This window comes from Amblyomma mixtum, chromosome 5, assembly GCF_055824585.1.
Source record: "Amblyomma mixtum isolate Tamu chromosome 5, ASM5582458v1, whole genome shotgun sequence".
Taxonomy (NCBI): Eukaryota; Metazoa; Arthropoda; class Arachnida; order Ixodida; family Ixodidae; genus Amblyomma; species Amblyomma mixtum.
In genome coordinates this window covers 200,781,733-200,853,821 of record NC_143016.1, presented here as the reverse complement: position 1 = coordinate 200,853,821, position 72,089 = coordinate 200,781,733, and the positions used below count along the sequence as shown (strand labels likewise).

General features: G+C 47.4%; 1 protein-coding gene and 2 long non-coding RNA genes across 3 annotated transcripts; 2 read left to right on the top strand and 1 right to left on the bottom strand.

The window, feature by feature from the left end:
• Positions 1 to 3,117: 3,117 nt before the first annotated feature.
• Positions 3,118 to 7,043, top strand: LOC149345431 (uncharacterized). Its single transcript, XR_016282852.1, has 4 exons — positions 3,118 to 3,237; positions 4,785 to 4,919; positions 5,469 to 5,620; positions 6,555 to 7,043. It is a non-coding gene; the product is annotated as an uncharacterized LOC149345431 (long non-coding RNA).
• Positions 7,044 to 31,467: 24,424 nt separating this feature from the next.
• Positions 31,468 to 46,612, top strand: LOC149345430 (uncharacterized). The gene is made up of 2 exons (XM_089547423.1): positions 31,468 to 32,553; positions 46,445 to 46,612. The coding sequence occupies exons 1-2, from the start codon at positions 31,468 to 31,470 to the stop codon at positions 46,610 to 46,612; spliced, it is 1,254 nt and encodes a 417-aa protein (XP_089403549.1).
• A 15,007-nt stretch (positions 46,613 to 61,619) lies between these two features.
• Positions 61,620 to 64,548, bottom strand: LOC149345429 (uncharacterized). Its single transcript, XR_016282851.1, has 2 exons — positions 64,474 to 64,548; positions 61,620 to 61,786 (listed from the first exon to the last, which is right to left on the bottom strand). It is a non-coding gene; the product is annotated as an uncharacterized LOC149345429 (long non-coding RNA).
• Between the last annotated feature and the right edge of the window lie 7,541 nt (positions 64,549 to 72,089).

The window sequence follows — 72,089 nt, the reverse complement described above, 5'->3', positions numbered from 1 at the left end:
GCCGCTGGGCACTCCGTCTTCAGGAATTCGATGTTACCGTTGTCTATCGGTCGGGCCGCAAGTACTCCGACGCCGACGCCTTGTCACGCTAGCCACTGCCCTCTCCTGCGCCCTCTTCCATTGTATCTGATTCCCCACTCGCAGCGCTCACTGCTATCGACATGGCCAATCAACAACGCCAGGATACATGGATTTCTTCCTTGCTGGATGCCCTTCGTGCGCACTCTACGTCCTCCTTCCCTCGGGCCCTTCGTCGCCAAGCTTCCCATTTCGCCATCCGCGATGATCTTCTGTACCGCCGCAACTATCGTCCGGACGGCCGAAAGTGGCTCCTCGTGATTCCCCGCCATCTTCGGTCTGAGATCTGTGCGCACTACCACGCCGACCCTCAAAGCGCTCACGCTGGATCGCTAAAAACCTACGAGCGGCTACGCCAGAGGTACTACTGGCGGGGCATGTACAACTTTGTTCGTCGATACGTTCGCTCCTGCACAGCCTGTCAGCAGCGGAAGTCGTCACCTCGACCCTCGACTGCCCCGTTACAGCCATTACCGTGCCCGGCTCGCCCTTTCGATCGTGTGGGCATCGACCTATATGGGCCGCTCCCCTTCACGACCGCCGGCAATCGATGGATTATAGTCGCCGTGGACCACCTCAGTCGGTATGGAGAGACCGCTGCCCTACCTGCGGCTACTGCTCGCGACGTCGCCTTCTTCCTTCTTCATCACTTCGTCCTGCGTCACGGCGCTCCGCGAGAACTTCTCAGTGACCGCGGCCGTTTTTTCTTGTCTGAAGTTGTTCGCGAGCTTCTCGATGCGTGCCACTCAGTCCACCGTACCACTACCGCTTACCACCCCCAAACCAACGGCCTCACCGAACGATTCAACCGTACTCTTGGGGACATGATCGCCATGTACAGTAGTTCCGACAGCTCTAATTGGGATCAAGTCCTTCCGTTCGTGACCTACACTCTTAATCTGGTTCCACTTATGTTCCACATAAACTGAGTTGGCTCACCAGTTTCACTGGAACAAGGGGGATTTTATCTGGATCACACTTAATTATGTGGAACCATAAGAATTTTTCATTTATATTTGTTTTTCTTTATGTGGAACAGGCCGTCCCGCAGCGAACCATGCAGGTTTAAGTGGAACTTGCTGGTTGTTGAACTTATTTTGATCCGCTTATTTCTCACACGTTCCACATAAGATCTCAGACCGCACGCTTGAGAATTTTCTGCATTGCAACCTTTGTCTACACCCCGCAGTGTAATGCACCACGAGGATACTGTTATGGGTCAATGCGCTGCTATATTTGTATATACGCCACCAGAACCGTTTTCACTTAGAGTTGTGGATCGATTCGGCCTCGCCCTACCATCAACAATAGCCACGGTTAGCTTCGTTGGGAGAGCAACTGTCCCGCAGATAATGGTGGTCCCGGGTTCGCTTCCTGTTCAGGACTGAATTTTTGAAGCGAAAGCTTTACTACGCCAGGTTTTCAAGAGAGCAGCGCCAGTGAGTTTATCCTTGAATTTCCCCTATTGGTTGGGAGAGGTCATGTGACCTACTGACGTCATCACAATCTGCCCACCATGGCAGATGGCAACAGCACCATCGGACTGTGAGGAACCTCCTTACCGTGGTAGGTGGAGATTAAATTGATTGTTGGTTTGGCTTGGTTTGTTTTATGGGGTTAACGTCCTGAAGCGACTCAGGATATGAGAGACGCCGTAGTAAAGGGCTCCGGAAATTTCGACCACCTGGGGTTCTTTAACGTGCACTGATATCGCACAGTACACGAGCCACTAGAATTTCTCCTCCAAAGAAATTCGACCGCAGCGGCCGGGATCGAACCCGCGTCTTTCGGGTCAGCAGCCGAGCACCATAACCACTAAGCCACCGCGGCGGGCTAAACTGATTATTGGCTGAGAGGCCACCTAACCTTTTAACTAACCAGCGACGCAGAGTCGGAGGCTTCTCCAACTTCGGCACTGGACGCGGAGATGGTTTCAACTGAGATGGAGCGCCGGAACACTGACTTTGTGATCAGACTCAGCGAGTGTGACGACTCGGCTACGCGTGCATTTCATCGACGCTTTACCGACAATTCGTTCGGCAGTGTGCGTGGCGTTTGTGAACGTAGCCATGCAAAGGAAGCTTTAGCTTCTCACCATGGTTGGCCAAAGTTTAAACCACAGCTAATTTTTCTTGAAGCATCGCATTTTTTTTGCCTATTTTTTATTATTGCTTTTGCCCCGTGCTTTCGCTGAGTGTTTTGAGGACGTCTGCCGCGCGAAATCATTCAACAAGGAGCGGGACAGATGATGACCTTTTACCGTCTTTGAGCGTCACATTGTGCTCTAGCTTATAAACGCCTTTTATGCACCCACGGCCACAGCACATAAAAGGCCCCCTATACGCAATAAGCAGGGTGTCTTGCAACTTCTCGTAACATTTTAGTGTAGGATGTTAAAACATCCATTTCGTGTTTGGACTCTGAAGTGAAAGAGTTCCATATCATTGCAGCAGAAAGCTTGAATATTGTACAAATGCGTTGCTTTACACATCCGTCAATGCGACCGTAGTTTTCTTTTTATTTCAAACGTATACCACGATACCCACACCTAAAGCGCAGCAGTGACCGGAAGATTGCAATGCATGACCATTACGCTCGAAACGGCAGAAATATTAAAGAGCCACTGACGCTCTTTCCAAGATCGCGCCACTGAACCATGGTAGCGGCGTGCGCATTTAGATGCCCGCAAAATGCTAAAACAGCCCTGTGCTACGCAGTGTTAGTGCATGTTACTGAGCCCAGACGGCAGAAATCACTTCCGCGCCATCACAAAATCGTCAACACCGCCCGCACACACAGCCCGTACGGAGCTCGGTAGTATGACGCAACTAACGTTCGTGTGCGTGCAACGGAACCCGCCATGACCCGCGCCGACGGCCCCGGACATGCAGGAGCCCGAAAAACATAACACCATAGTAAAGAAAAGTTCCTCCCTTAGGAGAGCACAGATTTTTTTCTCGGAGCCACTAACACGACCACAGCGCCACCGCTTCTTAACTGAGGCGCCCGCAGCGCTGATACAGTATCTCTCGCGCGCCACTGGCGGCAAGCTCCGTTAATTTTTGCGTTCATTTTGTATTCCGCACTACGCCGCGATATTTGAGTACCTTCCGCCAAGAGAGGACGCCGTCTCCTTTGGATCGCTGAAAATTGCTAAAGGTAGGTGGTTTTTTCTTATTTACTGTAAGGTTAATTAGTGGCGCATGTGTGTTTTGTGCTCCTGCTAGGTTAGTCATTATGCCGCGCCTGTGGGTTAGAGGAGGAACCAACGGTTGGAAGATTGAAATGTGCACATGTTCGCTACGCACGCGGGCAATGGCGTTGTCAGTTTTGCGGATAGGGCTCGCTGTTCCGCCAGGATCCTCCTCTCGGTTACTAAAGATATTGCCAGAAATTCTTTGTCAGCTATGACCGCCGTACAATTAGGAATGCTGTTCAGTTGTACGGCGGTTATGTTTAAAGTAGCAGGAGTTGCTAATTCCACGGCCGGCGCCGTTCACGGCCGTTGCGTTCCGGGCGCTTTTTTACGTGTGTGGTCAGGTTTACGCGCGCTCGTCATGGACCTTGCGAATTCGGGTTCCGCAACGAAATGGACCATACGCTATAGTTTCCTGTGGTTGTGGATTGCAAGTTGCCGGTGCCGGGCGGATTTCAGTTCTGGATTTCGAATTACGTTAAGCTCGATCTGTGCCTATATCAAGCGTAGAAGGTGCCGATCGACAAGCCCTGAGGCATCGTTCTTATTCTGAAGTATGTATACTAGCTAATAGCGCCCTTTATATTTCCCTCGTTAAAAAGTTAGCGGCTTCAAAAAGGTGAGCGAAATGATCCTGTGCCTTTACGTCCAGGCAATGTAAGCGTGCGCACGTTTGGTTGTATGGTATCTTGTTTAGTGTTCACTCCTGTTGTAGCAAATACGGTGCGAATCCTAGATCTGTTTTGTAGACGCCACGTAAATGTGATTTCTTTGTGTGCAATGGCATATTGAACCAGTTGTCAGGGCGATGAGTAAAATGTGATAAAGTATATGCTTGTTATTTGAATGCTTGTTATTTGAAAAACTTTTGATATTGCAAGGGTAACTGCATGCAATATCACTGCATTATATTATATTATATTAGGTACATTATATTATATTATATTACTATATTTTTGAAAAAGAGTAAAATTTTGAAAGCTCCTGTAAATATAATGTAAGCTTATGTTAGGTCTATTTTGTGAAAATAAAGATATCTTTTTAAATATGTTTTATTGTAGGAAATGTAAGCACTAAATTGATGCTCTCAGCCTTTTCATATTATGGTTTTCCCACAGTGCAAATTCATTAGCTCTGTAAGCTCGGCAAAGAAAACAAGAGAACTGCATGCAAAGAAAGTAGCTGCTGCATCTATTGTTCACAATGCTGATGTTTCTCAGCCAGCTGTTTCTCTAAATGATGCTCTGCTTGAATTGAAGGTAACAGTAGCCTTTCTTTGCTTATAATAAATGGTTTCTACCTCAGTAGTATACCTGATGATGAAAATGCACAGCTTCAAATGTTACGCTGGTATCACAAGACCTTGCAGTGACGTAAAAGGCATTGCAATGATATGCAATGTCCTTGAAACAATCATGGGATTTCAGTGCACACATTTTTCGGCTGCCGTGTGATTTTGCTAACAATACTCATTGGAATGAATTTTGTAAAAGTTTTTGTTCACATTTAGGCACTACAGGATGCTGCGTTTGATGCTGGACACTTGAACCGGACAAGAATGAAGGCTCTTCTGCATGTAACATTTGCGGCTCATAAGGCTGAGACTCCACAACAGCTGCCTGCCTACTCATTGAATGCAGACGTGGTAAGAGTATGCTATTTTGCTTTTGGTTCTTGTCAAGAATTTTGAACAAGCTTCATAGCACAATGCAACCTGCAAAGCACTTCAGCACATCCCCTATGAGTAAATATAAACTGTTCTGTTGCTGGTAGTGATCACTTTTCTCAGTGCATGTCACTAGTTGCATATTCCTTCATCTGTAAAGAGCTATTGCAAGTTGCATTGGAAAACAAGGATGTGGTTTCAATGTAACTTACCCTGGAGCACATAAATGAATCAGCATATATGCAGTGCATTACATAACTGTCATCTGTACAGGTAATGATCGGCAGTATCTGGATCATTTTAGTGGCCTTACCTTTACTTATTTAAAAATAGGAAAGGTAGAGCATAGATTCTGCATTTTGCAATTTGCCCTAGCATCTGCATTTGGTGTCTTGCTGTGTGAGGTCCCAACAGACTCATGAAATTGTCAATATTTTTGATATCTTTGCAAATTATGGGCAGTTTCCTTACGAAGGTCGAATAATAGTTTCTGTAAAATATGTGCTGAAATTGGTGTTTTTTTTGCAGCTTACACTTGAAGCAGAAATTCTTTTTAAAGCAACAATGCAAGATATGGAAAGATAATAAGACATGTCCAGCAGGCACTTCACAGGGCAGATTTTGTGGAGCTGGATGGGTATCTTCGACCAAAAAATTCTGAATTCTGTGTGATCACACAGGTAAGACAGCTTCCTTTTGTAATTGCTGCTGATAGACATAAGCAACAATGAAAATGCATAAAATATTTGGGGTCCCTGGGCAGCATAATAGTTATGTCTGTAATACTTGGCTGAAAATGTGCAAGAACCTGTGGTGCATGTTTATTTTATTGTTTAATATAAATGATGAATTTTTCTTGACAAAGAATGTATGGAGGCTAGCATTCAGTTCTTCCACTGCTATAAAAACTAGCCATTCAAATGAGTGTTACTGGTATACATTCAAAAGAATGCAGAATAGAAATCATTATAGGCAGTGATTAATGTTTTTCATGCTTAGTTAAAATTGAGCTTAAGAAACTATAGACACTTAACATTTTGATTCGTGTTTTCTTGCTTGTGGTGATGTGTGAGGCATTATTATGCATGAATTACCACCCGGTGTTCTCCTACGACCAATAAATAATTTATAATTGCATTTCTTTCTCGTGCTGTTTCGGTTTCAACAGCCGAATTAGGACTCTGACGTCAGTGTGTGCTTGCAGGTCATGTGAGACGTGAAAAAACTCCAGTATGACCACTGCTTCCTCATTTGTTGTCATTGTGGTTCTTGAAGAAGGCTGACTTCAGCAGTGCAGTAAATCAAAACAAAGAAGCAGTGACTACATGGACGTTTTTCCATGCCTCACGTGACAAAAGCACTTTTTGATGTTACAGCTATCGTTCAGCTGTTGAAGCCGAATTAGCATGACAGAAAAAGTTCAATTATAAATTATTTAGGGGCCTAGGCTAATATTACATGCTGATTCATATGTAGTAGTGTCTTTCGAATCCTCGTTGAGTAATTTAAATGAGCATTTATTGTTTTACATTTGAAATAATGTATCATGCAAATCATCGTATCAAGGCAGTCAATGAATTGTTGCGTATAGCCTGGACTGTTTTTGCATTAAAGGGGAGATGCAACACTGACAGGCCCGTACCAGGCCCATGTATCATTACTGACGACGGACTGATAATGATCGTCACCAGGAAGAACACCATTGCCTTGGCTCCCGGCTCATCTATGGAGAGTGCCCTTATTTTGTGCCTAGCTGTCTACTTCATTTTGTACCTTTCTTATCCGCATGCTTTTGGCTAAACTTTGGGACTAGTTCAGACATTGCTGCTGCAAAACGAAAAATTTGATAAAGGGCTGATATCCTTCAAACTGAAGAGTCTGCTTAAAGGCCTCAGACTTATTTAGACACAGCCATTCCTGTATAGTTCATGGTTTTGATAATAAAGGATTGAAGGTTTCGGATAAGCGTTTAGGTAAAGCTTAACACATCAAATATAGCATCTTAAGAGACAGCTGTCATATTTGAAAATAAAAGCCTCAATTTCCTCCGAGTAATTAAGTATTGTATTTTTTGTGGCAGTGAAATAAAGCTTTGATGTAATGGATGCTTGTGTTCATTAACCATGAACAACACTGCTGAAGTGCAAGCATATCTGTGTATTATTGCCCATTTGTCTGTGCAGGAGGCGATTCTAGGTTGCATAGTGATGAAAGAAGAGTTTTAATATCTCTCATCCCACAACCTCAAGCTTTAAACTTAGGGGTGCATCAGACTCTATTTGTATAGCTTGGCTGATGGACTAGGTGTCCAACCAACAGAAATCATGATTGTATACTGTGAATTTGATGCAAGAAGTGTGGTTTAAGGGTACAGGAATATGCATATAGTATATCTGTTAAGAATTACTACAGGATGATTTCATTCATATCAGGTGTTTTGTGAACTTTATATTTCACCCTATAGTCCCTTGTGTGCAGTGCACTGCATATACAATACTATTGTGGAATAATTTTGTTCATATATAGACAAAATTAATTTACTATGGTTTGTACAAACAGTGCACTGCATGCAAGGAACTCTAGAGTGAAATATGTGGTTCACAAGATACCTGGAACGGGGTTCCAGCTATCTATATGATGCAGCGTTCCTGCTAAATTCCTGGAACGCTGTTTCAGATATATAGGCGCAGCACTGTTCCGGCTAAAACCTCGGAAATTTGTTCCACATATTTTGGAGTATCTGGAGCATAGTTCCAGCTATATAGGTGGAACATTTTTGCAAAAATGTTCCAGCTACTAAGTGGATCCTTAGGTGGAACCAGACTAAGAGTGTATGCATATAACACCGCATCCCAGGCAACCACCGGCTTTTCCCCATTCTTTCTTTTATTTGGGCGCGAGCCTTCCTGTCTGCTGGACACAATCCTTCCCTACAACCCCGACAGCTCAGTATATACTTCCATTTATGACATTATCCGCCATGCTGAGCAGTGCCGCCAGTTGGCTCGCTCCTTCACCGCCGAACGTCAAGGGCTCCGGAAACATGAGTCGGACCAAGACACGCCCGCTACACACTTCTCCACTGGATCATTGGTCTGGCTCTCTGTTCCGGCTGCGTCCAAATTTTCGGCCAAGCACATTGGCCCTTACTGCATCTTAGAGCGTACGTCACCAGTGAACTATATTGTCACGGCTATACAGTCGGGACAGCCAGGTCACGTTTTACTGAACAGCGCCAGGTAGCAGCGAACTCCCGAGCGGAACCCGAAGAAGAGACGACGAAGAAGCCCCGCCCGCCACCATGGCTAAGGCTAGCCAGGATGGCGGTTGAGACAGTTCGGCCAGGAGACTGCGCCACGAGAATGTCCAGGAATGTGGCATTGCTCCCCCCCTCTGGAAAGCGCCGCCCGCGGCGCTGGAGGGCGTGTGGTCCGGCAGCCGCTTCCCCGGGCACAGGCTTTTGGGGCACGAACATCCGCTGATCATAGAGTGCCCTTGCAGAGCCGCAGTAGTCATGGTGTATATAGTAGGTATCGTCGACGGGCGCGGAATCCACTTTCTCGGCCGTCGTGATCTCGTACGCGAGGAGAGGGAGGCATTAAGACAATCATCATAGATGCAGATAGCTGGAGCATATGGACGGTCAGGATGGAGAATGCCATGATCTTTGCGCTCTTAGTCGTCTGGACATAGGCTACTTCCAGTGGGAGCAGCACGCGGTCGTTCAGCGTTCGCGACAGTGAAGCGTGGGTACTCCGTCCGACGAAATATTCAAGCTGCAGCGTGTTATGCTTGAACAGCACGGCAAGTGTGGAATGGATGCTGACGTTGCCGAATTCCATGTGGCGGTTCTGGCCGATCACCATCTCGACGGGTGCGCACGGTGAAGAGCTGAGTGGAGAGAGAGAAGGTAGAGACGAGTGAGCTGCTAGCGGGCGTGGTAAGGCTTCATTCGGGCGACATGCACAACTTCGGACGTTGGTCGCCTAGAGGAACGAACAGTTCCTTGAGGGAGAACTTCATAGTTTACCTCGCCGAGTTGGCGTAACACTTCATAGGGGCCAAAGTACCGCCGAAGAAGCTTTTCAGAGCGCCCTCGTTGACGGACTGGGCTCCACACCCAAACATGTTCTCCGGGCTGGTAAGTGACATCCCTGTGGCGATGGTTGTAACGGCGAGCGTCTTTTTCTTGTTGATGTCGGATATGCTGCCGAGCAAGTTGGCGGGCGGCCTCGGCTTCGTGAACAAAGCGGTCGGCCCCCACGACAGTGGAGTTTTCACTACCAGGAAGCAGCATAGCGTCGAGCATTGTCACGGCCTCGCGACCATGGACTAAGCGAAATGGTGTGAAGTGAGTAGTCTCTTGCAGCGCGGTGTTATATGCGAACGTAACGTAAGGGAGTACTGCATCCCAGTGCGGTGGTCGTCGTCGACATACATGGAAATCATGTCGGCGATCGTCTTATTTAGGCGCTCAGTGAGTCCATTAGTTTGGGGGTGATAAGCTGTTGTTCGTCGGTGACTCGTGCCGCTGAGTCGCATAACTTCCTGTGTCAGCGCCGAGGTAAAGGCCGTGCCTCTGTCAGTTATAACGACCGTGGGTGCGCCATGACGAAGCACGATGTTGTGCATGAAGAAGGTGGCAATTTCCGCAGCTGTTCCGCGGGGAAGAGCTTTCGTCTCACAGTATCGACTGAGGTAGTCGGTGGCGACCACAATGTACCGGTTACCCAGCGAAGACTCCGGAAAGGGGCCGAGTAAATCCATGCCGACTTGGTAGAAAGGAACTTGTGGTGGATCAATAGGCTGCAAAAGTCCGGCCGGCTTAGTCGACGACGTCTTGCGACGTTGACACTCGCGGCAAGTTCGGACGTAGCGTTTCACAACCTCCGCGAGCTTGGGCCAGTAATATTTTTGCCGTATGCGGGCCAACGTTCGGGAGGAACCAAGGTGACCAGAGGAAGGATCATCGTGGGACGCCTGCAAGATTTCATCGCGAAAGGCATTAGGGATAACGAGCAGATAGGCAGGCTCCGTCGACCTATAGTTCTTTTTGTACAGGATACCTTCCCGTAAGCAGAATGATGACAGGCCGCGTGAAAAGATGCGGGGCGGAGTCTGAGCGCTTCCTTCGAGATAGTCAATCAGGGACCGTAATTTAATGTCGTCTCGTTGGCGGTGAGCCAGGGTGGACGCGGAAATGACCCCAAGGAAAAGGGAATCGTCATCGAGGTCCACGGTACTAGCAGGAAGTGGGGCACGGGACAAACAGTCTGCATCACTGTGCTTTTGCCCTGATTTATACACGATGGTGACATCAAATTCTTGCAGTCGGAGGCTCCAGCGTGCGAGTCGCCCTGAGGGATCCTTGAGATTTGCCAACCAACACAGCGAGTGGTGGTCGCTCACCACTCGGAAAGGGCGGCCATACAAATAGGGTCGAAATTTCGTTACTGCCCACACAATAGCTAGACATTCTTTTTCGGTGGTGGAATAGTTCACCTCAGACCGTGATAACGTGCGGCTTGCGTAAGCGATTGCGCGTTCGACACCATCCTGTCACTGTACAAGTACCGCACCAAGGCCAACGTTACTCGCGTCTGTGTGCAGTTCTGTGTCAGCGGCCTCATCGAAGTGCCCAAGTATGGGTGTATTCTCAAGAGGCGTGCGTAGCTCTTCAAAGGCATGTTGTTGCTCCCGACCCCAGACGAACGGTTCGTTATCTTTGGTGAGGCGAGTAAGGGGCTCAGCTATTCGGGAGAAGTTCTTCACAAAGCGCCGATAGTAGGCGCAGAGACCCAGAAAACGGCGCACACTTCGCTTGTCAGCAGGAATGGGAAAAGAAGCGACGGCGGCAGTCTTGTCGGGGTCTTGACTAACGCCCTTGGCGCTCACAATGTGGCCCAAAAACTTCAGCTCCTGGAAAGCGAAGTGACATTTCTCGGGCTTAAGGGAGAGACCAGCTGAACGGATAGCTTCGAAAACAGCGCGTAAGCGGCTGAGGTGTTCTTCGAAAGTGTCGGAGAAGATGACAACATCATCCAGGTACACAAGACACGACTGCCATTTGAGATCAGAAAGCACAGTGTCCATCATCCGTTGGAAAGTTGCCGGAGCTGAGCATAGGCCGAAGGGGAGCACCCTGAATTCGTACAAACCGTCCGGGGTAATAAATGCGGTCTTCTCCCGGTCACGTTCGTCCACCTCTATCTGCCAGTAGCCGCTGCGTAAATCGAATGATGAAAAGTATCTGGCGTGGCGCAGACGATCTAGGGAGTCATCAATGCGCGGCAAAGGATAAACGTCTTTCTTAGTGACTTTGTCGAGACGTCGGTAATCAACACAAAACCGGAGGGTCCCATCTTCCTTTGCAACTAGGACCACAGGCGACGCCCACGGGCTCTTCGATGGCTGGATCACGTCGTCGCGGAGCATTTCTTGAACTTGCCTTCGAATTGCATCCCGTTCCTTTGAAGATATCCGGTACGGCGACTGGCGTAATGGTCTCTGGCTTTCATCAACTATAATTCGATGTTTTGATATCGGCGTTTGCCTAACTCTGGAGGTTGACGCAAAACAGTCCTGGAAAAAGTCAATGACAGTCTGCAGGTTGCGTGTTTGACTAGGCAGGAGATTCGGGTTCACGTCGAGTTTAACCGGAGCATTCGTTGATTCCACGGACTTCGTAGTCCCTGTCAACGCGTACTCTCCGGCGCATTCCCCGAGTTCTTCAAAATAAGCAATCGTTGTGTTGGCCGCTAAACGTTGGGGTTCACAACTGAAATTTGTTATCAGTTGTTCGGCTCGCTTATTGTTGAGTTCTATAAGCCCGCGAGCTACACACACTTGCCGACCCAGGAGCAGTGACATGTTGGCTTCAGCGATGCCATGAGTGCCGGCGCTGTCATCGCACTCCACAGTTACTAGCATGGTGGTTCTCGACGGAATCACCACGTTATCATCGCAGACCCGCAACTTAGTCCTGCGTTGCTGCGGTTCGTCGCCAACAGTACGGTGTGCGGCAAACGAGACGATCAGCTCCTTAAAGTCGATGACAGCCCCATATTCCTGTAGGAAATCCAGACCGAGAATCAGGTCTTTAGAACACTCAGGAAGCACAGCAAAGCAGCCGGGGAAAGTGACGCCGCGGATCTGAATTCGTAAGGTGCAAACGCCGGTCGGCGTCACAACATGGCCGCCGGCTGTGCGGATCTGGGGCCCAGTCCAAGGTGTCAAAACCTTTCTAAGGGTCGTGGCTAGCCGGCTGCTTATCACAGAGAAATCAGCGCCGGTATCTACCAGTGCGGTTACTTCACAGTTATCGGCGGTTACTGGAATTTCCGTAGAAGCCAACTGCTGGCTCTTCGTCGGCGGTGGGCTCGTCGGGTCAGGTGGTCGTTGGTCTCGTCGTCGCTGCAGATCGTCGAGTGGAGGCTCTTGTTTCTTTCTAGCTGCGGCGGCCCTACCGCCAGAGGACGCCGTCTTCAGTTTTCCCGCCGTGGGGACCTGCCTCTGAATTCGCCAGAGGTCGACGGGCGGCTGGGAGAAGAGAGTCTCCTGGGCGATGGGGATCGAGACTGGCGTCGCGGCACGGTCTGAGCCTGCACGTTGGACGTCAGGTATTGTTCAATCTCCTGGGGTCGCTCGCCGTAGCGTGGTCGAGGAGCGTCTGAAGCGAAACCCCTTAAACCCATCTGACGGTAGGGGCAGTGGCGCAGGATGTGGCCGGGCTCACCGCAGTGGTAGCAGAGTGGCCGGTTCCTCGGCGTTCGCCACATGTCCGCTTTACGCATGGCGGGCCGGAATTCCTGCGGCACGGTGGTGGGCACAGTTGGACGTGGGTACTGCACAGCCGGCACAGGTGAAAAAGCTTGTGCCACTGCCGCAGGCCGTCGAAGTGCCTCGCTGTAGGTCATGATGTAGGGTTGGGGCTGCGGCTCCGGAACAACTGGTGCTGGCTGCACCACTCGACGGATTTCATCCCGTACCACGTCCGACAGGGCTGCGACGCTGGCCTGTGGAGCTGCGAAGCGGAGTTTCGCGAGTTCTTCGCGAACGATGCTCCTTACAAGGTCTCGAAGATCTTCAGGAGGCAGCGTCGTAGGCGTGCAGGTTTGAGCGGCTGCCATACTAGCCTGCCGGCCGTACTGTGCACCGCGTTCCTGCAAAGAGCGTTCCATGCTCACTGCCTCCTTCGTAAAATCGGCCACTGTCCTTGGAGGGTCGCGGACAAGTCCAGCAAACAGCTGCTCCTTAACGCCCCGCATCAGGTGCCGCACTTTCTTTGCCTCGGCCATAGCATGGCCTGCTCGACTGAAGAGGCGCGTCATGTCCTCAACGAACATAGTGACGCTCTCATTAGGCTGCTGCGATCTCGAGTGCAGAGCGACTTCCGCCTTCTCTTTTCGTTCACTGCTGCGGAATGTCGCCAGCAGCTCGCGAAGAAAAACCTCCCAGGTGGCAAAAGAGGACTCGTGGTTCTCGAACCAGATCTTTGCCGAGTCCGCTAACGCGAAGTAAACGTTCCTCAGCTTGCGCTCACCGTCCCACTGGTTGAAGGCTGCCACACGGTCGAAACTGGCCAACCAGTCTTCAACATCCTCGAACCTGTCACCGTGGAACGTCGGCGGTGACCTGGGCGCGTGAAGTACGAAGGGAGTGTCAGCTCCAAAATGTTGAGTGGTCTGGCTAGCTGTGGTTGATGTCATATCTCTTGCCGGTTTTGTCAGGCCGCTGAACTCCGGCTGTAGGCCTCGCAGGCGGCGGCTCGCTTTGTGGACGGGGGTTGTGTCCACGCACTGAGGGCTGGCTTCAAAGGTGTCTTCAGAGTCAGTGTACATGGGACATTACCCAGCCGGCTCCACCAAATATGTCACGGCTATACAGTCGGGACAGCCAGGTCACGTTTTACTGAACAGCGCCAGGTAGCAGCGAACTCCTGAGCGGAACCCGAAGAAGAGACGACGAAGAAGCCCCGCCCGCCACCATGGCTAAGGCTAGCCAGGATGGCGGTTGAGACAGTTCGGCCAGGAGACGGCGCCACGAGAATGTCCAGGAATGTGGCAATATCATCGAACCGGTGACACCTTCTTTGGACCATCGCCGCCGTGGTCGCGACGTCGTTCATGTCAGCCGCTTGAAGCCTTATTACAACCCAACCTAGCCTAACCTAGCCTATATTAAAACTTCCTGTTGGGCGAGTTGGTAGTTCATATTGAATTAGAAATATTATAACAGCAGCACGACAGCACGGATAAGCCTAGAAGCCTACCACATACAGAAACTTGGCAGCGAGTGCATCAGCGAACCTTCTTTATCTCTGTTCCAGGCTGATATTGACTATTTTAATGCAGCTACTTAGATGGAAGATAAACCGAAGTGTGATGCACTTGTCTACCCGCGCATGCGCTCGCGATTTGATGGCTCTGACTCAACCTTTTTGTTTCTTTGTCATTTTTTCTCACGATCCTTCGGCTTATAAAAGGTGTGGCTTTCACCGAATAAATTCAGTGGACAGTTAGCGCTTGTGTGTGTTTCCTCTCTTTTTTGTCCGTGTCTTTGTTCGCGCTATAATATTTCTAACCGAGCCTAACCTAGCCTAACCTGACCTAACCTGGCCTAACCTAGCCTAGCCTAACCCGACCCGACCTAACCTAACCTAACGTAACATAACCTAGCCTAGTCTAGCCTAGCCTAGCCTAGCCTAACCTAAGCTAAGCTAAGCTAAGCTAACCTGACCTGACCTGACCTAACCTAACCTAACCTATCCTAAGCTAACCTAAGCTAACCTAACCTAACCTAAGCTAAGCTAACCTAACCTGACCTGACCTGACCTCACCTGACGTGACCTGACGTGACCTGACCTGACCTGACCTGACCTAACTTGACCTGACGTGACCTGACCTGAGCTGACGTGACCTAACCTAACCTAACCTAACCTAACCTAGCCTAGCCTAGCCTAGCCTAACCCAACCCAACCCAACCCAACCCAACCCAACCTAGCCTAGCCTAGCCTAGCCAACCCAACCCAACCCAACCTAGCCTAGCCAACCCAACCCAACCCAACCCAACCCAACCCAACCTAGCCTAGCCAGCCTAGCCTAGCCTAACCTAACCTAACCTAGCCTAACCTAACCTAGCCTAACCAAACCTAGCCTAACCAAACCTAGCCTAACCAAACCTAGCCTAACCAAACCTAGCCTAACCAAACCTAGCCTAACCAAACCTAGCCAAACCAAACCTAGCCAAACCAAACCTAGCCAAACCAAACCTAGCCAAACCAAACCTAGCCAAACCAAACCTAACCTAACCTAACCTAACCTAACCTAACCTAACCTAACCTAACCTAACCTAGCCAAACCAAACCTAACCTAACCTAACCTAACCTAACCTAACCTAACCTACCCTACCCTAACCTACCCTAACCTAACCTAACCTAACCTAACCTAACCTAACCTAACCTAACCTAACCTAACCTAACCTAACCTAACCTAACCTAACCTAACAACCTAACCTAACCTAACCTAACCTAACCTAACCTACAGGCCACCAAAAAAGGCTGCCTGCATACTTTGGAGGTGCTTGCAGGCAAAGCAACCTCTCCAGTGCATGTGTCTCTGCATCACATCTCTCGCGCCTGTCTTGCCCATTAAGCTAACATTTCTGAGGCGCGCACGTTTTCTGAGGCTGCATCACCTGGCATCGACGCATCTGCTATAAAGCTGCGGCATCGCATCCAAGAAGGCACTTTGGCAGCAGCATTGTTCAAAAGAGAGTTTTCCTAAATGCTCCTGCATACTGTTACAGGTTTTTTTGGGGGGTGTTATTGTGTTACTGCCACTGCTGCTGCCAAAGGAGCGAACCTTGTTTCTGTCAGTATGGAGTGTGTTGAGTGTGAACAGGAAATCTTGGATCCCAAAGAGAGTATATCTTGCATGCTTTCGTACCATGTAGGAAGCTGCGCAGGAGTGTCCGAGGCAACAATAAAATCTAAGAAATCAGCCTACCAGAAATGGAAATGCCCATGAGAAAGAAAAAGCACCGTTGACCCTAGAAGATATGTTGGTCGTACTTCAGGAGATTAACCGAAAACTTGATGTTTTGTTGCCACTGAAAGAAACTGTCGATGGAATTGAGCAATCGGGGCAGTTTATGTCCGAACAGATGACAGACCTGATGACGCGCACAGAACAAAATGAGCGAGATATTAAAGCAATCCAGACTAGGCTCGCAAAAATGGAAATGAACAAAGAGCAGCTTGAATCGCTCAGTGTCCAACTTGATGACCTCGAATGGGGCAACCGAAAACTGAACTTAGAAATTCATGGTGTACCACAAATGGAAGGCGAAAATCTTTTGTCAAAACCTAACCTTGCCATAAAAACGCTCTCGCCAGTGAAAGTGAATAGCCCCAGCTATCAGAACACGACATCACGGCAATTCATCGATTGCCGGCAAAGCGTGACAAAGTGCCTGGCATCATCTGCCGTTTCACGAGACAGAGCATGAGGGACATGAGACAGACAAATTACTAAGCTTTATGATATGAGCAAGTGTCTGAGCAAGTGTGTGAAAAACGAGGTGTTGAACAATATATCTTTTCTATCCAAATTAGCTGGTTTAGAAAAACGAGATGCAATGTACAGCACAAGAAATATAGCGCAATTGAACGTAAAAACATACAGAACTTTCTATGGTAATCAAACATTAGAAAATAAACTACCGCGACTTCTTAACAAACTCGCACAAAACGATATTGATCTCCAAAATACAACACGCCACAAACTGTTCGAGTATTTTTTACACTACACCTAACCTTTTTTTTTCTGTGATTTGTTTACCTAATTCTTCTTTCTTTCACCATCATTGCAAGTTTTCTTTCCAGTCAGGACAAGGCTGTTGATTTTATGCTGACTACTATAACCTGATAAGAGCTCTGCTATGTGTATTTTTTTCCTTTGTTACCTGTATTTCCTGTATTTTCTTTTTTTTTGCGTGTGTGTGAAACCAGACCACTGCATTCCTGTCAAAGTGGAGGCCCGTTGCTCTTGCTAGCACGAGTCTGCCAGTGATTAATTTAACTGCCACGCAGTTTGCTCACAATGCAGTGGGCAGGTTGTGGTGATGAGCACACCTGCCTCGGTTGGGATGATCCCCTTAAGCTTTATTCTGATGTACAGAGTCGATCACACTCGTCTAGAGCAGATTAGAGACGTGAACGCACAGGCACCAGTGCCTGCGAAGCAGCTGCGAAAAGATTTCAGTTCATTTGCAGCACACCGTCTGAGCACCCTAGACAAGTGTGATGGACTCTCTGCTACACTGTTGTACTGAAAACACCCTGTGCCCTGTAGTGGAAACCAACTCACGGCCAGCTGACATCCGCCGGTCAATGTAGGACTCAGTGCTAGTGCAACCTTTGGGGTCTGTTTAGCACACATTTTATTCATTTTGTAAAGACGAAGATTAACATTCTGTGCAGCGGCGGCAGTGCCATCGCTGCGCGTGCTTTGGGCTCGCTTTGGCTGACCGCAGACCTGTCGCCACGCCTCTGAGTTATGCCAACGTCGCCCCAAGACCTGCCGCCCGTCCACTGACTTACGCCGAGGTCGTTGCTCAAACTCAGCCGCCTACGTACCCTATAGTGTCAGTGCCCGTACCAGCGCCGGCACCTTATATGCGACCCTCTCCACGAGGCCGAGACCCCTGGCGCACGACGGATAACCGGCCTATTTGCTACACCTGCGGATTGCCTGGGCACGTAGCCCGCTATTGTCGTCGCCGTCTCCCAGTCACGACACCGCCGGTCGGGTACTGGCCTCCAGCGCATCAGTACTCTGCGTCTGCTGAGCCCCGTCCGTCGACTCGTCCGTTCTCCCCCGACCGCTCACCTCTTGCCGATCGCCGTTCCCCTGCGCCGCGACGCCGCTCCATCTCTCCGATGCGTCGTCGACCTAATAGTTCTCAAGAGGAAAACTAGATGCCGCAGTTCCTGAGGCAAGAACTGCGTCCCCATCGAACTACCAAAGACCTCAGCTGTCACCTGCGAACCTTATTGACGTTTAGGTCGAGGGAATTTCTGTCATGGCCCTTGTCGACACTGGCGCCGCAATTTCAGTGATAGACGCACAACTTTGTCGCCGCTTGAAGAAAGTTAAGACGCCAACTGCCGGTCTCTCGCTGCGCACGGCCAGCGCTCAGTACATCAAGCCGTCAGCAGCTTGCACACCACGAGTTTTGATTCAGGACGTCCTATATACAATCGAGTTCGTCGTCCTGCCGTTTTGTTCCCACGATGTTATTTTGGGCTGGGATTTCCTGTCTCGTCATGCTGCGGTCATAGATTGCGCTCGCGCTGAAGTCGGATTCTCTACCTTGCCCCAATCGCTGCCGGACGCTGCTCTCTCGTCGCCATGTATTAAAGCCGTCGCCGCCGAAGACATCGACCTGCCTTCGTGCTCTTCCGTCCTTGTGCGCCTCTGTTGTGACCCTCTCCGTGATGACACTGTACTTTTCACGCCCGCTCATACTTTTCTCCGCCGGAAGTGTCTTCCCCTGCCTTACGCCGTTCTGACTATTTCTGCTGGCCTATCCGTACTGTGGGTTTGTAACCCGTTCTCCGGCCCTAGTGCTTTGCGCCGTGGCGAATGTGTCGGCAGTGTCCAACCCATCGCGTCTATTATAACCCGTGTGGAGACTGACGAAATATCGCACATCAATCTCACTGCGCTCAGCCCACCATCTTCTATGCCCACTCCTTCCTCTACAAAACTGTTTCTCCGCTCCATCGACGCAGATCTTCCTCCGCCGCAGCGCAAGCAGCTTCTCCACTTGCTCCACCAGTTGAGCGCCTCCTTCGACTGCCATCACAGCTCCCTTGGCCAAACCTCGACTGTCACACATCGCATCGACACAGGTGCCCAGGCTCCTCTACGGCAGCGCCCCTATCGTGTGTCGACAACCGAGCGCCAAGTCATTGAAGATCAAGTCGACCAAATGCTCAAGAGCGGCGTCATTCAGCCCTCAAGCAGTCCTTGGGCTTCGCCAGTTGTGCTTGTCAAAAAGAAAGACCGCTCCATCCATTTCTGTGTAGACTACCGCCGCCTTAACAAGATCACGCGCAAGGACGTATATCCCCTGCCTCGCATCGATGATGCGCTAGACTGCTTGCAAGGTGCCGAAATATTTTCTTCTTTAGATTTACGCTCCGGGTACTGGCAGGTACCCATGGAAGAGGCCGATCGCCCCAAAACAGCCTTTGTAACCCTTGACGGCCTATATGAATTTACTGTGATGCCTTTCGGCCTTTGTAATGCTCCTGCCACCTTTGAGCGGATGATGGATACCATTCTGCGTGGGCTGAAGTGGAAGACCTGCCTCTGTTATCTCGACGACATCGTCGTGTTTTCGCCTGACTTTGACACTCACCTCTCCCGACTGAAGCACGTTTTGACCTGCCTCTCTGACGCCGGCCTTCAGCTCAACTTAAAGAAGTGTCATTTTGCCGCCCGCCAACTTACCATTTTAGGCCATGTTGTCTCTAAGGACGGTGTCCGTCCGGACCCGGCTAAACTTCGTGCTGTGGCTGCGTTTCCTCGACCTACTTCTATCAAAGATCTGCGCATCTTCCTGGGTCTGTGCTCCTACTTCCGTAGGTTTATACGCAACTTTGCCTCAATTGCTGCACCTTTGACACAACTTCTGTCCGGCAGTTCCGATCTTTCTCAGTGGCCGCAAGTTTGTGACGACGCCTTCGATTCGTTGCGCCGTATCCTCACCGCACCGCCGATACTGCGCCATTTCGACCCAAACGCACCTACCGAGGTCCATACTGACGCCAGTGGGGTAGGCATCGGCGCCGTACTCGCACAACGCAAATCTGGCTTCATCGAATACGTCGTTGCCTATGCCAGCCGCACGATAACAAAGGCTGAATCTAACTACTCGGTCACTGAAAGAGAGTGTCTGGCGATAGTTTGGGCCCTTACCAAGTTCCGCCCTTACCTCTACGGACGCCCGTTTGACGTCGTGACCGACCACCATGCGCTATGCTGGCTTTCCTCTCTGAAAGATCCATCCGGTCGCCTCGCGAGGTGGGCCCTTCGCCTCCAGGAGTACGATATCCGCGTCGTGTATCGTACTGGTCGCAAACATCAAGACGCCGATGCTCTGTCCCGCTGCCCACTTCCAGCCAATATTTCCAGCCTTTCCGCCTTCGACGCCTCCTCACCTATGCTTCACATCAGCGCCATGCCTTCCTCGCAGCGTGCCGACTCATGGATCTCTTCTCTTATTGACTTCCTCGCCAACCCTACGGCTGCTTCGCCTTCGCGCGCTCTTCGCCGCCATGCTTCCCATTTCTCAATACGTGATAACCTCCTTTATCGCCGCAACTACACCTCAGACGGCCGCAAGTGGTTGCTAGTTATTCCTCGTCACCTTCGCTCGGAAGTCTGCGCCCATTTTCATGCTGACCCGGAGTGTGGTCATGTCGGAGTGTTCAAGACCTACGATCGCATCCGACTACGATATTATTGGCGTGGCATGTACACATTCATCCGCAAATACGTGCGGTCATGCCTTACCTGTCAACGTCGCAAGCCACCTCCTCATCGTTCTGCTGGAGAATTGCAGCCGCTACCTTGCCCGCCACGCCCATTTGACCCCGTCGGCATTGACTTATACGGTCCCCTCCCGTACACTTCGGCCGGCAACCGTTGGGCTATCGTCGCGGTTGATCATTTGACAAGGTATGCCGAAACCGCAGCCCTTCCAGCCGCCACAGCCTCAGAGGTGGCCTCGTTTATTTTAAACCGATTCATCCTTCGTCACGGCGCCCCTTGCGAACTGCTGAGCGACAGAGGCCGCGCCTTTCTGTCGGATGTTGTGAAAGCACTGCTCACCAAGTGCAATATAATTCACCGAAGCACCTCCGCATATCATCCGCAAACCAACGGTCTCACCGAGCGCTTTAACCGTACCCTCGGTGACATGTTGTCTATGTATGTCTCTTCAGATCAGTCAAACTGGGATCTTGTCCTTCCGTACGTGACCTACGCGTACAACACCGCAACGCAGTCCACTACCGGATTTTCTCCTTTCTTTCTCCTTTACGGCCGTCACCCTTCTGCTACCATCGACACCATTCTCCCGTACCAACCCGATGCTTCCGAGTATACGCCTCTATCTGAAGCCGCCCAGCACGCCGAAGACTGTCGCCGCATCGCCCGTGCCCTCACGACTGACACCCAGTGCAGAGAGAAATCCCGCCACGACCTCAGCCAAACAACACCATACTTCGCCAACGGCTCCCTTGTGTGGCTCTGGATTCCGACGAATACTCCGGGTTTGTCATCAAAATTTCTTGCCAAGTACCATGGCCCATACCGCGTACTGGAGCGCACATCTTCAGTTAATTACACTGTAGAACCTCTCAACCCATCTTCTGATCGCCGCCGCCGTGGACGCGAGACTGTTCACGTCCAGCGCCGCAAGCCATTCTACGACCCAGCCGTCCTGCCTGCGCCCTGAGTCGCCAGGTTGGCTCCTTTTCTCCCCGGGGGCAATTGTAAAGACGAAGACGAACATTCTGTGCGCGGCGGCAGTGCCATCGCTGCGCGTGCTTTGGGCTCGCTTTGGCTGACCGCAGACTATTGCCGCCCTGCTCCTTCAATAAGGTCCCAGTGCCTTTAATAAACCCCTGTCTTACAATTTATTTTTTAGTTGCAAATAAACACTCAGGGTAATGAACCCACGCAGGAGTAGATGCAAGGTAGGAAAATGTCAATAGCGGATAACAATTTGTGATCACAGGGGTATCGGATGGTAATGATGTCAATTCAAGGTGATTAACATTCTCTAAACGATTCGGCTGATGTACAGTTCACAACACTAGGTGGTGAAGTGTTTTCTATTGTTCTTTTAAGAGATACCTTATTAAAGGGAACCAGGATATTTGTTTGAGTAGTGATGGATTTCGCACTGTTAGTTTTCGAGGAGTGGCAGAATGGTTCCTGAAGGTATTCTGCTTTTGTCATGTAGAAGTGTCCGTGATAAAGCAGGTACAAAAACTCTACGCTCAGCTAGGCCGGGAGTGAAGGTCTGTTTTCTTGGATATGTTTGAATAGTTTCTAAATTCGTTCTAATTTGCCTATTAAATATTCTGGTGAGGTCTCCAAATAATATTTATTTATTTGTTATTTATTTATTCGATACTGTCAATCCCATCAGCGATCGTAACAGGGAGGGCATTCAAAAGTACAGAGGCACACAAAAAAATTACAATGGTAATTAATCAAAGTACATAAAAAATATGACACAAGATTATACATTAGAAGATACGTATAACAAATAAACCAGAATGAGGAGCATGTGACAAGATTTTGGCGGACAAATAATACCACAAGTGAAAACACAAACGGAAGGAATAACTTCGTAATGACATATATGAACTCAATAAATACTAAGATATAAGTAGTTGATTTTCCACACGTGTGCTAAAGAAATTTAATGATGGATTGCTAACAATTGATGTGTTCAAGGTGTTCCATTCACGTATAGCACGAGGGAAGTATGAATATTTGAAAGTGTCAGTACGGAATGAAAACTCGTTTAGAGTGTGTATGTGTTTATTACGTGTTTGTCGCGTTTGTGATTTTGATATGTATCTTGAAGTGTCGACTTTTAATTGATTGTGTACGAGTTGATACATGGTTTTAAGGCGCGCTAGTTTTGCTCTGTTTTGAAGGGTTAGTAGTCCTGCGTGTTTGAGGTGTTCTGTTGGTGAGTCTGTCAACCTGTGTTTATTAAATATACATCTGACCGCCTTCCTCTGCACTGCTTCTATTTATTTAGTAAGCTTGTTAGTGAAAGGAAACCAAACAACATTAGCATACTCTAGAATTGGTGTGACATATGTGTTATACGCTGGGAGCTTTGTTTCTGATGGTGCTAGTTTGAGGCGTCTGTTAATGAAAAATAACTGTTTTAAGGCGGTTGATGTGACATTGTTAACATGAGAATCCCATCTGAGGTCAGAGGTCAGTGTTATGCCTAAATATTTATATTCGGACACCGAATCAAGAGGAATGTTGCTTAATGTGTACTGGAAATTTGATTGGTGTATCTTTCTGGTTAGGGATAAAGAAACTGATTTTTTAACATTAATAGTCATCTGCCATTCTTCACACCACTTGGTCACTGCTGTTAAAGCGTTCTTTAAAGCTATATAGCCATTGACGCAGTTAATTTTCTGGTAAAGTACACAGTCGTCGGCAAAGAGTTTAACATTGTGAGAAATACTAGTAGGTAAGTCGTTTATAAAAATTAAAAATAATACTGGGCCAAGAACACTTCCTTGTGGCACGCCGGATGTAACATTAGCTGTTTCGGACTTAGCATTGTTAATTTCGACGAATTGAGTACGGTCAGTCAAATAATCAGCGATCCAATCTACTATAGGGCCAGCTCCAAGGGTTGCATTAAGTTTCATAATAAGCTTGGAATGTGATACGCGGTCGAAAGCTTTCGAAAAGTCTAAGAAAATGAGATCAATTTGTTTCTGTTGATCAATAGCGAAGGATATGTCATGTGTAAGTTCGATTAGTTGTGTGACTGTAGAAACTCCTTTCCGAAAGCCGTGCTGAAAATGTACTAAAATTTGATTTTCCTTTAAGTAGGTTGTTATCTGCTTTAAGATAATGTGCTCTAGTAACTTGTATACAGTGCTTGTTAGTGAAATTGGTCTGAAATTTGAGGGATCTGATATGGTTCCTGTTTTGTGTATAGGTGTCACTTTAGCTATTTTCCATTCTTTAGGAATGGTGTGCGATGACAATGACTTTTTAAAAAGTATTACTAAATATTTTGCTACCCATTCGGCATATCTACGAAAGAAAATGTTAGAGATTCCATCAGGTCCTGATCCTTTCTTTGTGTCCAAGTTTAATAAGAGGTTTAAGACTCCTGTTTCTGTTACAGTAAGGGGCTCTAATTTATTTCCTGAGCAAAAACTAATACGAGGCTTAATTCCGTTGTCTGTAGTGAAAATAGAAGTAAAGTAGGTATTCAGCGTGGTTGCAATATTTCTGTTTTCCTCTGGAGAAGCTTGGTTATCTTTTCGTGATTTAGGGTTCACGTGACGCCAGAACTTTTGGGGAGCATCTTTTAAGAAACGAGTCAGCGTATTAGTAAAGTAAAATGTTTTAGCTGTTTTTATTTTGGTTTTCAAATCAGTGATGGCCGAGTTTATTTTTTCAATTGTTTTTGGTGATGGATGGCGTTTCTGCACTTTTTTCAGCCGTCGAACTTTTCGCTTGGCATGAATTACGGTTCGAGTTATCCATGGATTACGTTTGCGTATTCTCTTAGTCTTGGTTGGCACATAATTAGTAACGCAATATGACACGTTTTTGAATATCTGCCACAATGTTTCTATGTCAGTATTTATGTCATCTGAGAGTTGCTGAAATGGTGTTAGTTCGTGTGATAAAGTATCAAGCATGGTAGTGTCGTCAGCTCGGTTGTAGTCTGGGTACGTTATTGTAGATGGAAAACAAGGGGCACGATAGTGATGCGGGACAGAACACATTACAAGTTTGTGATCAGACAGGCCATTTAAAATTTCAACCTTTGTTTCTCGACAGCAGAAGTGACTACTCAGGAAAACTAAATCTAAAACATTAGAGCTGGTTCCTTGCACACGTGTGGGTTCTGTTACAATTTTCGAGAGGTTAAAAGAAAGCATTATATCAAAAACAACATCAGCGCAAGGTGAGGTATGGTGCATTGTATTCCAGTTAATATCAGGAAGATTGAGTGAGGTATGGTGCAGTGTATTCCAGTTAATATCAGGAAGATTTAAATCCCCTAAAAGTATTAGTCTCACCCCCTTAACATGATGTTGCATATACTTATACAATGAATGAAGTATGATAGGATCAGAACAAGGACTAAGATAGACGCAACCCACAACGATTGCAGAATCAGAAAAGCAGAGTTTGCAAAAAATTACTTCAGCCCCCTCAACTTCAGGTAACGTAACGAAATGTATATCTTTTCTTATCACTAATGCCACGCCTCCGCCTCGCATCAGCCTGTCCTTGCGTGCTATGGAGTAGTTGGGGGGAATTACTTCAAAGGCTTTGATTTCGCTTGTCAGCCAAGTTTCTGTTATAGCCATGAATTCTGGCTTTAAACCTAATAATAAAGATTCCAAGGGACCGAGCTTATTGATAATACTACGCGCATTAATGTTCACGAAAGTTATTTGGGACGTTGTGGACGGTGCGTGCGTATACAGCCCGTGTACTTGTGTTTTGGTTTTTTTGCCTCGGTTAGTAAAGGTACCGGTGTAACCGGATGAGCTGCAATTGGTGACACTTCACATTTCTCGTTGTCCCAAAAGTACAATTCACCGTTTATCTAGTTTGTTGAAAACCAGCGACACTTTTTCACCCCAATATTTTCTTGGTTTCCCGTATTTCCATAGCTTTTTTCTGAATTCGCGGACACGAGGCGAAAAATCGCGGACACGAGGCTTATGGTTCTATAGACTCCCTGGCAGCGTTGCAAGACGCTGTCGCGTTCCACTCTTATAGGCGAAGCTTAACATCTTAACCACACATCAGTGACCGCACTTTAGGTCACAAAAGTGCCCGACTGAAATATGACGGGTATCCACCGAGATACGTAAGACAGTTACTGCGTAATTTCCTTTCCTCAAATACAATTTTCATTTTCTTCATTACGGGCCCTCTTTGTCTTTCTTCTTTCACTCCCACTTCCTCCCTTCCTGTACGCTGCGGTTCAGGTGTCCACCGAGATGACAGAGAATTACTGCGCCATTTCCTTTCCTCAAAAAGCGTTGCGTTCAAAGTGCAAGGCATCGCCTCGCTGGTGGAATGCGTCAACGAACAGCATTGGGCTACAGGAACGTTACCAATATCCTGGAAGACAGCCGAGGTTCGGTTCATTCCGAAGCCGACCAAACCCCTTAAACTGGATAATCTAAGACCGATATCGCTGACCTCGTGTTTGGGGAAGCTCATAGAGAGGGTCATCAACACGAGACTGAGTAGATACTTAGAAAAAACAACCTCCTACCTAATATTCAATTCGGCTTTCGCCCTCACCTATCGACACAGGACGCCCTCTTGTACCTGTACAATGACCTCCTTGAGACACCTCCCAAGTCACAGACAAGGGCCATCCTGGCACTTGATTAGAAAGGAGCGTTCGATAACGTTCTACATAAAAACATCCTGCAAAGCCTCGCCGATATCAACTGTGGCGCAAGAACCTACAACTATATCAAAAACTTCTTATAAGCCTGGCAAGCCACTGTAAACTTGGGTGGAATAAAATCAGATCCCATCACTCTAGGCCCGAGGGGAACTCCGCAAGGGGCGGTACTGTCACCTCTCTTGTTCAATTTGGCTATGAAAGATCTACCAGGCCTTCTTTCAGAAATCCCCGGCATCAAACACACATTGTATGCGGATGATATCACTGTCTGGTGCAACTCGGGGAGTGACGCCGAGATCGAGAAGCGTCTTCAAGCAGCAGCCGACACGGTGGACCGGTACGCCAGGGAGAGAGGCCTCCAGTGTGCGCCGGAAAAGTCCGAGTTGCTAATCCTGAAGAACCCGAGGACACCCCTAGCGCAGAACATCTCGGTGTATATAGAGAACCACCCAGTACAGAAACGCACGGAGATCAAGATCCTAGGGCAGTATATCCCGCAGGGGCGACTGAACACCACCACTATGAAGAGGCTTAAAACATCCACCGAGCAAATCCTCCGCATGATACATCGTATCCGAAATAAACACCATGGCATGAAGGAAAGGGACACCATCCGCTTAGTGCAAGCTTTCGTGATCTCTCGGATAATGTACGGGACGGCATTCCTTAACCTCTCCAGGTCGGAAATTGAAAAGTTGGAGGTACTCATCAGGAAAGCCTACAAGACGGCACTGGGCCTACAGAACTCCACGCCAACGGCAAAGCTCATGGCTCTAGGAGTACATAATACCCTCAAAGAGATGTGGGAAGCACAATGGCTCTCACAACTGAATCGGCTCGCACTTACAAAACACGGCAGAGAACTGCTCGATAAAATCCATGTTAATCTGCCCTATACAATTGACCAAAGGGAAGAGGTCCCATGCGATGTGAGAAGACGCATAAACGTGCACCCCATTCCGCGGAATATGCATCCCGCATATAACACCGAGAGGAGGAAAGCAAGAGGTGAAGCCCTGCAGAAGAAATGGGACAAGGAAATTAACACCCTTTACGTGGACGCAGCAGGACCAAAGAATGGAGTCATGACTATTGTGGTCTCAACGCCTTCAGGGTCGATAGTGAAAAAACTGCGCCTCAGTGAAAACATCTAACCCCACTCACGCAGAGGAGGCAGCTATTGCATTAGCTGTAGCATCTAACCCCAACGCCGTTGTGCTCACTGATTCCCAGAACGCCTGTCGCAACTTCAATAACGGATTAATTCACAAGTCAGGGTTGTCATTGCTGACTAAGCATCCACCCAACCAGGTCTCAGTCATCTGGTTCCCCGGTCACCTGGAACTACCAGGAGGAAACGAAGCCGCCCACAGGCATGCCCGAGCTCTTCTATACCGGGCGTCTCCCCCTGATGACCATGAAAGGTGCCGCGACCTAATAGGTTTAGCAGTGTATGCTGACAATCTTGCGCCATACAGAACAGCCAGAAAGGAGTACCCAACACCACACAAATCCCTCAACAAGTTAGAAGAGAACACCCTTAGGAGACTACAAACCAACACATACCCAACACCAGCTAAATTACACCAGTGGTACCCTACACTGTACTCTCCGCAGTGTCCACATTGTGGAGCGGTAGGTAACCTCTACCATATGGTGTGGGCATGCCAATATAATCCCTTCGTTGACCCCATTCCCATCCCCTCGGAGGAGCAGTGGGAGGCTATTCTGCTCAGCGATGATCCTGACCGTCAGCACTGGCTGGTGGGGAGGGCCAGCGCAGCAGCAGCAGCCAGTGGACTACCGTACTAGGCGGCCCACCCACATGCTCTGAGAACATTGAAGAAATAAAGATATTTGTAATCAATCAATCGCACCGAACGGGTGGTGGCGTTCTGTTCCGTGGACTCCCTGGCAGCGCTACAACACGCCGTCGTGTTCCGCTCCTAAAGGCGAAGCTTAAGCGTCATTAATTAGCAGTTAATTAGCATTCAGACATTACTCAGTAATTAACCGTTAATTAGTGATTCGTGATCACTTAGTAATTAGTACTCAATTATATGTGACGCCACCAGTGCCCCAGAAGCAGTCAAAGTGGTGCGGAAAAGGCTTTCGCCTCTACGCACTTTAGACAGTCAAAGTGCCCCCTGAATTTTTCAGAAGGTTCCACGCACGTCACGCGTTACGGCCATCACCATTTTCGTTTGCACGGATACTTCTAACGCTAACGTATTAATCACGATGGTTTATTTACTTTTTATTGCTGACTTCTGCAATAAACGGAAGCCAGCACTCACCGAAACCGTGGAGCATAGACATGTTTAAGTAGAACAAGCTGTCGGGCTAGCTGGTGAATTACTCTGACATGGTAAAATTGCGCGAAAGGATGAAAGGAAAAGCGTGCAAAAAGGTCGGAATGCAAAGGCAGGCCGATAGCGACTCCGTATTTATTTTATTTTATTTTTTATTTATAGAATACTGCAGACCCAAAGATAGGTCTAAGCTGTAGGGGCAAAATAGCATAAAAAAGAAGCGCGGCAAATAACATGGAAGAAAACTAACATATCAGTAATAGAACATAGTGAAGAACAAGGAAAAACAACTCAGCAATTATCAATAAGCAATTTTGTTAATGGCATCGATGCTGTTTACAACCTCAGGGGGGAGTTCATTCCATTGAGTTATTTTGTGGTGGAAAAAAAGAGTATTTAAAAGCATTGATTCTAGCGCTGTACGGTGTTAGTGATTCCGTGTGACGATGTCGTGTTAGTCGGGTTGTGATCGGCTTAAGAAAGAAATCAGGGCTCATGGAGAGATTGTTATTTTTGAGTAGGAAAAAAAATTTCAATCGCTGAAGTTTTCTTCGCGTTTGCAATATTTGTATGTTGTTCATGGTGTTTATGTATGGTGTTTATGTGCATAAAGGTGGAAGGTTTGGCAAGTCAACATCTCTCATAAATGACAAAAGGAGGGCCAAAAAAAAAGACGATGCACGAAGACAGAACACACATCACGAGCGCTCGTGGTGTTTGTTCTGTCTCCGTCCGTCGTCTTGTTTTCGCGCTCCTTTTGTCATGGGGCCGCCGCGGTGGCTCAGTGGTTATGGTGCTCGGCTGCTGACCCGAAAGACGCGGGTTCGATCCCGACCGCGGCGGTGGAATTTTGATGGAGGCGAAATTCTAGAGGCCCGTGTACTGCGCGATGTCGATGCTCGTTAAAGAACCCCAGGTGGTCGAAATTTCCGGAGCCCTTCTCTACGGCGTCTCTCATAGCCTTAGTCGCTTTGGGACGTTAAACCCCATAAACCAAACCAAACCAAACCTTTTGTTATGGGCGTCCCACAACATAAATGTTGCGGGGTAAGTTCAGGGTGCCAATGGTGTTTACTGCAGCTTTCCAGCGGGTAAAGCTATGCCCCCGCATCACCAAACAAGGAGCATAGGAAAGTTCTTGTGGCAAGAAGCACGCTAAGCATTTTGGGGAACGCGCTGTCGCTCTCATATACGAGGTACCATTAACTTGTGGTAAAAAGTACGTAGGCCAGACTGGACGCTGCGTTAACGATCGTGCACGGGAACATGACCTATCGTTATCAACTGGGGTGGGTTCAAACTTGCCTGAACATTCTCTGACTTGCCGGGACTGCAGGCCGCTGCTGGGTGAGAGAAGAATTCTGAGCAAGAGCCGCAGCACAATCGCACGTGAACTGATCGATGCTTAATAAAACAGCGCAAAAAACGACGGAAAAGAGAACAGAGGACGAGCGCAGTCCTGTGTTCTCCTTTCTCTGGTGCGTCGTCTTTTGCGCTGTTTTATTAAACATCCATACCAACTAGCCCAACTAAACATTTTCCTGAACTGATGGAAGCCTATATCATAAAGAAAAATGAGCGTGATTGTATCGACGATTCTTCCGCTGAGCTGTAAAACAGTGAAATGGCCTTTCTTGACAAGAAGTTGTAAGATTCGGCCTTGCTGTCTATAGTTTGTAATATGCGTGGTATTGATAGCGCATGCTTTTTTTTCTCTTTCCCTACATAGTGGCGCGTTCTACGAACAAAATTAGTTGTCAGTTTGCGCTCGTACTGTACCATGTCTCGTGTGGAGAGTGCTCTTTTGCCGGCATTTTATCATGTCAGATATAGGGGATTTTTTTCTGCTTTGTAGCGTTGATCAGTGGAAAATGAACCGTTTAAATAATTAATAATTAAATAGAAATCAGAACAAAAACAACCACAATCTGCCAGTGGGATTTGAAGCCAATATCTGCGTATTTCTATGGCGACAGCTATCCAATCTTCTGCTTTCGGTGGTAACTATGGGCAGTGCAACCAAGCCTTGAGAGTGTTCACCAGCGCCACACCCGTCCACAGGAGCGGACGTAGTACGTCCTCTATTACCCCGAGTGCCACACGTGAAACGTGATCGAACGATGGGGGGCGGTAGGTGCGCGAAAGTCCTCTTTTGCTACCTATGACACTAAGACAGCCAGAACCACGGCCGTCGTTAAGCTATTGAGCAGACCAGGGAAGAAAAAAAAAGCGGTGGTCGTTATGACCTACACGACGGACGCCAACAGTCTACTAAACAAAGGAGAGTAAGGACCTCTAATTCTTTCAATTTGGCGATGTTTATCAATGGGAGATCAATAGTTGAAGTAACTAATATTTTATTAGGAAGCAGGAGAAAAAAACTCAGGGGCACTTTGCGTCTCTAAATTGCCGCAAAACGAAACCTATTCTTGGCTCACAGTTTTTTTTTCATATTTTATGTTTCCCATTTAATTTTTCACTTTATTTTTTATTTTGTTTTTTTTTCATATTTTTATTTTATTTTACTGTTTATTTTTGTTCCTTTTCTTATTTTTTTTTTATTTTGGTATATTTCATTTACGAGAGCCATGTATTCACTAGATGCACCTTTACTCACGCTCAAACCTGTGCGGCTGTGCTTCAACGTGCTCCTTGCTGGAAACAGCGCATCGGCCGTTGGCCGAGGTCTAGCGACGTCTCAGGACACTACGGACTCGTACAAAGTTGTACTTCCCCGATTGCCTACCGGTAACGTTGTCCTTAATACCATTTTCCTGCATGCTGACCTTAAGGGTCGCCCGTACCGAGCGCCTGACTTCCGTGACGCACTCGCACAGATATTGGATCTCCGGGAAATTTTGTGCATTGGTCAATACCAAATGAGCCACGTGCGGATGGTTACCTGCGAGAGTAGTTCTTCCAAACAGAAGCTTGTTAACAAAGCGGACTTTCCTGTCAAAGGACTGCGGTGCATGGTGTTTGACCCGGATACTAAGAACGTCAAGGTTAAGCTCCTTTGGCTTCCCCGCTATATGGAACACCGGAGGATTGTGGAAGCATTAGAGCCTTATGGAACGATTCAGTCTGTGGAGCGTGAAAAGTGGCGGTGCCCAGGGATGGAGCATATGGAAACGTCGAACCGTGAAATCTCCCTCACACTCAAGGATGGAGTGTCAGCAAGCACAATCCCACACACACTTAATGTTTATGGAGTGCAGGCATTAGTCCTTATCCCAGGGAGACCTCCACTGTGCCTCCAATGCAGCCGGGTTGGGCATGTACGGCGCCAGTGTCGCACGCCTCGGTGCACCCAGTGCCGACGCTTTGGCCATACTGCGGAGAACTGTGTCTTGAGTTACGCTGACAGGCTGCGTCAAGGCCAGTGGTCACGGGAAGATGACGTGGCATCAGAACACATCATGGATGTGTCTGAGGTTGTCGACGCGACCGGAGAACTAAGTCGTGAGCATCGAATAGATAGGGAACAGAAGGCTTCAACACCTCAAATCAACACGGAATCTCAAGCGACTGGCCATCTAGCATCCGCGCCTCCAGAACGAAAACCGTCGGGCCCGCCCCCCCCCCCCCCCCCCCCCGTGAGCGCTACAGAGACTGCTGTGCTTGCTGCACAGGAACACCTCGTCGCCACAGGCCAACGTCCGGATATGCCTCCTGTGGAGTCAGACGAGGCGATACAGCCAGTGAATGCTCGCCGATCCTCCTCTGTTGCTGATTCTGCTTCGTCGTTGAAGGGTAACGGTGAGCCGTGTGTGGCGTCGATCTCTGGCGTGTCCGGTTCTCTGTCGGCTGTTAGTGTGGCAGCGAGTGATGTGCTCCCCTCGGGTTCGTGGGCCGAGGCCTTGGCTGTTTCAGAGGAAGACATGGACAGCACCGCACCTTTGAAACGTCCAGCAGATGCTGACGAGGTGTGTATCGATGGCGCTGACCACAAGGCACAATGTGTAGAGGCCACGGGAAGGGTGGCGTTAAAGAGGAGGGCGATGTCTGCCCGAGAGGCTGCCAATTTGGAGGCGGGCCACCCCATTCCAGGGGATGGCGTTTGTTAAGACTGGCACCAAAAATGGCGAGCCTCGCAGCATATCAAGTCGCTACCCTTAACGTTAGGGGTATGCGTAATCGTAGGAGGCAACAGCAGGTACGGCATCTCTTAAACAAATGGAGTGTGTGTATGGCCGCTATCCAGGAAACAAAGTTGTCCTCTGATGAAGATACAGCAGCTGCTCTGGAGCCTTTTTTGTCGGAATACAACATTATTGTTAGCCACGCGAGAGGCTTATCAGGAGGTTGTATGCTATTCCTGGCGAACACGCTAGAGATAACAGCCATGTCTTATTGCATAGATGACGAGGGGCGACTTATATGCTGTGATCTTACAATTTCAGGTGTACAGTGGCGGATTGTTTGTGTTTACGCCCCCACAAAGCAGCGCGATAGAAGGCTTTTCTTTCTGTTATTAGTTGAACATTTGTGCACGGACCGCAAAATTATATTGTTGGGAGATTTTAATTGCGTTTGTAGGGATGAGGACCGATCAGTGGTATGTAAGAGATACGACCCTAGTGCTGCATTACTTACCGACTTGGTTTCTGAATATAGTCTTGTGGACGTGGGACAGGAAAAAGGCGACAGTATGCATTTCACTCATTTTCAGTTTTCCTCTAATGCTTGACTTGACAGAATTTACGTTTCTGTAGACGCGTTAGCAAGTGTGTTTGGCTACTGGGTGCGGCCGATCTTCTTCAGTGACCACTGTATGGTGTCTCTTCAGATAGGGAGGTACACTCGGCATGTACTTCACCCTCGATGGGAGTTGTGGAAGATGAATAACTGTCTGCTCTCAGACGAAATCTTTCAGCGTGCTGTACCTACTTGTTTGAAGGACGTATGGTCACGCCGTGATCTGTCCGTTTTTCAAAAGTGGGATTTGTTTAAACAGGAGATCAAAAACTTGGCAATTGAGGCCTCAGCAAGAATCGCTTTCCTGAAGAGACACCACCTTCGTGAGCTTGGGCGTACCCTAACGGAGCTACATGAGCTAGAGAGGGTAAGCCCGGTGCCTATCTCGAAGACATTAATAACGTAAAAGCAGAGCTTCAACAATTTGCGACAGAAAGATATAAGGGGGCCTTGATACGATCTAGGTCCCGAAGGTTTCTTGATGAGCAACCTTCTCGTCGGGCCCTGAGTGGTGAAAAAGAGAATGCTCTTGCGAAGGAAATATTGGAAATTCAGTATGGTGATTGCACATACAACGATGCGCCTGGTATTCTTGCTTCTTTCTTTGACTATTATCGAAAGATGTTTGGCAGTTGCGAAGATCCAAATCAGGGTTTCGATTACAGTTCCTTACTCGGAAACTTCCCTCGACTTGACGATGAGAAGTGTGCTATAGTGAAGGAACCTATCACTTTTCATGAAATTCAATCAGCCATTTCTGCCCTGCGGAGCCAGAAATCTCCTGGGCCAGATGGTATTACTAGCGAATTCTATAAAACCTTTTCGCCTTGCCTAGTGCCTGTTTTGATGGAAGTTTTCCAAGCATCTTATGATGTGGGTGTCCTGCCTCCCACTTTCTATTCTGGGCACACAATATTAATTCCCAAAAGCAAAGATACTAATCGGTTGAAAATTGTTGAGGGATATCGTCCAATTTCCCTCTGCAATGGTGATTACAAAAGTTGTGCCAAGGTTTTTAGCAGTCGTCTGCAGCTCGTCATTATGGACTTGGTAGGTTCGCATCAGGTCTGTGGTATTAGAGGCCGCAGTATTAAAACACATATCCATATTGCACGTTCAGTATTAGAGACAGTATCAGATGAGACAGGCCAAGTAGCTCTGATTCAAATTGACTTGGCGAAGGCGTTTGATAAAGTTCGGCACGATTTCTTGTTCGTGGTCTTGGAGTATTCTAATATTGGTGACGTCTTGCTCAAAGGCATAAGGCTGTGCTATAAGAACTCCTATACAAGGGTTATTGTTAATCAGGAGCTAACGAAACCAATACCACTAGAAGCATCTGTTCGTCAAGGATGTCCACTGTCTCCATTGTTGTTTGCCCTATATCTGGAACCCCTCTGTCTCAGTATAAGCAACAGCGCAGCTATCCGCGGTTTCTCTCTGGCTCAATGTGAAGTTAAAGTTTTAGCCTATGCTGATGATGTCGCCCTCTTTTGTTCTGACAAAAAGAGTGTACTTGAGGCTCTAAACTTGACTAAACAGTTCTGTGTTGTATCAGGCGCGGCTCTTAATTTAGAGAAATCCAAAGGTTTTTGGTTGGGTTATTGGGTAACTAGGCGAAGCCAGTTCGGTGGCATATGCTGGGACAGTAGCCCTCTTGAGTACCTAGGCGTTCCGCTGCGCCCAGTTCGCAACAGTACAGCCTACTGGGATTCACAAATTGTAACTCTACGGCGGCCAACACAGGCTTGGATGGGTAGGGAACTCTCAGTGTTTGCGAGGGCACAGGTCTGTAACATATTTTTGTTTGCAAAGCTCGCGTATGTCCTTCAAGTCCTGCATTGTGCGAGGAGGAAGGTGCAAGCAATACGCAGAATATTTGCAACATTCGTTTGGCGCTCTCAATGGGAGCCCATGAGGCGAGACAACTTGTTCCTTCCCTTAGAGGGTGGTGGAGTGGGTCTTGTTCACCTGTTCGTGCATCAATTTGTTTCCCGTTTTTTCTTTTTAAAATCGACAAACCACCCGTTTCTGGTAGCTGTGCTCATTAGGCGGCTTAGTTTTCATTTCCCTTACTTATTCGCACAGACTGTGCAGGCTTGTGAGGGGACTTTATGGGGATTCCTTAAGGAGGTTGCCGACACTTTCAATTTCCTCACTGTGCGCTTCTCTTTAGGTTACCTGCATAGCCTCTCGAGAAAACAGATGACCCAGGCCCTCACTGAGTCTTTGTTCCCTACACCATTGTATCGGCAGCCTTATCTGGGGTCTTTGGACATCAGTGTTCTAAAGCGTGTTAGGCGGATGTGCATTCAGGCAGCCGCTAAAACGTTCTTTTTCAAACTACACACAGCGACGCTGCCTGTCAAGACATTTCTTAATGACAAGGGGATGTTTGCACCCCGGAATGTGAATTGCCGTCTGTGTAACGTGCCTCAGACAATTGATCATTGCTTCATCCTGTGCCGTGATGCCATGTTCTTTTGGGACATACTACAACGAACTCTTAAGAAGGACATTGAAATTACACCATACACTATTAGATTTCTGCCTGTTGAAAAAAACTCTGCTATGCCTTATGATCTGTTTATGTTGATGGGACTATTCAGTCTTTGGAAAAGCCGTATGATGGACAGAAATGCCGAGCCACCAAGATCGTCCAAATCTGTGTTTCGTGAACAGTGTGCTTTGGTGAGGAGTGTATATGCTGCACGCGAAGAACCTCCAAGCTGGCTGCCGTGCCTAGATGCATGTGTGTGCCTCCCTGAATTTTGATGTTTTGATGGGGATGCAGTGTTGAGTTAGGGCTATGGCGGGCTCCTATTAAGCAGCCCGGTAACTTGAGACGCGAACCAGTCTGATTGAAGTTTTCCTCCTTTCTACGGAAGTTCTTCCATGCAATAAAGAAAAAAAAAGAGCCTTCCTAGCGGAGTGGTAGCGTCTCTGCTTCAAATGCGAAAGGCCCTGGTTCGATTCCAAACCTCGACGCAGATTCTTTTTAAAATGCGGACAAGTCTGCCGACACGGCTGCTGACGACAGTATGAGACATCGAAGGCTTTCGCCTTAAATACAACCACAATCTGCCAGTGGGATCCTAACCCACTGCCTTCGAATTTCGCGTCCCGTGCTCTACCAACTCAGCTACGGCGACGACTATCCAATCTTCTCCTTTCGGGGGTATTTATGTGCCGTGCAGTGCAAATGAACGTTAAATTTAATTTCGTTTTTTTCTGCCCTTAAGGTACTCTGCCCATTAGAGAGGGGAGGGACTAAGAGAGTCATCAGTAAAAACTCGCACAAGACAACGCAAGAGAAGGGATTGCAAATTTCGAGTTGACATCTGTTGATGACAAGCACAAAGGTACAAAGGATACAAACGCATATGTAATGAACACGAAGGAAAATTGCAATGTGACAAGAAATAGCGCGGCAGGAGCCCGAAATTCATTTGTAGCATCTTGACAGTCATAACAACGAAAACACTGAAATATAGAATATTACGTACACGTATACAAAAGAGATTTTCAAAACTTCACAAAAGGTGATTTTCAAGTGTATTCTTAAGCACAGGTGTATTATTTGTACTTGTTAATCAGGGGGATAAACGGTTCTAGCCTTGCTAGTTTTGGGCAGGGTGTCGAACCGGAACCTAACCTGAACCCGAAACCGGAACCGAATTTCCACCCGGAACCGGAGCCGACGAACCGAACCCATATTTTATTCGCCATCTTGGAACTGAACCCGAACCGGAACGATTCAAAGGAACCGTTCCGAACCGGTTCGGAGCTCGGTTCAGCCCCACTTTTTTTGCAACCCGGCACACTTCCTTTTTTTCAGACAAAATGAGATAGCCTAGCGAGCCGCCGCGGTGGCTCAGCGGTTATGGTGCTCGGCTGCTGACCCGAAAGACGCGGGTTCCATCCCGGCTGCGGCGGCTGAATTTTTTTGGAGGAGAAATTCTAGAGGCCCGTGTACTGTGCGATGTCAGGGCACGTTAAAGAACCCCAGGTGGTCGAAATTTCCGGAGCCCTCCACTACGGCGTCTCTGATAGCCTTAGTCGCTTTGGGACGTTAAACCCCATAAACCAAACCAACCAGATAGCCTAGCGCGTAGGTTTACCCATCCGAAGCTGTCTGCGCTGGAAAGTGGGAGAATGGCGCCCAGTTTATGAGACAACAAAATTGATTGGTTTGGTTTATGGTGTTTAACGTCCCAAAGCGACTAAGGCTATGGAGATACCGTAGTGGAGGGCTCCGGAAATTTCGACCACCTGGGGTTCTTTAACGTGCACTGACATCGTACAGTACACGGGCCTCTAGAATTTCTCCTCCAAAGAAATTCAACCGCCGCAGCCGGGATCGAACCCGCGTCTTTCGGGTCAGCAGCCGAGCACCATAACCACCGAGCCACCGCGGCGGCACAACAAAATTGAATGAAGTATGATGTGTGGGAAGAAACCTAATTGACTCTTCTGTAATGTACTAGCGCCAATTCTAAAGCATTGTAAGTCAGGTTTATGTGAAATCTTGAGTGATTACTTCTCCTTTTCATGTTTGTGTATGGCTTTAATCAAATTGTTAGCCCTGATCTAATTCAATAAAGCACTATAGACACCAAATTCTTGCTTGCGTATTTTCTCTTTTCAAACGATGATTTCGACATTGGTATACATGGAGCACCCTGTGGTATTTGCCTGCAGCCAATAAATAATTTATATGCGAATTTCTTCGTGACGTTGTTTTAGTTTCATCGGCAGAACGAGTGCTGTTACCTGTAGTTGAATTTAGGTTACATGAGGCACGAAATAAAACGGCAATAACTCGTTTGTTGTAATTCTAGCCTTTGACGCAGGCTGGTTTATGTGCAGTAGCGAGTCAAAACAAAGTATCAGCGTCTATATCACAGGTTTGCACGTTTCACGTGACAGTTCAACTGCTAGTCACAACATTTCTCGGTTGTTGAAACTGAAACAAACTGAAATAAATTATTTTCTAAATTATTCAGCGGCCGTAGGCGATTGATTGATTGAAAACATCTTTATTTATTCAGTATTTTCAGAACATGTGGGTGGGCCGCCTAGTCCGGTAGTCCATTGGCTGCTGCTGCTGCGGTGGCCCTCCCCACCAGCCAGTGCTGACGGTCAGGATCATCGCTGAGCAGAATAGCCTCCCACTGATCCTCCGAGGCGTTGGGAATGGGGTCAAGTAAGGGATTAAATTGGCATGCCCACACCATATGGTAGAGGTTAGCTACCTCTCCACAGTGTGGGCACTGCGGAGAGTATAGTGTAGGGTACCACAGGTGTAATTTAGCTGGTGTTGGGTATGTGTTGGTTTGTAGTCTTCTAAGGGTGTTCTCTTCTAACTTATTGAGGGATTTGTGTGGTGTTGGGTACTCCTTTCTGGCTGTTCTGTATGGCGCGAGATTGTCAGCATACACTGCTAAACCTATCAGCTCACGGCACCCTTCATGGTCATCAGGGGGAGACGCCGTAGGCGGCCGTAGGCGAATACCGCATAGTGGTCCAGGTATCCTAATATCTAAGTCATCGTTTGAAAGAAGAAAACACGCAATAAAATTTGTGTGCGCAGTCCTTCGAGCACCGATTGAGAATGCTGTTGCTCGGTGCGGGCTGCGGACTCAGTGAAAGCTAGGAATTGGGTCTGTATTTATAGAATATGACTCAACAGGAAAGAGGGCCCCAGGCCCTTGGAAGGTACAGACTGGCTCCCCGAGCGGCTGCTCTCTTCCGCTGCTGGAGGAAGACTCCCTTTGTCCGTTGACGGTCGAGTTTCCGAACGCCGTGGTCACGTGACAAAGCCGCGGTTCTTGGAAGAAAGCGCCCTTGGGGGCCGAATCCGGACCACCCCGAGTTCCGATGCGAGAGGAGAGGGGACAGCCGTGACCCTCATAAACATGTCAAGTTCGAGAGGGGTGCGTCTTCGGCGGAACATGAGCCCCGCGTCCACGACGAGGCCGGCACCCTGCGACGCCGAGTATAGGTCGGAACGCTCGCGGCATAAACAGTTTCCCGGAGTTCGCGGGCTCACACGCCAGCAGTGTCTTGCAACGCAACAGACTCCTCCCCCCGATGAAGTCCTTCGCCGAGGCTGCGTCCCCAGATGCAGGGTCGAGAGAAGGCGCTCCGGACGGCCACAGGGCAAATGCATGTGCTCAGTTTCCACACACACACACAGACACGCACGCGCGCGCACACACACACACACACACACACACGCACGCACACACACACACACACACACACACACACACACACACACACACATGCACGCGCACGCGCACACACACACACAGTGCGGTTATTTTGGGAAGGGATGCTATACTGCTAACGCAGTAAGAAGGACAACTAAACGAGTATGCATACTCCGAGTTGGATTCGTACCAGCGGCTCGCAACAGAAAAGCTCCGTTTAGAGATGCCTTAGGCTACTCCGCCATCTCAGAGGCTTCTTTTTATCGTTGTTGCATAAAATATTAGGAACCTCTGGGACCCTCCTCGTGCCTTGCTTCATCTCGTCGAATTCAAAGATCTCAGCGGAAATTCTTACGCCACCGTGGCTCCCTTACTCTGCCCGCACATCAAAATTTCGGAATGAGTCAGGAGATTGAAATTGAACAACATGGTCCTGCAGCGGTAAAGAGCACTGTTCTCTGAACAGCGACCTCGCTGAACGCGGCGGTTCTGCGTGTTGATCCATCATGCGGGTGTTCCACACGCTAAGCTGTCCTACGAACACGAAGAGTTCGCACGAAATTCCGGAGTCTTTCGTCGCAGACAGAAATCTTATAGTGAAGTACATGATCTCAGTGTCTATTTTAAGACACTGCTGAAGTATGCCCCTAAAACGCAGCATCACGACAAAAAGAAACAATTGTTTTGTTGCTCAGTGATTTCTCGTTGCTCTCACAGGTAGCAATTCACTGACCATGGCACAAACGCCTCCTTAGCGCGAAGGTACGTCCTAACGCGTAAGGTCCATGTTTGAAGCGTGAACAAGGTTTTTGCGGCCGATTGAAACTACAGTCGAGCCCGTTTATAACGAACCTGACGGTCACGCGGATTCCGTTCATTATATCTGATGTTCGTAGTAAGTGGACTCTTCGCATAACAGCCAAAAACACTGAGGCCACTAAAAGTGGCGTTTATTTCTTATAAAACTACTTTATGCGCTCCTACTTGTGCAAAGGAGATCTTCCAGCGGCTCTTTCCAGGCTATCTATAGGGTGGTCAGTTATTCCTCGTGGAGACCCTTGCTGCTAACCATCAAATTTAGCGACGGGGTATAACTAATCATGCTTGAAGTGTCCACGGCAGCTGGTGGCAGGTCGGCCACATAAACAAAATTCCTGAGAGTACGGAAGTGCTTTTGCTTGGTGTTCGTCTTCGTCACAGCCCGCGCTTCTGCAATTTTGTGCTCCGCAGAAGCGTACTTGTCTGAGGAAACATCTGGCTAGCCATAGATCAACGAAGCTTTGTCACACATCTACATGCGTCCGGTCACCTGTGTTTTCGAGCTGCTTCTATAGTTCGTGTACTCATGAAGCGACAAAAGTAGCGCAGCGCTCGCGGCACTGAGTGCATCAGTTGCACTGTCCGCTGTGTGACGCTGCCTGCACGTGGTAGCAGCGCAAAAGATGGAGCCACTGGGGGGCAGGCTATGCATGCCACGTGACCAGACCGTGGGTAACACGCATGGCTAGCAAGGCTTTAAAAATTCTCAAATCGCTGCTGTTACTTGATTCACGACCATGGTCGGTAGCTTCGCTTTCGACGATGCCCCTTTTTCACACGCACCGCGCTTCCACTTGAGAGGGTTTGCCCAGCCGGCGAACACGCAGGCAATGATTGCCCTCGTAGGCACTCGACGCGGACTGGGCCTGCGGTTACTTACTGTTTGAATAGGGAGTTATAGCATATCGTTACCGTGTTTACGTTACCGTTTGCAGTTTTCCCAGACGCCGGATTTTCCGGTTAGCGCTGCGCACTGCAGTGCCGTCTTTTATCGCATTTCTCGGTCGACATGTTCTTTCCGGAGGGGTGTCGTGAAGGTTGAGAGACGTTCTTTCTCTTCGCGCTTACTGGAAGCACGACCTCTTAAAATTCGGGGGCAGTTTACGGCGCCTGCTCGTTCGCTATAACCGAGTGGTGCGGCCAAAGTTTTTCGTTGTATCTGCGACGAATTGTCGTTTCCCTTATGCATATTTTCACGGTAACACGGCACCCGTTCGTAATAAGCGAGCGTTCGTTATATCTTCCGCCGTTGGGCTGGACTACATCCGCTGAATTCGTATCAAGAAAGGCTAGGTAAGGCGGCAGATATATGGGTAGAGGAAGCAATGACCGATCACAACCTTTATGGTCTGCCTTGTGGAGAGGTCGTACAGGTATCCCAAGGAAAAGCGAAGAGGGAGAAAACCGAATGCCGCAGCATAAAGTTCTCTCACGACCATGTTCAGAAAGAACAGACGAGCCCTTAGCCGCCTATTAAGCACAGCTCCCAAAAAGTGGTTGTTTGTAGTTTTGAAAATAAATGCCCTGAAACAAGTTGGTGGACAAATGGTGCACGGCAGATTCACCAGACTACACCAAGGGCGTAAAGAATTCTGTAGACGCACAGGCTCCCTTTGATAGCCCCCCAGGAAAAGTTACAAAAATTCTACGTAGTGCAAGTACACCTTCTTCCTAGCAGAATGCTGCACTTGCAAGAATGCTGCAACGCAACATCCTAACGAATATGTTACCAATTTGTGTCCGTGCAGAAACGAAGCACCTCAACCAAAGCTATCCATGTGTGTTTTTTTATCATATTCTTTTTATCAGAATAAAACAGGTCGACGTCATCATAATAAGTCATAATCGCAATTTCTCCCTGTACTAGCGAGAATCCACGACTAGCTGTGTTTTTGAAAATACTGAGAAACAGGGGCTCGAGATATATAAAGCGAGTCACAAAGGCTATATCGAAGAGGAGATTTCAGTAAAAAAATTCGCTATGACTTAGCTTGGTTAAGCCCGGTAATTGCGAAAGCAATATCCGTACCTACGCCATGGTTCAGCTGGTAGTGTAGCTGGTGGTGGTGCTTGTGGTCAGACTTGTGGTGACGCATCGGTTATACAATCCAATCCAATCCAGTGTAATCTAATCTAATCCAATGTAATGTAATGTAATGTAATCTAATCTAAGGCCGCCGGTGGTGGCAGCGCCACTACTCGCAGACGGCGCGAGATGGTCGCCCAGCTCTTCGGCGTGACGTCACACAGAGGTCATGCGAAAGGTCAATGGTGGCACCGCCGCGTCACGGCAAAGGCTTGAAAGTGCAAGTAGTAAAGCTTTCGCTTTAATATATTTTGGTACGCTCAGGGTGTTAGGGAGAGCTAGTGCTCCCACGAGGCTCTCGTTCGGTGGGGGATGGGTGATGGAGGGGTTCTCGCATATTCTCGTAACATGTAGGAAAGGGGGGGGGGGCTGGCAAGTCGATTTCGGTATGACTAAAATGTGTCTGTCTGTATATAGGTGCCGATACATGGCAGCTTCGTTGCTCAATAGTGCGCGAGAACGTAGAGGCCTGGTGCGGCGGTCATATCGGCCCCCGCGTAAGTGTACTGCGTAAAAAAAATTCACGACTGACTCGAGGTTCAAGGAGACCACATAACATGGGAATGCGATAGAAACATATCGTTCCACAAACACGACACACCAAGTGCGGAGCAATGGGAGAGCCGGCTCACCAGCTGCGAGCTAGAGGCCCAAAGGGCACTCATAGCACACGCAAGCGAGGAGGCCAGACTCAGTGGAGCCCTGGACTAGGGGGCCACCCAAGGCTAAGGAGGCAACCTCAAGACTTGAAGACTTGAAGACGACCTCCACCGCAAGCTAAATCTTAGAAATCAATAAAGTTTCTACTCACTCACTCAAGGAGACCAATTTCTCGCGTGACCGGGTCTCCGAAATTCCTCAAGCTAGAAGGTTGTGTAGATGCAAAATCCTCTTGCTTTTCGCCTTATACATCACCAGAAGGATTATAGCATACACATAGCCGTACATTACATTTCGAGTTTATTTCATTTTTCGGCTCTTGCCGTAAATTCGTCTTTTTGCCGCGGTCAATACATAAAGTGGGTAAAGTAAGAACATCTGGCATTAAAGAAATTTTTGCATTTTTATGTTATATATCGATGCCACAGAAAAAAGTAAACGCCATAACAAGGTTGATTAAAACCCATCTACGTTCTAAATTTTTTTTTGCCCTGAACCCGTTTTAACCCGTTTGAACCGGTTCAGTACGGTCCGAACCGGTTCGAACCGGAACGGAATGTCGCTCTGGAGCCGAAGCCGGAACTGAACCCGAAAGGTGTGAACCCGAACCTGAACCGAACCCGAAAAAATTCCGGTTCGACACCCTGGTTTTGGATAAGAATGTGTTTGCGCCCATTACAGTGTTGAAATGCGGTATGATAACTTTCTGATTATGAACACAACGAGAAGAAATGAAACGTGCGGGCCTGATGCAAAGAGTGTGTAAACTTGCAATGTCATGAAAGGTTACGCGCAAAAAAAAAACGACACGAAGACAGAAGACACTACAAGACGAGCGCAAGCTAACTAGTTTATTCAAAGTTGACACGTCCAAATATAAGACATGCTGGTGCGTGGCGTATGGTGCGTGGCGCGAGAAATAATGGAATCCTTCTTGATAAAGAATGCACACAATTGCGTCAGCGATACGTCTCTTACCTTGTATAGAAGCGAGTCAGCTTTGTTAAGACCTGTCTTGTAGGGCATGATGGTGTTATCACGTTTACCAGGCGTGCTAAGGGTGTATCGGCAGCGCATGCACCTGCTTGTCTTATATTTAGAGGTGTCAACTTCTGAATAAATCAGTTAGTTTGCGCTCGTCCTGTCGTGTCTTCTCTCTTCGTGTCCTCTTTTTTTTTTGCGCGTAAGCTTTCGTGGCATTAATAGTATCAAGCCAATTAGCTCGACAACATCTCTTGCTGCAGGGTTTTATTCTTTAGCAGCGTCAATAACAACGATTAGTTTAACAATTCCTGCCGTGTATTCTGTCTTCGTGTCGTCTTTTTTTGCGCATAAGCTTTCATGGCATTAATAATATCAAGCCAACTAGCCCGACAAGATATCTTGCTGAAGTATTTAGAAAGCTGGAAAATTGCAGCGCAGCAGTAACAAGGACGAGACGAGAAGGACGCAAAAAATGCGCAGATAACTGTGTCAGCTACCCCTATGTGCGCCTTAGTGAAAAAGAAATGTCATTTCTGAACGCCAATGATAGGACGAACGATTGGAGGAACGGGAGACAATTCCGATAATCGTGCTACGAATGCGTGAGGTGATGTGTTGGTTCTGTTTTGTTGTTTTGTTCCTATAATTCTTATATAGGCTGGCTCAGAGCAATAAAACACAGTTGTTAGTCAGCGCTTGTGTTTGCGTCCTTCTCGTCTCATCCTTGTTACTGCTGCGCTGCAATTTTCCAGTATGCAGAACCAACTAGCCAGTCACTATGTTTTGAGCAAATTTAAAAAGCTGTTATAATAGATTCTGTAAGAAATGAGGGTATGTTTTCTGCGATCGCACAAGAGCGACGCGTTTAATGAGCCTTTCATGCGTTCGACAATAAGCATTTCATGTGTTGTAACTGAGTTGGGTGATGTGGTGATCCACTGAGCAGTCAGCGCGATATGAAGCAGGGACGCAGGGAAACACAGGACCGCTCGTCTCCCTCCCTTCTTCCCTGTTTCAAATCGCGCTGTTTGCTCAATCACTGCATGTGGGTTACGCTTGCTGTCCGATTGTAGTCTATAATAATAATCTTCATTTGCACCCAATGTGTACATAGGATGACGGAGCAAAGCACAAAAAGCTATCATGATGAAGGCTTGACAAAGCCGTAGGCAGGTCCCCAAACCATAGCAATGGCAGCTTCACAATCGCAGTGCAAAAGAAATACAGTCACAAACACCACAGTAAAGTTAACATGAATTTGAACTTGCAGCGAACAACATGATGTTTTTTTCTTTTGCTGCGCTTGAGTAGAACAACTAAAAACTTTATTCCAACTTTAGCCCGAACATCTACATTACGCGCATCAAGTTAAACACACACAAAAAAGAAACTATAAATGGTGCACGCCTTTAAATTCACATACAATGTGTGATTTATTCACATACAATGTTTTCTATGCTCTCTATAAGTAATTAATTCCGGTTAGATATTTTTGTATGTACACCATTTATTGTTCGCAGTAGTATGTTCTGTAAAGTATGGAGACGTATGTTGTTCTATAAGTGTGCATCCTACATCGATCATTCTTGCGTGTTGCATGTGTTATGACGTTCATGTTCTGTTGTGCTAGTGATTCACGAAATCTACAGTTATTTGTGAATTCTTGCTTCAATGACTTTCGGAGACGATAATCATAAGCTTTGGTAGCCGGCATTATAATGCATTTTTTAAAAAGGTATGGTAGTATGAAAACGGGGTAGTATGAAAATTGAGAGGCACATTTTCGATAATTCGAAAGAACTGCTTTTGTAACACTAAATTCTTGCATGTCTCCTTAGTTGTTGGCCCCCTAACTAAGTTGCAGCACCTCAGTCGAGATGACAACAGAGAAATGTATATTAGTAGCATGATACTGCATGGCGGGTTATGATGATTTCGATAAACCAATCGAACTACCTGCTCGAGTTTGAAAAAATATTCATGTGCGTTAAATAGAATGGTTTTATTAAGGATTACACCTAACGTCTCGAAAGTTGGCACAATATCCACAGGCGAAGACCTTCATGAATATTGCTTTGATTATTAATATGATCTTGTTTTTAGGCCGAAATAGAACAGGCTCTTTCTTGTCAGTATTGATTTTAAGCATGTTCATTCTGTTCAAACTACCAGGTAGTCATCTACTTATCTGCACACCTTAGTGGCATGCTTGTTATAAAGGTATTCTTGTATTTTTGTGTGCATCACTGCCAGACAGATATCACATAAAGCCAAGGCCACCGACGAGCAGGTAGAGATTCCGGATTATAGTATTAAGATTTGGAAATCTAATTTAATGTCAACGGTGGGCGAGAGGTAAAATTCAAGCAGCACCAAAAACCTGTCAGCCCTTATGCCAGCTGAATTCTGGAAATTAACAACCCCAGTGTCATCTATCTTCTGGCGAACTGCTGTTAAAAGGTGGTCGTGTGGAATTGAATGAAACAGGTTCGCGACATCAAGCGAAAAGGGAGTAGCAGCCCCATTTATGCCAGCGCACAGATCATTCACAACTTCTACCCAGCTGCGAATCTGGAAGAGGTCAGCTCCGGCCAGGCGTTTCAGGTTGTCGCGCAGGTAGTGCCCGACGTGCACTACCTGAAACCATGGTTCTGAAAGGGCATTCAGGTCTGTGCATCTCTCCTCTGAAAAATATTTCCAGGCATCCAGCTTTTGCCCCCCCCCCCCCCCCTCCCTCAAATCTTGGCACCAAACGATTCAGGTGGCACCGCTTTAACAGGAAAAGCACCATCGACTTCTTTTTAGGAGCGCGAAACTGCACGGGTTTGAAATTTATTTTATTTATTTTATGTTTATTTATTTAGGAATACTGCAGACTCCTTCTGGAGTCCAAGCAGGAGTGGGAAACACATGAATAATACCAAAAATGGATGAATAATACCAAAAAAACACATGAACAATACCAAAAATACAAAATGAAGTCAAAGAAAAAAGTCACACATTCAAACTTTTCAAAGCAGCAATGAATTCCACTTCGTCAGAAGAATCGACAACATTCTGAGGTAGCTTATTCCAGTCGGACACAGTCGTAGGAAAATAGGAATATTTAAATGAATCGATGCAAGCCTGGTATTCTTTTAAGAATTTCCCGTGGTTAAACCGTGTGTTAGCTCGAGGTGCAGGAGTAAGGTAGAGAGTCTTGTTTATTTTTGTCTTATTATTGTACAGGAGGTACAAGAACTTAAGCCTGTATTCTGTGCGTCTGGATTGGAGGGTCTGAAGATCCAAGAGATTAATCATCTGTGTTACGCTATCTGTTCGTCTGTAGCGGTTGCAAATAAAACGGACGGCCATTCTCTGTACTTTTCCAACTTATCTATATTTGTTTTGGTGTAGGGGTCCCATATGCATGACGCGTACTCCAAAATCGGTCTAACCAGGGATTTGTATGCAGTGAGCTTCACCTGTGTTGGGGCTGTCGCCAATTTTCTTCGAATCCCCCATAAGGCCTTAGGTGCGGTACAACATATGTTGTCAATATGTTTGTTCCAGGTTAACGTTGATGTTATTGTGACTCCTAGATATTTTACAACTGATACTTCGTTAATTACATCCCGACCAATATTGTATGTGTGAGCTAATGTTTTCTTCTTGTTTGAGACACGAAGAACAGAGCATTTTTTTATGTTCAGAGCCATTTCCCACTTTTCGCACCAGGTGTAAATATTGCCAAGATTCGCGTTAAGGAGTTCTTGATCGTGCGGTGACCTGACCGTTGTGTACACAACACAATCGTCCGCAAAAAGTTTAACTACTATTCCAGGGTCTATCTAGGTAACAATATCATTCATGATGAAAATTTCTGGGCGCGAACAAACAAAGGACAGCGAAGAAACCACAGGACAAGCGCCTTTTTTTGTTGTGAAAAAGGCGCTTGTCCTGTGGTTTCTTCGCTGTCCTTTGTTTGTTCGCGCCCAGAAATTTTCATCATGAACAACCTACAACTAGCCCAGCTTTCCATTCTGTTGAACAATATCATTGATATAAATAAGGAACAAAACCGGGCCCAGGACAGACCCCTGGGGTACACCTGATGTCACTGGAAGGCTATCTGATGATCTATTATTTACGTTAACATACTTTGCACGGTTGTCAAGATAGGCTTTAATAAAGTCAATAAGTATTCTGTTTATTCCAAAGTTATAAAGCTTTTGTATCAGTTTATTGTGTGGCACCTCATCAAACGCCTTGGCAAAGTCCAGGAACACTGCATCGATTTGGCCTCTGTCATTAATTGCAAGAAAAAAGTCATGGCAGGTAGTAATTAACTGTGTGATGGTGGAGAGCCCGCGCCGAAACCCATGCTGGGCATCTGACAGTAAGCGGGTTTCTTCCAAATATTGAACTAGTTCTCTGCAAATTATGTGTTCTAATACCTTAGAACTAACTGAAGTTAAGGAAATGGGGCGGTAATTCGATACCGTTGTACGATCACTGTATTTGAAAATAGGTACAGCACGCGCGTTTTTCCAGTCGGCAGGCAGTGCTGAGCTTGACAACGAAGCAGTGAAGATTGCGTGGAAGTAGTGCCATATCCACTCTGCGTAACGGTGCAGAAATGCTGTAGGAATATTGTCTGGCCCCACTGCTTTTTTTCACGTCCAAGTTTAAGAGTAAATTAAAAATACCTTCTCGAGTCACAATTACGTCGCGCATTGTAGACTGGAACTCCTCGGTTGCAAAACCAATGCTCTGGTCTTTAGGCGCGAACACTGAGTGGAAATACTTGTTAAATTCATTGGCTACATATGTAGAATCTGTAACTTGTATGCCATTAACACATAAAGAAATTTCACTTGACCTGTTGTCATTTATAAACCTCCAAAATTTTGCCGGTGCCAGTTGGAGAAAGTTTCCGAGGGTAACGGAAAAGAAGTTGTCTTTAGCTTGCTTTATCCTATTCCTGAGCTCATTTCGTAAGCTTCTAATGACAGCTAGTGGCCGAGAAGGCATTCGCCTGAGTCGTTTTAGCTTCCGCTTCATATGTATAATATCTCTTGTAATCCATGGATTATGTCTTTTCTTTTTGAGCTTGTTCGGAACAAACCGTTCCAGACATTCGAAGCATATTGTTTTAAACGTGGACCATAACATATTCACGTCCTCGTGGGTCTCAAAGCCCTGGTAATGTGTCTCTAGGTAGTCAAGAATACTCACATCATCTGCTCTATTAAAGTCTTTAACAATAACAGGTGAATTATTGCTTTCAGACCTACTTTGGAAATGAAAAGTTGCCGATACTAGTTCATGGTCAGACACACCACTCATAACATCAACATGAGTACAGGAAATAGCAGGACTAACGAACAACAAATCTAAAGTGTACCGCGATGAAGGTGTGATTCGTGTAGGCACGCGAACAACCTGGGTGAGGTCACATGAAAAAGCAACGCTTAGAAGCAAGTTGGAATGTTTTAAATCGCCACCCGATACTGTCATATTTAGCCAGTCAATATGAGGCAAGTTAAAATCACCGCCTATAATCAACTTTGTATGAACTCCCCTGAAACGCTGCACATAGTCACAAAACTGCTCAAGAAAAAGAATGCTCGAGAAAAAGAATTCTCGAAGAATGCTCGAAGAAAAAGAATGCTCAAGAAAAAGAATTCTTGTCAATAGAGGCCGTTGCCTTTCATGAAACGACTCTCGTGGCATTAGAACAGACCCCCCTTCTTTGTCTGACTGCAAAACGGTCAGAGTATTCTGTTCTAAACACCTAACAAAACCTGACTGTCATGTGGTTTATTATGGCTTTATAATGCGAGGGGTGGCTTCACTATAAACAGTTGTTAGTGAGCGCCCGTCCTACGGTTCTGTTTTTAAGGCGAAAGCCTTTAATGTCTCATCGTTGTAAGCAGCAGTTGTCGACAGAAATGTCACGCTTTTCAATTGGTCGGAACCGCCGTGACGTCACAGTGCGCGAATTTCAAACGGCGCCAATTGTACTTTGGTTAGTCACCATGCAACCAATTGAAGGGATCGTATGGTGATGCTCCAAGTAAGTGGGACTGAGCTTAGTTAATTGCTTAGTTACCCAATTATCCTAATTAACTTTTCTAGTCAGGCCATATAAATAAAGAAAACCGAGTAAGAAATTGGTCGAGCACGGGAATCGAACCCCGGTCTTCGGCGTGCGAGACGAGCATGCTATCCACTCCGCCATGCCAGCTCGATGTTTTGGAATGAACAAAGGCGCGTCTAGTGAATACGGTGTCTTCGCTCACTCCCATCCTCCTCCCTTCCCTTCCGGCGAGGTTTAGGTGTCCACCGAGATATGAGAGACAGATACATTTCCTTTCCTCAAAAACCAATTTACTGACGAGCGAGGGGTAGAACCTAATGGGCAATGACGTTCTAGCGTTGCAAGATGCTGTCGCGTTCCACTCTTAGAGGCGAAGCTTAACATCTTAACCACACTCAGTGACCACACTTTAGGTCAAAAAAGTGCCCCCTGAATTTAGATGGTGTTCACCGAGATATGTGAGACAGTTAATGCGTAATTTCCTTTCCTCAAATAGAATTTTCATTTTCTTCATTACGGCCCTCTTTCTCTTCTTTCACTCCCACTTCCTCCCTTCCTCTGCGGTGTGGTTCAGGTGTCCACCGAGATGACAGAGAATTACTGCGCCATCTCCTTTCCTCAAAAAGCGTTGTGTTCAAAGGGCAAGGTATCGCGCCGAACGGGTGGTGGCGTTCTGTGGACTCCCTGGCAGCGCTACAACACGCTGTCGCGTTCCACTCATAAAGGCGAAGCTTATGCGTCATTAATTAGCAGTTAATTAGTATTCAGACATTCATCAGTAACTAACCATTAATTAGTGATTTGTCATCACTTAGTAATTAGTACTCAAATATATGTGACGCCACCAGTGCCACCGAAGCAGCGAAAGTGGTTCGGAAAACGCTTTCGCCTCTACGCACTTTAGACAGTCAAAGTGCCCCCTGAATTTTTTCTGCTGTGTTCTGTTCCGTCTTTTTTTCGCTGCCCTCCAATGTTTCATTACAGCGTTAAGCCTTTTCCATAATACACCTCTACTTCCAGCAGCAGAGCTGGACAGGGTATTCATATAGGCACACTTTTCCTTCTTTAGCTCGCTACTGTTACGAAGGGGCATCCCACCGCTGGCACCCCTGTTACGAATGGGCCTCCGACGCTGTCTCACTGTTGCGGCTGGCGCATCTCAGCCTGCTGCAGCTGTTGCGCAGAGCTGAGCGAAGAAACGGTCGAGGCGACGGTGAGTCAACGTAACGTTTATGTACAGTATGTACAACGGCTTTACATAACCGGCACAAGGGCCGAAATCACAACGGGCTAGCACAAAGGAGCAGGGCGCGTCTCTCTGGCGTGATGTCTCGTCTGCTACCCTCTGCTGCTCCGGCTCAGCGCGGCTCTGGCTTTATAGCCTCCGGTGACGGTTGCAACAGTCAGCCGTTCGAAACCTTCAATCAGGTCACGGCACTGGCTACCGTTCGAATTGGACGAATGGCCGAGAGGTGTCTGGCCGTTGAAATTTTGCAGGCTGGTAAGGGCGGCCGGCGATGCGTCGGTTGAGTCTCGAGGTGACGCTAGTGAGGAAAGGGGGAAGGGACTGCGCCGGGAGAGCCAGGATGAATCATGCTGAAAGCCGCGGCATGTCCAAGAGCCTGGGCTTGCTTTGCGCAATGGCGGCCGCACGGCGCTGGTTTTCACGGGGGCCAGCGGAATGCGTGCTCAAACACAACAGCACCCCCGCTGCCAGACAACGCGCCACGAAGACGAGCTGTTCCGCGTGGCTTGCATGCGGGGCGCGCTCGAACACCAGGCTCCACCAAGTTCTCGTCCGGTGTTCAGCCGCAGGTGACTCCATGCTGCTTTCCGTGAACAGGTCCCGCTCGTGAGGCCAGGATCACTGCTCCGCCGGCTTGTCGCCCAGGTGTCCGGACCAGATTCGCTTGGCCCTTCTGAAGAGCTTGCTTTCAGCACCGGTCGCTGATCGTTCTGCATCTTGCCAAGAATCGACCGACAACAGTGTGATGTGCACACCAAACCGTCTACGGATTGTTGAACGCGGTTCTTCGACATTGGTGCGTCGGGCAGCGAAGTGCCGCGCGTGCCAGCCCCGGGTTTCGCGTGTGCATGTGCGAATGGTGTGTGCGAGGCAGGCATGAGGAGCGGAGGGCTGACGTGTCAGAAAACCGAGCTGTGAAGGAAGACACCGCAGCTGAGGTCTGGCCATTCAAGCATGGATGTGGCAGCCGTCGGACGTTGGGTCCCTGCTGCCGGAGACTTCCCTTGGATCATCGACGCAGGCCTACTGCGCCCCTTTCAAGTTCGAAAGCGGCAGCCGATGCACGGAGGGTCCGTGCTGCCGGGGCTTCCTTGGCAGTCGTAATGAGAATTACGACTGCCATTTTTTTAATCCTGCATATGCTCTACACACGAATATGCATATATTTAGGCGAACTGTCCTCTGCCGTGGTCACTTTAGTAAAATGAAGTGCGATAGAGGACAGCTCACCCCCTTTCTACTCCTTTCTGTTTATGTTGTACGTAAACATCGTGAATATCAGCGCAAAGTTCCTTAGCGCGTAAATAATCGATCAAAATTGCATTTTGAAGACATGGTCGTGCCTTCGAAAACCGTCGACCAGGGCACATTCGGCAGTAAAATGACGCCACAAACATGTCAGCAACCCTATTAGGCAGTCAAAACACGTGCCACATGATGAACAAGTTGCGAACATGCGATCGTCTTGACTCAATGTGCCACGGAAAGAATGCTCAGCTGGGTGTCTTCGCTTGTTAACACCGCATACTCACCACCAGAGGCGCCGCGATCGGCCTTAGATGTCGCACTTGACAGAGCTGCTTTATATCAAGGACCAGGAGGCCTATAAAATGACCCGCTGCTTTCCCGTTCGGCAGTCTTACTTTGCAAACAACCAATAAAGTTTCACTATCAGAAAATTTCATTTGAGCACCTGGGACACCTTTATGGACAACAATAAACACTTCTCCGCCACGTGCACAACGGTCGCGACGAAAAACACTGGTACGTGTCGAGAAATATTTGAGTGCTTGAGATAGTCGGATTGAGCCACGATTTTGTTCCCAGAACAAAGGTTGAAAGGTTGCTTGGACGGTACGCAAAGAAAGTGAAAGTCATCGACTTTATTTTTTATACTCCGGCAGTTGATTGACAAAGTGCTGACTGGGCACATCGCAGAATGAACAGTAGTTTTTCGTTGCTCCCGTACGTTGCCGGCCTCGCTGTCCCATAGGAAACGCCTACTACCCAAGTGAAGCCTATTATATTCAGAACTGCTTTCACGGTTTATTCGCCATTTTGTTTGGCATAATTCCATAATTTTTTTTTTCGCTTATCACGGAGAGTACGGGAAAAGTATTCAGATATACCAGCACTCCATCCCCTGAGCTTGAATGCCTTTGCGAGCACAGCCTGGTGGTCTCCAAATAACTGAAGCGTACAGTGGCAATGATTGAAATGTTGTGGTAATGTGGCCACGGCTGCATACTGTTACCAGCGGGGACAATACACGAACCCCTCGCGTTACCCGAGGCACCTGCTTCAGTATTTGGCGCAGAGTTCTGTGCACGCCAGTCGGCGTATGGTTATTTATTTGATATAAAAACATACAACATTTAGCTTAGGTAATTAGGGCAACGTAAATTGTTCGTGTGGCCACCAGCGTCACATTTCCATGTCAGGGAGCTTCGAACTGCACTACACTTTGTTAGACCATGCTTGAGGAATACTTTTTGAATTAGAGGCACTGTACTGCTTTTCATTTAGATCCATCTCTACCAGTCACCTTTACACGTAGCTTTGGCCTTATTGCATTCTTTTTTTTTGTCAACAGCTTTGGCGCCCCACATCCTGATATAAACTACATCATGGTGTTCTATAGGCCATCGCCAAGCTCCGGCACGAGGTCCGTAGGCTCCACTGTGCTGGGTATTCGGTACGCTAAAATTTCGCGTGACAGGCTGAAAGACCATTATTCCGTCCAGTGGCGTGTGTAAGTTTACATGCGTGACGTGTACGCCCTGGTAACGTCAGCTCTTTACGTCTTGGTTACAGAGGCTTCGTGGACAGGGTCTTATGATGCTTCCGTCTTGCACTGCAGTATTCTTGTATTACTACATTATTCTTGCTGTATTGTTGTATTTTCGTTGCTTTAATTTTACGTTTCGTGAACCTGCCCTTCCTACTTGGACCTAGCCATGGTCTGCACTATGTACAAAAATAAAAAAATAATTCATTTTTTGCAAGAACTTCGGCAGAGTGGAATCGATTGTCCTATAACTAAGTGTGCTGTACTAGTGAAGATTTGTTTTTATCCAACTCTTAACCACCCCTGCTCATACGCCCTTTGCCCAAGGGGTGTATCTCTGAACAATGGAAGATAACAAACTTCCACTTGCGTTATTATCGGGAAGCACCATCACTGAATTTCATTACATTTAAAATAGCGATAACACTCGTCTGCAAGCACAGCAGTAGGTAAGACCCTTTGTGCATTAATTACTTTAAAATCGACTGCTCGTGATGCTAGCAAGGTCATGATAGACTCCAAGTGACTTGGTTTGGTTTGGTTTATCGGGTTTAACGTCCCAAAGCGACTGAGGCTATGAGAGACGTCGTAGTGAAGGGCTCCGAGAATTTCGACCACCTGGGGTTCTTTAACGTGCACTGACATCGCACAGTACACGGGCCTCTAGAATTTCGCTTCCAAAGAAATTCCAGCCGCCGCGGCCGGGATCGAACCCGCGTCTTTCGGGTCAGCAGCCGAGCACCATAACCGCTGAGCCACCGCGGCGGCTCCAAGTGACTTGAACATATAGTAAACAAAGCGACATTAGCTAGAAAAAAAAAACTGGAGTTTCACCTATAGAAATTAGTATTTTTCTAAAAAACCGAAATAAACATCGAAAAAAGACGGCTGAATTGTCTGGAATTCAATATAGAAAAGTGCAAACCCTCGGACCCATACCCGCGACGAAGAGAGCGCCACGAAGGGTTCCGCTGAAAATATGAAATAAAAATTAACTTTTCTCGCAAACTAGATCGGAGGTCGGGCACCCGCAATGCTTTCTACCTCGCGAGTGGCTTCCGAGCAGTGGCTGAAATCTTCCTCAACCCCAGAACCGGAGCCATCAGCGACAGCACCTCCCAGGCCATCGCGCGAAGCCATCGCGCGTCGCGTCGCTTATCACCTCGTTCAGTCAACGCTGCACGAACGGCACGAACGCAGTGTGTGCAGTGTACAGTAAAGACAGCTGTCGAAAAAAAACCACCTTCAAATTCTTTCTCAAAATTACTGAACTGATGTCAATTCTATATTCAATACCCCTTTCCATACTTGCAAATGTGAAAAAGGCGATTCATTGCCCTGAAGACAACCGTATTGAATTGCGGATTCAAAAGCGTTCGCGAACGTGAGTAGCGGGTGTTTCAACTTGATATTAAAACGACGCATAACTGGCGCCGGTCTCAGCTCTTCTACTGCGAGAAATACTTTGTTTTAACCGCGACCTTTTCACTCGACTAACCCTGCTTCCAGGCAGCGACTGTGCCAACATCTGTCAAGTTTGAAAGCCCACCCAGCACTACACAACTCCGGCGGCCATGAAGGAACTCGATCTCCCCTCCCGCTACTTTAAAATTGCTCAGCGCCCTCCTGTTTGGCCCATCCTTTGTCATGGGCCTCGTCTTCTGCGGTCTGGACGCCTCGCAGAATGAGCGCGACAGCCAGAAATGATTCCGCACGAGTTTCACACCACGGCAGAAAAGTTTTAGAGTTGCTCGTGCGAAGACGCTGGCGTTCTTTTCGACCAGCCAAGAGAGCGATCCTATAGTGATGGTCGCAGAAGGGCAATTCTTGTGGGATACAACCCACTCTAATTACCAACTCCGTGATCTCAACGGCAGATGATTCGAAGACATCGATACAAGGTTGGCCCCGCATTGTACAGGTGAACGCGAGGTGCTTGTCCTAATGTCTTGAAACTTTAAAATTATTTGACGGAACACGTCTCGCGCAGGCAACGCAATCTGTACCGCACTCTCTATCGTATTGAGAAGGCAAAATGTGTCAGCGCATTATCAGTCACGAGCATGCGGTCTCCAAGTCAGCATCGACGGCCCGAAGCAGCACCAAAGCTCTTTCTGCAAAAACTGCACACGAGAGTTCCTCGACCGACATCATCGGTGCAAAATGCACGTCGTATTGGCGAACACAGTCGAATTGCGACAGTACCTCCGCCCTTTCCCGAGCCTTGCAAAGCTGCGCCCGTGATGTGTTAGAATGTCGTGCCGTACTCTCCTACACGCGATGGTGGCGCTTTTCTTCTGCCTCGTTGGGTCGCACTGCTTGTTTTTTTTTTCGATTTGTACGTGCTGTTATCTTTTTTTTTTATTCGGCCAACCGTACCGCTCTCGATCGTGGGAGGTGGTACAGTCCTTGTCAGCTCTCTTTCGGTGTTTAAGTATAGGCATTGTTTCTCGGTGGCAGAGCATAATGCGGGTCTGAAGGGGCTATACAAGTGACCCGTCAACACAATCGAACAATCACTACACTGCACGGAGGGGAGTTATGAGCGGAGTAAATTGAGACTTGCAGGCGGCCATCTGGTTGTAGTGAGAGCTGGTATTTCAAAGAAAGGAATGAAAAGACACTCTTTAGCTGTACAACTTGGTGCGCACGCTTAGTTTCATCAGAGGCTTAATGACGAATGATGAGTAATTCCTTGCCCCGAAATAGCTTCATTCTTGTAGGTAATATACACTGTTCATTGTGGGCATCGCGGTAATATAACAAAGCGCTGTCACTTTTTTTTTTTTTTGAAGAGAAAAGCTTCACTACCTGCACCACCACCGCGCTTCGCGTGAGCCCCCGTTCTGGGGATGAACGGTGGTCCAAGTCATCGCCTCCGGGTGATATCCCTGGCTGCCGCGGTAGCTCGCCGATCTCAGGGCCGTGCCCTAAAAGCGGCGTCCGTCTACGCGGCCTCCCCTGCCGCTTCCGCCGCCGGCGCCAGCTGCGACAACACCGCTCAATGCACAACGGGCCGGGCTCTTACAACGTGGAGGCTGCAGCCATTACCCAAACCTACAACCGAAGACTTCGTGGTAGTCCTCAAGCCGCCAACTCGAGTATCATTGCAAGAGGTATTTGAGGAGAACAGATACGGACGGGTGTTCATAGCCTACCTCGAACCGGACTCCTCGCAATCCTTCACCGTTCTTCCGGTACGCGATCAGAACTTAATTCTAATTTACACTCCAAAAGCCGAAATTGAAGACAGAGTTATCGGAGACTTCGTGATAAATCTGCAGAATAAGAAAGTCCCACTTACGGGCCACCTGAGGCAAGACGGTGGTAACGTCTGTTACGGCGTGGTAACCGTACGAAATACAGATACAGCGGAATCCCTCCGCTCAAGTCTCCAGTGGCGTCACGGCGAAATTCTGGAGATACGCGAATTTGGCACGTCAGACAAGGCCCGAATAACATTTTTCGGGAAGCAGAAGCCGCGCTACGTACATTACGAGTGCATCCTCATTCAAGTCCGCAAATACCAGCGCACCATCCCGGCCTGCGGTCACTGCGCTGTTGTCGGTCACCGTATGAACGCCTGCCCCGGCCCAAGACCGGACACATGTGGTGTGTGCGGCCAACAAGCCCAGCTCGCGGAGGGGGTGCAGGTCCCTCACGAGTGAGTGAGTGAGTGAGTGAGTGAGTGAGTGAGTGAGTGAGTGAGTGAGTGAGTGAGTGAGTGAGTGAGTGAGTGAGTGAGTGAGTGAGTGAGTGAGTGAGTGAGTGAGCGAGCGAGTGAGCGAGTGAGCTAGTGAGTGCAAAACTTTATTAAGCTCTAGATTTGCTTTTCTTCTGCGGCTGTCAGATGGCTTCGTCCATCTACTTGTACAAAGGTCGGCTGCCCTTAGTCCAGGGCTCCGCTGGAAGCTGCTGCCAGTTGTGCTCGCCGAATCAGACCTTCTTGGTCGATTCGGCGATCGCTGGAAAGCACTCCCTCCCATTGCTAGTGATGCGCTGGTGAGCTCGCAGAAGGTCGAGTCAATCACCGTTGTTACCGCATTGCTGTTGTGCTACCCCGCTGTTCTGGTGTATGTGGTTGTGTCCACGTATACCGTCGTTTCTTGGGGTGCTAATGTATTTTGTAGGTATTCAGCCCTTGCCTCTCTGCGCGCTTTGTACAGGTTGGGATCCATGTTCCTTGGTATGGGCGTTACTTTTAGTGTTTTGCGATATTCGTCCGGGATTGTTTCTGTCCTCTGTATCTCTTGAATTTTATCTGCGCGGCCCAGTTTCTTTAGGAGCTCCCTGTCAGGTGGGGTCTGCTGTAGTCTGCGCAGTTGGGAGACTAGTTGTGCCTCTCTCAATTCATCGAAAGTGTTGTGTAGTCCTAGGGCTAGGAGCTTTTCGGTTGAAGTGCTGTGAGGAAGGTGGAGTGCGGTTTTTAGGCTTTGCGTAGGATCACGTCCGCCTGTTGTACCTCACTCTTGATGGGATTGTAGTAGGGGAGGCTGTATGTCACTCGGCTGACTACCAAGCTTCTAACGAGCTTGAGTGTGTCCTCCTCTCGGATGCCATGACGTTTGTGTGAGATGCGCGTGGTCATGCGGGCCACTTGTAGAGTGGATGCTTTGAGTAGGGCAAGGGTGTGGGTACAGCGGTGATTTGACTGTATCCACATCCCCAAGATTCTGATGACTGTTTTTTCTGGTATCGACTTCCCCTCCAGGTAGACTTTTAACTTTAAGTCGTCGCTAGTGGGGACTGTGTGATTTTGTTTTCCTCTCCAAACTCTTAGGAGCTCGCCTTTCTCGGTGGAGCTTGCTAGCCCTCTTGCTCTGACGTAGTTCTGTATGCAGGTGGCTGCCTTTTGTAATTTCTCTTCTTTCTCTCCGAGCGAGCCTGTGTTGACCCAGATGGTGATGTCGGCATACATGGCATGGTGTATGCCGTCGATTGCTTTTAACTGTTTTGCCAAGCCAATCATGGTTATGTTGAAGAGCGTAGACCGATCCTTGAGGTGTTCCTTTGTTTGGAGTAAGGAATTTGTCTGATCTGAGCTCCCCCAGGCCAATCGTTGCCGTTCTGTGTGAGAGGAAGGCTTTGACGTAGCCGTAGACTCTCCTCCCGCAGTTCAGGTCGTTCATGCCCGTAAGGATAGCCTCGTGACTTACAGTGTCAAAAGCCCCCTTGATGTCCAATGCCATTATTATGTTCTCTCCGCGCTTGGGGACGTTCCAGAGTAGCTCTTCTTTGATTTGAAGTAGTACATCTTGGGTCGATAGCTTTGCTCTGAAACCGAAATTGCTGTGGGGATACAGTTCGTTGTCCTCCATGTACTGTTGTAGTCTCAGCGTGACCACTCGTTGGTACAGGTTTCCTAGGAACGATGTGAGTGAGATCGGTCCGAGGTTCTCAATTTGTAGTTTCTTGCCCGGTTTACGAATCATCACTACCTCCGCATGCTTCCACTCCTCGGGGATGGTCTCCGCTTCCCAGTGTTTGTTAAGAAAGTCGGTTAATTCTGCGACTAGCTCATCACTGAGGTTGCGGATGAGTGCATTATTGATCTTGTCTGCACCGGCGGCCATGTTTCTGGTTGTGTTTCAAATCGCTGCGTAGACCTCATCTCGCGTGATGGGTCTGTCCAGGGTATCGTTTTCTCTTCCCCGGTAGCGCTCTGCGTAAGCTGCTGGGTTTGTGTCCCCGAAGTTTGGTCCCTCGAACTGGTGGAGTAACCGGTAGATCGCTGTGTTGTTTTCTGCCTTGGTATTGGTTGGATCTATGAGAGCCTTGAGGATATGCCACGTCCTCTCTGTGCTAAATGTTCCGTTGAGAGAGTCGCTGAATTGTAGCCAATTTTGCCTTGCCATTTGTGCCACGTACTCCTCTGCTTTCGCTGTGACTTCTACGATCTCAAGTTTTAGTTTCCTGCACTACTTTTGTTTCTTCCACCTCTTGGTGAGCCTGCGTCTAGCTTCCCACAGCTTGAGCAGCCTCTCGTCTACCTCAGGTGTCTGCGTCGTTCGCGCGATTTCTTTAGTGTACTTGCGCTGTTTTCTTTGAGCATGTTTCCCCATTCTATTGATTGGATCCCGTCCGCGGCGAGATTCCCGTCGCATGCCTGTTGAAAAACGCTCCAATCCGTGATTTTTGCCGATCCCAGCTGGCGCTTTAGTCTGTCTGAGGTTTCTTGCGTCTTGAGTATGTAGTGGTCACTGCCCAGATTTTCTAACAGATTCTCCCACACTGCCTGTTCCTCTCCCCGTATGAATGTGAGGTCGGGGCACGTGTCGGTACTGACGCTGTTTCCGATTCTGGTTGGAGTGTCTGAGTATGTGAGGAGGTTGCAGTCAGTGTTTTCTGCTGCCTCTGCGAGTGCTTTAACTTTTGGGTTAGCTGGTTTGTATCCCCAGCTTTTGTCCACGGCATTGAAGTCTCCCAGTATCATTAGCGTGTTGTTTCGTGCTAGTTTGCGTCCGCCAGGAAAAAGTTCATGGAATTTCGCTTTCTTTTGTTTTGGAGGGCTTTATGCATTCACAATTTTTTCTTCTTCCTCTCTTTCTTTTCTTCTTTGGTGTAATTTCTACTACCACGTGTTCTACGTCGTTGTCGGCTATCCTGTCGTGGTTTATGGCGATGAGCGTCTTACTGACTAGGGTGGCCGTTCTTCCTTTTTCTTGAGTCTCGTAGGACGTATATCCTGCGAGTGTTGGCGTAGTGCTCGTCCCTTGAAGCGCTATGATGTCGGGCGGTCTTTGTCGTGTATGGATGTGTTGTTGGAGTAGGCCCTGCGTCTTGCGGTAGCCTCTGCAGTTCCATTGCCATATGTCTAGGGTTTCTTGCTTGCCTAAGTTTTTGATGGCCATATTTAGGCTTCAGTGTTGTTTGCGGGTGAGTTGGCGAGGGCTGCCAACGCAGAGCAGTGGTAGGCCTTTTCTCTAATGTTCTCGACGAGTTTCTGCTTGCGGATCCCTTATAAAAATTTCTATAGAAAGTCCATAGACTGTCTATAGACTTTAGTCTATGAAGTCTATAGACTGTCTATAGACAAATCCTTTAGACTGGTCTATAGACAGTCTATAGATTTATGGCCATACACTTTTAGTAGACTTTTGTCTATAGACAGTCTATAGACAAATGTCTACTGAAAGTCTATAGGTCCATAGGAAGTCTATAGACACATGTCTATAGACAGTCTATAGACGATCTATAGACTTATGGTCATACATTTCCTATACAGTTGTCTATAGACCGTCTATAGACACTTGTCTATAGACGGACTATAGACGACCTATAGACTTATGGCCATGGACTTCCTGTAGATTACTGTCTATAGACAGTCTACAGACAAAAGTCTACTGGTCCAGTAGACATATGTCTATAGACTGTCTATAGACATTCCATAGGTGTGTGGCCTGGCAGTGCTATAGACCTTTGTCTATAGACAGTCTATAGACCTCTGTCTACTAAACTATTAGTAGACCATTATCTATAAACTGCCTATAGACAGTCTACAACCACTGCAAAAAGTCACCAGAGTTCACAAATGACACAATCAATATACTTACAAATTTAGTTTTATTTCCAAGCTATCCAGGCCGGGAATATGCAATACATGGACCATAAGAATGCACAATAACATAAATGTTGAAAGTAACAGTCCCGCTAGTTTCCTCAGAAGCATTCTTGCGGCCTGTTGTCTGCAGTCAATCATCCGGGCATGTTCACCTGTACAGCACAAAGGAAAAAAATAACAGAGGAACTGAAAAAAAAAAATTCCCATACCATCTCTACACATGTGCTTTACAATGAAAGGCATATCCTGGCTATGCCATTCTAGAAAGGCAATCTTGATCTTTTGGTTTGGTTTTATGGGGTTCAAAGACCCAAGGCGACACAGGACGCTGAAGTGAAAGGCTGCGGAATAATTTCGGCCAACTCTGCAGAGTACACAAGCCTTTAGCATTTTGCCTCTATTAAAATGCGACCGCATAGGCCGGAATCGAACCTGCATCTTTCAGGTCGCCAGACGAACATGATAGCCACTGAGCTATCACGCCGGCGCAATCATTTCAGTAAATACACGACAGATTATAAGTGTCTTCATAAAACATTGTAACAAAGACCCGTAATCCCTGGAGCACTCTACTCTGAATCCAGTACTGATACTGATTTCTGTATGGCAATCCTTTTACATTATTTGTAACAGAAGACATTGAACAATTGTGCCACATATCTGCATTGACTCGCAAGGAGGTGTTAAGAATGCCACCTCCATAAAATACAGATTCAGCGCACCTTACACAGGGATCCAAAAAGAATATTGCAGCATTTATTCTTATAACCGCTATAGAAGAAGCGCTTCAAAATACCCTGCGTGAAGCCTGGTATACCCGGCCAAATTTTTAACTGGCTCTGGTGTTGCATCGCTAAATGCACCTTGTAAAAAAGGTGCCTTTTAGCTACACTGCTGGCATATTCATGCTGTAATTTGACGAGTGAAATGTCATTTCGTGGTTCCTTTTTGTTCATATATTGTTTGAGTGCAGCACTTGCGTGTTTAGATCAACGTTATCAGAAATATTCGTCTGCCACTACAACAGCTGAAACAAGCGGCAGACGCAGCAATGAATCTGGTCCATATGGCCTCATCCTCTGGGTAAACTACCACTCCTTTCATGGCGGACAAGTCGTTTACCCAGATTAGTGCAAATGCGCCACCAGAACCACTGGTGAGTATTCCACTTGTTTCGGCTGTTCGTAGCAGCAGACGATGAATATTTCTGATAACTTTGATCGAAACACGCACGTACTCCACTCAAACGTTATATTAACAAAAAGAAACTATGAAATGCCATCTCACGTGTCAAATTACAACATGAATATGCCAGCAGTGTAGCCAAAAGGCACCTTTTTTACAAGGTTCATTTATCGATGCAACACCAGAGCCAGTTAAAGATTTGGCCGGGTGTACGTAAGTCGATACTCAAACGGGCACAAGCTATACAAAACCGGCAGGCAGAAGCGACCAGTTCACCACAGATTTGCGCCTATAACTTAAAGCACAAAGATGGAACAGCATACTCATACATCTGCGCGTGCTCTTAGAAACAAGCGGGTTGCAGCGCTTCCATGCCGCGCTCATTATTCAGAAAACCCATACTGCACACAGAGGCTGCAGCTGCGCCGTTTCAAAAGCAGTCGCGAGTTTAAGACAACAAATTACTGTCACGATAAAATACCGTCTGAAATTCAATTAGTCTTTCCTTCAAGTGCAGCCCCAACAGCGCCGTAAAGAGGTGTGTTTCTTGTATGGAGGTAGCCTAACCCAACGCTGCTAGAAAAATCAACGAAAGCATTGAACGCGCTCAAAGTACGAAGTATTTAAATGAAGCAATTAACGCTTTCAAGAGGTGCAGCTATAGTAACACGAGAGCTTAATTTAATTTTAGGCGCAAATAAGCGGCGAATTACATCGGCGCTTTCGTAAGTTAGCAGTCTGAAATCAGAAACACATACTTTGCCTCTCGCGCAAATGGTATTAGAGAAATCTGTGCACGCGTGAGCGGGATTCATGAACGAACCACTCGGAAAGAAATGTAAGCCACCTCTTGTCGAGCCGACCTTTACCCAGCTTTCAAAATGAAGTGCCCGCAGGCGAGCGGGGGCGGCCAACGGCTCTGATGACAGACATGGAGGAATCCGTAAGTGTGCAACGACGGGGAGACAGGATGGAGCTCGTGGGTTCTTCGCGGTGTTTGAGCACGCCGGCCAGTCGCGCGGGCAATGAATTTTATACCATCACACTAAAAGAATTCCTTCAGCGCTGCTTAACTACAACTTTGACAAACGTCTCGCGCTCCAGTCTGTAGCGTTACAAGACACCTTTGCTGAAACGTCGGCGCCCACGACGCGCACCGAGCGAGCGTCCATATACGTAGGAAGGAAATGCACACCTCAAAAAGAACAGCACTCCAAGGTCCAGACAAGCGATAACACAAAGATTAGAAAATAAATGTAATCCACCACAGAACGAGAGTGTATGTAAGTACGTTTTCGGAGGTGCAAAGTAAATTGAGCTCACACGGCGCTAACTACCGCACAGTTCCATTTCGGCCGTCATTCACAGGCTAAACGACATTTCTGGCCGCGCGTCTACCTTGAAACACGAAAACTCTAGTAGACAGCTCGCGAGGAGCGGCTTATCATCAAGGGCATCGCACAGACTGCCTTTCCGCGCGTTAGTAAAGACAGCGGCACAGAGATAAGCGGCATTAGTCGAGAACCCGATGGCTTCCGCCTTAGAAACGAAGATAGGACGTTTGTCACTGCGCACATAATCTGTTCTGCACACACAGCTCTGCTTAGAGTGGTTTAGGAGACCAAATGAATAAAATATAAACGTATAGACTTACCGTAAGCGGACGATGCAGCTGGATTTTGAAGAAAACGTAATCCGCGAAAAAAACGCCGACTCCACCGATGCAGCCGCGCACAGGGTTGTTTGCAGCCCGAATGATTTTCCGCCGTCTCGTGGTAAAACGGTAAAACGTGAAACAGAAACCCATTTCACGGTCGTATCTTTATCGCTCGCACTCTTTCCGTGTGGAGCTTGATCTGATATCCAAGACCATAGAAGGTAACTGGTTTATAAGCGTGAATTCTTCGCATACCCTCAAAAACCTTATTGTTTTCGTGAAAAGAGAACCGAAATCTAACTGCTTGACTGTATACGCGCCGCATCTCCCACCGAATAGTATGTGGTACAATTCTCAAATAATAATTATAATGTTGCATAGCATAACGTCTTTTTTGCGTGTGTTCGTGTTTAGAAAACTGATTTGCTCGACATCAGCGTGTCATCGGCTCCGAAGCAACAGGTGCAAGGGTAGGAACGAAAAAATACTGGCTTTCTGATTGTTGCGTCGGTGAACTTATTCACGTGAATACAAACTGCAAAGGTATAAATGGGAGATGTTAATCGCACAGAGGACCAGGCTCTTTGAGACTATTCTGAGGTGTTTCTAAGCGATGGGCGCTTCCTTGAATTCTCACACCCGTCTTTCCCCCTTTATTTTCAGGACGTTTTAAAGAGAAATGTAGAAGCGTTGATGAAATGTGTCTGATTTCAGCGCGTTGGACAGTAACGATCGAAAGATGGAATGGAACTGTGTCGAGCGATTCCTTTAAGGGACAGCGTATTCATTCGATGTAGTACAGTTTGCGGCGCCTTTACTTCAAGAACGGCTGCCTTTCCGCGGCTTACTTGTTAGCATTAAATATTTAACTGTATTGACAATATACGTCACGATATAACGAAAAGGAGCTTGTCAAGGCTCCTGAAAATATACAGGTGGGTGTTGTAATGTCCTCACGCAATACTTTTTTAATTTCCGTAATAGCGAAGGAGGTGGAGGACTCCCGACATAGTTGCGGTCACCAGATGCAGGTCCCCGCAGCATGCAGTGCAAAAATAAATTGGCATTGTTCTATACTTAGTCGAAAGTCAGTGTATCGAACATTGTTAGATAAAATTAGGATTGTTATAGACTGGTCTATAGACAGCAGACTATCTATAGTGTACAGTGCATAGACGAAAGGAAATTGAGGTATTTGTAGACTGTAGTCTATAGAGAGTCTATAGACCGACTATAGACGAAAGGAAATTGAAGCAGCTATAGACCGTAGTCTATAGAGAGTCTATAGACCGTCTACAGACGAAAGCAAATTGAGGCTATAGACCTTAGTCAATAGACAGTCTATAGACCATCTATAGACGAAAGAAAATTGAGCCAGCTATAGACTTTAGTCTATAGAACGTCTATAGACAAAAAGAAATTGAGGCAACTACAGACCTTGGTCTATAGAGAGTCTATAGACCGTCTATAGACAAAAGGAGATTGTGACAGCTATAGACCTTAGTCTATATCGAGTCTATAGACCGTCTATAGACAAAAGGAAATTGAAGCAATTATAGACTTTTGTCTATAGAGAGTCTATAGACAAAAGGAAATTGAGGCAGCTATAGACCTTAGGCTATAGCGAGTCTATAGACTGTCTATAGACGAAAAGAAATTGAGGTAGTTATAGACCTAAGTCTATAGGGAGTCTATAGACCGTCTATAGACGAAAGGAAATTGAGACAGCTATAGACCTTAGTCTATGGGGAGTCTATAGACCGTCTATAGACGAAAGGAAATTGAGACAGCTATAGACCTTAGTCTATAGATAGTCTATAGACCGTCTATAGACAAAAGGAAATTGAGGTAGTTATAGACTTAGGTCTATAGAGAATCTATAGACCGTCTATAGACTAAAGGAAATTGAGGCTGCTATAGACTTTAGTCTATAGAGAGTCTATACATAGTCTATGGACAAAAGGAAATTGAGACAGCTATAGACTTTAGTCTATAGATTTTCTATAGACTGTCTATAGACAAAAGTAAAAGTCTATAGGATGTCTATAGAGTCTATAAAAAGTCTATAGAAAGTCTATAGACCATTTTTATAAGGGATGCTACTCCGGAGTTCTGTGACTTGCAGTTGCACTTGCTGGATCATCTGCTGCATCATCTGCCTTAAATTTAGTGAGATGCTCTTTGCCTGTTTGCGATGGGGCTTGGGTTTGTAATGTTTGTGGCTGCGGAGGGCTGTTCGACTTGAGGTCTCGTACTGCCTTCGTGAGCTCTGCTATTTGGCGCTCTACCTCTGTCTGCGAAGTGCGTGACAGTTCTAATTCGCGTCTCAGCGCTGTTTTCTCCGCGTCCTCCTGTCTAGGTTTTTCGCGGTTGCTGTTTATGTTTGTGCTGTCAAATCCGAACGCGCGAACAAACTCTTAGCCGTGCCATTTGACACAGCGAACTCTGTTGTTCGTGCCGATACATCGGCACAACCAGCCTGCGTTTGCCTATGTGGCCGACACGCCACGAGGCAGTCACGGCAACAACGCCACATGCACCCAAATCGTAGGGACCGACCCGTGTAAACAATGATTGTCGCAGTTAAAGAAACGGGGAAAAACTCATTGTCGAATGTATCTCTGCGTGTGTATAAGTTTTCTTGCTGTTCTTATTCCCAGAATTTGCAAATACGCATTTTCGTGCCTCTCTCCTCACGGTATGCCTGGCTAAAACTGTACAACATAAAAAAAAAATATAACGTATGTCACGAAATCACGGCCTTGATTAGCTAAGTGGTTGGCGTGAAAGAATGGCGGCGAGAGAATGGAGCACGTCGGCTGTCAAAATATTGGTTGAGATGTCCACGCCGTTGAGGAGCAAGCGCTACCGCCCATTCTGTCTTTCTTGTAAACTCATCATATGGCGGATGAAAGGGGAGACATGAAAATTACGACGGCCGTTTCTTTTTTTTTTTAATCCTGCATACGCTCTTCGCACGAATAAGCATATATTTGAGTAAACTGTCCTCTGCCGTGGTGACTTTAGTAAAAAGGAGCGCGATAGAGGACAGCTCACCCCATTTTTACTCTTTTCTGTTTATGTTGTACGTAAACATCGTGAATATCAGCACAAATTTCCTTAGCGCGTAAATAATCACTCAAAATTGCATTTTGAAGACATGGTCGTGCCTTCGAAAACCGTCGACCAGGGCACATTCGGCAGTAAAATGACGCCACAAGCAGGTCAGCAACCGTATGAGGCAGTCAAAATACTTCCCGCATGAAGTGCAAGTTGCGAAAATGCGACTGTCTTGACTCAATGCGCCACGGAAAGAAGACTCAGTTGGGTGTCTTCGCTTGTTAACACCGCATAGTCATCACCAGAGGCGCCGCCATCGGCCTTGGATGTCGCACTTGACAGAGCTGCTCTACATCAAGGACCCAGTTGCTGACGCTGAAAACGGCGGGCTGTTGGCGCTCATTTTTGCCGAATCAGGAAAGTGCGGAAAAGCTATCTTCTTTGGAGAGTGAAGGGAAACAAAAATGCGCCGTAATAAAGGCAGCCCACAAAGAAGGGTCACGTGACACAGCCACCTAGATATCTCTTCAGGGGATAAGAAGGAAGTACTTTCCGATAAACGTTACCGCCCAACAGAGCAGGACAGGCAGAATCCATTGCTTCGCTGACAAGTCTTCTAGCCATTTTACCTGTTTGTTTTTGTTCAAGCTGGTTCTTGCGACAGTCTGGACGGCATACATGAAGCGTCGGCTCAACGTTGACGAAATCTCCTCTTTTCCTTTTATCGCTTTCGGGACATCCATTGCTGGCATTCAGGCGCGCCGAAATAGGAGTCATTCAGACAGTCCCTGCTTCAACAGAAACAGCATGTATTATTTGTGGCCAGCTGCCCATGATGAGCAGATCGTTGAAACCTTCTATGAAGACGTGGAGTCGGCTATGACCAAATAAAAATCACAGTACACTGTACTGATGGGCGACTTCAATGCGAAGGTAGGCAAGACCCAAGCTCGAGAGCAGGTGGTTGGTGACTATGGCATCGGTTCTAGGAATAGCAGGGGAGAGTTATTAGTAGAGTTCGCGGATAGAAATAATTTACGGATCATGAGTACCTTCTTCAGCAAACGAGCCAACAGGAGGTGGACGTGGAAGAGGCCCAATGGTGAGACTAAAAATGAAATAGACTTCATACTGTGCACTCAGCCTGGCATCGTAGAGGATTTGGAGGTCCTCGGAAAGGTCCGTTGTAGCGACCACAGAACAGTAAGGTCTCGCATTACCTTAGATTTGAAAAGGGAACGCAGGAAATTAGTGAACGAGTAAGCATTAAGGTGGAAAGTAGAGGAATTCAGGATTTTGCTGGAGAACAGATTTTCCGCTTTAACTGACGATGACGACCGTAATGTTGAAACAATAAACAATCGTCTCACAGATATCTTTACGGAGTGCGCCGTAGTAGTAGGTGGTAGGATGGTTCGACAGGATGCCTGGAAGCTATCTCAGAAGACTCAAGATCTGATTAAGAAATGGCAAAGCGGGAGGACGTCTAACTCCATAGGTAGAATAAAACTAGTAGAGCTGTCGAAGTTAATAAATAAGCACAAGGCAGCTGACATGAGGAAGTTTAACATGGAGAAAATCGAGCATGCTCTAAAGAGCGGAGGTAGCCTAAAAGCAGTGAAGAGAAAACTAGGCATAGGCATAGAGACAGAGCGCAATGTCATTAGCAATGTGGATAAGATAGTTACAGTAACTGAAGAGTTTTACACAAATCTGTACAGTAGCGATTGCAATCAGAATGTTACTGAGAGAGGCAGTAGAGCACAGCAATGGGACATCCCGCCAGTAACGAAGGAGTAAGTAAAGAAAGCCTTAGGAACAATGCAGGAGGGGAAAGCAGCTGGTGAGGATCAGATAACAGCAGATTTGTTGAAGGATGGAGCAGAGATTAAGCCCGAAAAACTAGCCACCCTGTATACACAATGCCTTGTGACCACGAGCGTACCTAGGGCTTGGAAAAAACGCTAACATTATCTAATTCATAAGAAAGGAGACGTCAGGGACTTGAAGAATTGCAGGCCGATCAGTTTACTATCCGTCGCCTACAAGGTATTTACTAAGGTAATCGCAATAAGTCAGGACAACCTTGGACATTAGTCAACCAAATGATCAGGCTGGCTTTCGTAAAGGATACTCGACAATAGATCATATTCACATTATCAACCAGGTGATAGAGAAATTCGCAGAATATAACCAACCCCTATATATAGGCTTCATTTATTACGAGAAAGCATTTGACTCGGTGGAAACCTCAGCTGCCATGCAGGCATTGCGGAATCAGGGCGTAGAAGTGTGTTATGTGAAAATATTGGAAGATATTTATAACAATTGCACAGCTACCATAAAGTCAGCAATAAAATTCCATTAAGGAACGGTGTCAGGCAGGGGGGCACGATCTCGCCTATGCTATTCACTGCCTGTTTACAGGAGGTATTCCGGGGCCTGAAATGGGAAGAGTTGGGGATAGGAGTTAATTGAGAATATAAGTAATTTGCGATTCACTGATGGCATTGCCTTGGTAAGTCACTCAGGACATGAAGAGCAAAGCATGATCAATGAATGAGACAGGCAGAGCAAAACGGTGGGGCTAAAAATTAACATGCAGAAAAGTAAACTAATGTTCAACAGCCTAGCAACAGAACAGCTGTTCGCAAATGGTAGCCAGGTGCTGGAAGTAGTAAGAGAATATGTCTATTTAGGGCAGGTAGTCACAGCTGATCCGTCAAGAGAAAAGTATACAACAGCTGTATCTTACCAGTATTCACCTATGGTGCAGAAACGTGGAGGATAACAATGAGGGTTCAGCTTAAGTTAAGGTCAACGCAGCAAGCTATGGAAAGAAAAATGATAGGTGTAACGTTAAGAGATCGGAAGAGGGCGGAGTGGGTGAGGAAACAAACGCGCATTAATGATATTCTAGTTGAAACCAAGTGGAAGTAGTGGGCTTGAGCAGGGCATGTAATGCGAAAGCAAGATAACTGCTGGTCCTTAAGGGTAACGGAGTGAATTCCAAGAGAAGGCAAACGTAGGAGGGGCTGGCAGAAAGTTAGGTGGGTAGATGAGGTTAAGAAATTTCTGGGAATACAGTGGCCGCTACTGGTGAAGGACAGGGATAATTGGAGAGACATGGGAAAGGCCCTGCAGTGGGCCCTGCAGTGGGCGTAGTCAGGCTGATGATGATGATGATGTAGTTAAGCAGCGGCTCCCTGTTTTAATGTATGCGGACGATATTGTACTGTTGGCAGACACCCAGGACGATTTGCATCATCATCAGCCTGACTACGCCCATTGCAGGGCCCCTTGCAGGGCCGTTCCCATGTCTCTCCAATTATCCCTGTCCTTCGCCAGTAGCGGCCAGTGTATTCCCAGAAATTTCTTAACCTCATCTACCCACCTAACTTTCTGCCAGCCCCTCCTACGTTTGCCTTCTCTTGGAATCCACTCCGTTACCCTTAAGGACCAGCGGCTATCTTGCCTTCGCATTACATGCCGTGCTCAAGCCCACTTCTTGCACTTGGTTTCAACTAGAATAATGTCACGTAGCAGTTGGTACAGGTAGCGCCGCGTCTAGACGGCAGAGGAACGCCAACACCGAGAAGATGCGAACGCACACCGCGACGGCCAGGATGGAACGTCCAGTTTCGTCTTCTTCAGCGACGAACAGCGGGGCGCACGAGCTGCGTGCCGAACAGCTGCCGAGCGGCTATTGTTGCAGACGCGGAATTACCCTCCTTCTCGGAAAGAGCATCGCCCGATGCTTTAAAAAGAAAATAGGGAGAAAGAAAAAAACAACAGAACAACGCACAGCACTTAGTCACTAAATGTCTCGCGAAAAATAGGGCTTCATCCGCACCACATGAACAATCTCTGGTCTCTGCTGACGGCGAGTCGTCCGGGAAGCCCCATCAGGGAGAACTTCATTAATGGCAATATCATTAATGCGAGTTTGTTTCCTCACCCACTCCGCCCTCTTCCGATATTGTACTGTTGGCAGACAGCCAGGACGATTTGCAAGCTTTGGTTAATTGTTGTGGAGATGAAGGAGACGCTCTAGGTTTCAGTTTTAGCACAACTAACTCAGGTGTGATTTTCTACGATACAACTGATCAGGTACTTACAATACAAGGCCATGAAACATCCCGAGGGGCCCATTAAAGATTCCTCGGTATGGCTAAACAAAGGGAAGATATACACGGAAAAGCATGAACAGCCTCTTAGAGCAAAAGGGCGAAGAGACGCCGGGAGGATGAAGCATAGGGCATTATGGGGGTACAACTAAAGTACTGAGATATATTTCGAAAGGAATAATGGTGCCGGGCTTACTTTCGGTAATACGATTCTCTGCTTAAGGGCAGAAGTTCAGTCGAGATCAGACGTAAATCAGAGAGCTATTGCAAGATTAGCACTAGGTGCCCACGGGAAGATGACAAACGAGGCAGTACAAGGGGATATGGACTCAGCATCGTTGGAAACACGGGAAGCTAAGAGCTAAATACCATATGACCGCCTGAGGAAATTCAACGATAACGGGTGGGCAGCTAAGGTATTGAAAT

Coding starts and splice junctions, on each gene's coding strand:
- LOC149345430 (XM_089547423.1), top strand. CDS start 31,468: ATGGTGTTTGACCCGGATACTAAGAACGTCAAGGTTAAGCTCCTTTGG. Junction 32,554..46,444: donor ACCCCATTCCAGGGGATGGC/GTTTGTTAAGAC, acceptor TGAATGAAACAG/GTTCGCGACATCAAGCGAAA.